Genomic DNA, 71,404 nt, shown 5'->3' with positions numbered 1-71,404 from the left:
ACAGATTAATTTCAAATATATAATATGTTGTTTTTAGTTGATTCTATTAAGGGAAATAGTTAAAGAAATATATAGAGAATGATAGAATGGAAATAATTAAGGAGAACACAAAATGGCATAATGATATAATAGAAATAATCAAGGAAATGCATAGAATCAAGTGAATAATGATAAAAATCCATTCCAATTAGCATTTTCATAAATCAAGAGCAATCAAATATTAATAATATTTGATTCTCTTAATTTAGGAAATATTCTTTGTTTTTCTTAATTTTAGGATATTTATCATTCTTTTCTTTATATAACTGACAATATATTCTTGTATTGCTCAATTATTATACTCATCATGGTATTAGAGCCAAGAAAGGAGACTCAAATTTTGGTCTTTTTCAAAAGGTTTGATTACTATCAAGTCAAATGATGGGTTGCCCAAATAATAGTGGTCGAATGTCACAAAAGGCTTGAACTAGCCTCATAAACAATGTCTTCTTCGTCGAGGAAAAAAAAAACCCCTAATATTCAAGTCTTCCCATCAGTGTTATAGTATGATTTCAATCATGCTAAACATCACAAATTTCTTACTGTGATGAAATCAAATCAACCCCTTATTTCGTAGCTTTGATGTTCTCCATCATCTATTAAATGGAAAAAAAAATTGTTGAAGAAATTAATGATGATGAGGGAAGTAAAAGTTTTATTCTATAATACCAGTTATGGATCAATAAGAATAGGCTTTCCACTTCATGGTTTTTTGAAATATGAAAGAAGATGTTTCGAGCATGATCTTTAATGTTGAAATAATATATGAGATACATACTTCTCTTAAAGAGGAATTGCTCCCTATTACAATCAAGAGAGAAAGAAATTTGAAAAATATGTTGATAGCTCTAAAAAATAAATAAATAAATCATGATCTCTTGAAGATTATTTAAGAGACTTCAAAAAATATATGTGACAATCTAGCCATAATGAAAAATCTAATTTCAAACCAAGACAAAGTTTTTCAATTCACTCATGGCTAAGGATGAAGGTATGAAAAATTTTCCAACTTGTTATTCTTACTAAATCACCTTGTCCTTCTTTTAGTTAATTCATGCTACCTCTTCAAGAAAATAAGTAATCACTCACTACCCAAAAGGAGGAGGAGGAGACAACATTCTGAGAGCATGAACAAGTTTTTATTTATATAACATAGTCATGGTCGAAATGGTTAAGGCTTAAAAAATTTAATTTAAGGGGAAGAGGTCTCACCCTTCCTACACAATGCTCAACAAAAAAAAAATGAATAATTTGATATTCAAGTTTGTGCCAAAGGATGTCTTCACCATGTTTCAAGACAAGTTGAGAATGTAAGCAACCAAAAATTATTTTTTCAACATAAGAACAATTTCTCCACATAAAAAGGATGCAAAAAAAAAAAAAAAAAAAGATGATAAATAAATAAATAAATAAATAAATATACATACATACATACATACATACATACATACATACATACATACATACATACATATATATATATATATATATATAAGAATAGCTATAAAAACCTAATTCTAATAAAATCTAAAGTCCTAATATAATTGGGATTCAAAATCGCAAAAGAACCAAACTCAAATATTAATAATTTTAATACATTAAAGAAATACAAACTTGGTTTAATTAGGGTTTCTACATTGCCTCCCTTAAACTAAGCTCTTCAAATTTCATCATATCCACTATCTTCTTTAACTTGAGCAATGCTTTCACCTTGATTGGCTTTGTAAAAATGTTTGCAACTTGATTTTCAAAAGAACAAAACTCAAGTACAATTTCTTTGTCTTTCAACAAATCACAAATGTTGTGAAATTTGATATTAATATATTTGCTTTTTCAATGAAAAACCAAATTCTTAGTCAATGCAATTGCTAATTTATTGTCACAAAAAAATTTGTGGGAACTTCTTAAGTAAGCTTTTAAGTTAAAAAGCATTTGATGCAACCATATTGCTTGAGTAGCACACTAGTACGTAGCTACATTATACTCAACTTCTGTTGCTAACAAAGCAACTACCTATTATTATTTTGATGGCCAAGAAAAAACTCCCAAACCAATAATAAATGCAAACTCGAAGTACTTTTTTGCTTCTCCGCATTACTTGTCCAATCACTATCTATGTATCTAACAAACTCAATCATTTTACCATACGCATAAAAATTACCATCAATTTGTGTACCTTTAATGTATAGTAAGATATGCTTTTCTACTTGTAAGTGAGACTACCATAGAGACTTCATGAATTTGCTTATAAATCTAACTCTAAATACAATATTTGGTCTTTAATAGTCAAATATGAAAATTTTCAATCATTCTTCTAAAAATTGTAGGATCAACCAACTCAATTGAGTTATATTTTCCTATTTCAATCTTTCTTAAATTGGAGTTAGAATAGGATTGCATGATTCCAACTTTATTTTTTTAAGAATGGTTGGGATGGAGCTTTTAAAAGCATGACATGATGTAACAATAAATAGAATTCATTAATATTTATATTTCTCATTCTTATTCTTTTCTTTATCTCGTTTATGCATTGTATATATTAAGCATTCAAGTTGAAATTTCTTGCATTGTACATAACTTGGGTGTATTAGGAATTACACAGAAGATCCAAGTCATAGGTTCCTTCCAAGTATATGCATGATTTATTCATAACCGGTTTATGAACTTAGGCAATCCATTTGAAATTGTAGTGTACAATTTTCTAATTGAAGAGATGATTGGTCTTAATCATCAAGATAGGTTTCCTATGGTGAGTGCACCAGTGTGTATGGTTACAAATTAAATAAGACCTACAATTAATCATGACATTGACTATGAAGTAGACATGATTCAGCAAGCTACTATACTGCATAGACTCTCAACCTTAGAGGATATTAAGTCTATGGTGAATTCATTAGGAGGCTTTGATCTATGGGTAAGACCCTAAGGTGGTCATATATACCCTATGAATTAGGTCACTCTTGATAGAGATTGGTCATGGGATAGAGACAATGTGTCCGCTTAAGTGATTCTAAGGACATGTGATCATGAAATATGTGATGGTAATAATTCCTTAAGTGAAATTTAACATATACTTTTATGAGTTAGAGTATGTTAATTGATCACATAATAAAAAAATTTGTAAATTAAGGACTAGAGATGGAATCTGAAGAGGTTGATAGCATATACCTCATTAGATAACAAACACTAATTCATAAGGAGTCTACATGTGATAAATAATAGGTCACAAACCCGCGTTTTATGTCATTATAATTTCATAGGATACTATAGTGTAGTTGACTCTATATAATGGGATGTTGAGTCAACTTTGGGATTGTATTCTGAGGAAGACAATATTTTTTCTACGGGTCCCAATGGTCCTTATTCATTCTACTAATTCATGGTGGAAGGGTTTTAAGAGTATTTTTAGGTTTCTAATTCAATTATGTGCATAAGAACATTTTTTTAAAAGTGTAAGGTTGCACTTAATCATATAAATGATCTTTTTGGACTAGGTTAATTAATTAATTAAGGCCCAAATAGGCTATTTTAAGTGACACAAGCCCAAGTGGACTCAAGTCACTTAAGCTTATAGGGAAGTCTATATAAACCCCCTTAAGGCTTCAATTTTTTACTATTTACTTTGAGATTCCAAAGAGAAACCCTAGTCTTCCCCTCTATAAAGAAGACCATTTTTTCTCTAATGCTTAGATCTATGAGGGAGGGTGATTAGGTGAAATGATGCTTGGTTGGCCAGGCTTTCAATTCACTCTTATGACTTCATCAAATTCGAATTGATTTTGAAACATTCAAATCTAAGGTAAGGCATCCCTAATTTCTAAATCTAGGTTTTTAAATGCCTATTGTTTCCACTGCAATTAGTTTTAGAGAGCCCCAAGAATAGATTTTATGTACCCTAAAAGATCCTAGGCTGTGAATGGAGATATCCAAGTTTCCCAACAAGAACATCACTTGCATACTTCTTATGAAAAACAAAGATATCATTATCTACTTGAATTACTTTAACCCCATGAAAATAAGACATCAATCCCATATATGTCATCTCATACTAACCAATCTTCAATTCTTTGAATTCTACAATCATTTCCAAATTAGTACCAATCATAATTAAATCATCCACATGCAAACACACAATTAGAACATCACCTTGGAAATTAGATTTAACATTTAAAGTGTGTTCATAAGGACATCTTTGAAATTCGTTCCTAACAAAATAGATCTCAATACATGGGTACCATGCTTTTTGTGCCTGATTCAATCCACATAGACCTTTTGTAGCTTATAAACCTTTTCTTCATCCTCTTTTATCACATATCATTGAGATTGTTCAACATAAACCTCTTCTTCTAATTCGCCATTCAAGAACATAATTTACATGTATTTGAAAATTTTTCCAATTATTTTGTGCAACACGAGAGATAATCATATGAACAATGTCAAGTCTAACAACAGGTGCAAAAATTCAACATGATCGATACTTGGATTTTTCTTATAACATTTTACCACCAATCTTGCCTTGAAGCGATCAACTTCACCATTTTTTTTTTGTACTTGGTTTTTATACAGCCATTTGATACTAATTGGCTTTTTAGAATTAGGGAGATTAATAAACTCTCTTGTATTATTTTTCTCAATTGCATAAATTTTTTCATCCATAACTTTAAGCCAACAATCATCTTGAGCAACATCCTCAAAACTTAATGGATCACAATCTACAAATAAAGCAAAATTCATCAATTCTTGACTTGTTGGGTCATTGTCTTTACCAACCACATAATTTTGCAAGCACGCAAGTAAAACATGTTAATGTTGGTGAACATCTTAATGACTCTACTGAACATAGAGTCATAATTGGTGCAATAGTAAGTTGCATACTTTGATCTTCACTAACCCTTCAAGATAAATGTGAAAACTTGATGGTCCTTTCTTCATTCAAGGACCAATCCTATCCTGCTTGCTTATCAAAATCACATCTTGGCTTATAATAACCTTCTTGGTTTGTGGATTGCATAATTTATAGTTGTTTATCACTTATCTATAACTAATAAAAATTCACTTTTCACCTTTATCATAAAGTTTTTTTCCATAATGCATCAAACACATGAGCATATGATTTGCAACCAAACACACTTAGATAATCAATGTTAGGCCTCCTATGACTCCAACCTTCTTGTAGGGTCTTTTCATAAACACTTTTAGTAGGGCACTTAATAAATAAGTTGTACAAGAAACTACTTCAACCCAAAAAAATTTAGGCAATTGTTTTAAGCACAACATGCACCTCATCATATACATAATTGTTCTAGTTTTTCTATCTTCAATGCTATTTTGTTATAGAGTGTACCTTATAGTAGTTGATATTCAATACCACATTTTTTCACAAATTCATCACAAATAATATATTCAATACCCTTATATGTTTTCAAAATTTTGATAGTATGTCTACTTTATTTTTCCACGTAAACTTTAAAAAAATTTAAATTTTTGCATTCATATGTCTTTTGCTTTAAAAAAAATAAACCAAAGCCTTCAAACTAAAATCATCAATAAAAGGTATAAAATGCTTATGATCTCAATTTGAGGGAAGCTCCACTGAACATAGATCTAAATGAATCAACTTGAGAGGCTTCCTAACTCTCCATGATTTGCCTATAGAAAAAAAAAATCTTTATGTTTTTTCTCCAAGCACATGTTTCACAAACTTCATTTGAAGAATTAATAAAAAGCAACCTAAAAACCCTTTTCTTAGTAGCAAGTAATTTTAGATTTCTAAAATTTAAATGTCCAAAATGTGAGTGTCATAACCAATTTTTATCATCAATTATATAACTAAAACAAGGTATAGATGCCCTTGTAGATCTACATATCATACCATTTTCCTAAAAGTTAACACATACTTTATAGATTTTGATGAAGACTTTAAATACACAACACAGCAGAGATAAAATTTTGGGATTCATCCTTCAATTTAATGAAAATTTTATATCTACCCTTAATTGATACTATTGTGTCATTCCCAAATTTTGCCTCTGAATTAAAAGCGTCATTCAACTTGAAAAACATCTCTTTCCTACCTCACATATGATTACTACAACATGTATCCAAAAACCATCTACTTTTATTTTCATCCTTTCTAGCACTACAAGTTAATAACAAGGTCTCTGAATTTTCACCTTTACCTTTGATAGCATTAGCCTAAAAATTCCTCTCACTCAGTCTCCTAACTCTACATTCTAACTTGTAATGGTCGTATTTTTCATGATTATAAAATTGGATATGAGATTTATTCTTTCTTTGAGTTAAAGTATTATCTCTTCTTCCTTTTTGGCTTGATCAAGAATTTCTTTATCCTATGTTTTGCTAATTCTGACCTTTCTTCATTTAGAATTATTTTAAGGCTCCTCTCTTTTTCTTTTCTAAGACATAGTTAGCTTTATAAGGTCTCTTCCACCTCAATCTAGGACCTTTCATCAAAGCTTTATTCATGAGCTTGCAAGGAACCCATCAATTCATCCAACATCATGGTACTAAGGTTTTTCGATTCTTCAATCATTGTAATTACCTTGTACTAAAATCGCATGGTTAAAATTCAAAAAAAAAATTCTCCATAACTTGGAGATTTGAAATGTTTTTGCCATTAGATTTCATCTTATTGACAAGATTTTATGTCCACAAAAAATAGTCGAAGGCTCTTTTTTCTATTTCTCCATCTAAAGAAACTTGAATTATCATCTCAAAATCTATAATTGGACCTTCGACACCTTCTCTACGCTTTTGTAAGTGTTCACAAGGATATCTCTACCTTTTTGTCAAGGTTGCATTTGCAATCTTCTCAAAAATAGAACCTTCAATTTTTATTTTTATTTTAATTCACCAAATTATCCTTTTGTACTTGTGCAAGTTGTATTTGATTTACTCATACCACAAATCTTTAACCTACTACTTAAATATCTTGATATTCAAACAATAATTGCATCTAGATCCTTCAAAATTCAAAATTATTTTTTTCATTGAACTTTGGAAACTGTTGTTGGATCATATTATTATTGGTTGTTTGTGTCTTTAATGATGAGGCTCTGACACCAAATGTGAGCAATAAAAAATAATCTTCCCAAACAAAAAATAAAAAATAAAAAATCATCCACATAAAAAGGATGAAAAACAATGAAAAAAAAAATGATAAATAATTATATAAAATTTTAATACACTATATTTTCTATATATTTATAGGATGAAGTATAAAAGCCTACTTGTAATAAAAATTAAACTCCTAATAGAATTATGATTCTAAATCCTAAGAGAACCGAACTCAAATATTAATAACTCTAATATATTAAGGAAAATCAATCTTGGTTTTATTAAGGTTCCTATATAACGCCCAAATTCATTCCCACCCCCAACTTGAGAAGACATATTAAAGGAAATAATTAAAGAGATATACAAAATGATAGAATGAAAATAATGAGGTGATGAAATAGTAGAATGATATACAAACTTAAGCTAGGCTAAAGGTCTATCACCCAACTCTCACCAGTCACCAATCTGTGTTTGAGCTCTATAAACAAGGGTTCAAATTCATGGCATTCACATAACCACCACCATGTAATCTAAAGGTTTAGACTGTTGGGTAATAGGTCAATAATGAATATCAATTCAACAGCTACTACCTAAGTCAGGAAATCAAATATAGAAGCTTAGAGGGAATGTCAGAATCATAACTACAAATCTCAAAGTGCTTGAGAACAGTGACCAACTTCAAATGGAACAACAGCAACTTTTCATATGATTTTCCACTGAATTTTTCTCAGATTTCAGAGCAGAGTAGAATTGCAATTAGTGAAAATAATCATAGAGCTTTGCTGACCACTAATTACCTCTCCTTTGAGCACTTCTGCAACCCACAGAAAATTTTATGGATTCCAAAAGTATAATTGGCTGTTTTCAGTTGATTCCATTGTTTGGAAGATGGCATCATACAGGAGGGAAAAAAAATGGAACAGAAAAAGAAAAAGAAAACGATAGAGGGGTACTTTTGTAATTCACCCATATCCGGTAGCAATTTATAATCTCAACTCTCAAGTAGAAAGCGCAAAACGAGAGAGGAGAGAAAATGGAGGCCGCTGCAGTGTTGGGAGCGAGACCGTCTGTTTCATCATCTTATCTTCATTCGCAAACTCAGAGGCATTGCAGCTTATACGTCGTCTCCCAGAAGCCTACCCTGCGCTCCGACCACCGCCGCCTAGCAGCTTTCCACTCACCGTCCAATCTTTTCTCATATTCCCCATTTCGTCCTCATGCTCGCAGCACCAAACCCCGCATCTTCCTTCCCCACTTGGTTGCTTCCATGGTTGTTGTTCTCTCACTTGCTCTTGCTCCAATTGCCTGCAAATTTTGGGAAACCCCGTTTGAAAAATCGTGAAAACCCATTTGAATTCACCCCTCATTAACTTAATTTGTTGTGTATCTCTCGCTTTCTTTTCAATTTTCTGCAACAATTTTCAAAAGGCATTTGGAAATTTGTGAAAATCCATTTGAGTTTGCCTCTTATTTTCTTCATTTGTTGTACAGGAGCAGGTTGAAGAAACTTACATCATGGTCAAACCCGACGGCGTTCAACGGGGCCTCGTGAGTAGCTTCTAGAACTGCTACATTCCGTTGGTTGCCGAGAAAATTTAGGAAAAGAAAATTTTAATACTAGATTTTTCATTATTAACGTATAAGGCTCACACTCAATTGAACCTCATACAACTTTAGCTTAATTGAGCTGTGTTTCTTTCAGAACCCCACCGTGTAGAAAACAAGATTCAAGATTCAAAATTGAATCTTCTTTTCGTTTTCAGAGCATTTTTTTGGCAACCAAACGGTGGTTTAGTAGGGAAAAAAAGCATTGAAGTTTGGCCCTTTTGTTCTGAATTTATCTATCTTGTTGGGTTTTTAGGTTGGAGAGATTATTTCTAGGTTTGAGAAGAAGGGTTTCAAGTTAACTGGCTTGAAGCTATTCCAATGCCCCAAACAATTGGCTGAGGTTTGTATCAATATATGCTCAATTATTCACTATTTGTCTTTGTGAAAAAAAAAAAAAAAAACAGAATCAGAATTTTGATATCTTGCTTGGAATCACATAGAATTTATGTGATTTTGATGTTTGATTAAAATAAAGGAAAATTATATCATGTCTGTGGCGTGAACAAGGCCATACTTTGTTTTGTTTGATTGCAGAGAAATAGTAGGAAATGAAAATAAAACTTGAGATCTTGCAACATTCACTCCAAGTTGTTATAAGATTGTTTCTGACAATCCACAAGGAATAAATGCATTTCAGTTGATTCATGCCTCCTGCTTGGGAATTATTTTGATTTGATCTGTGTTTAGTACTGTCACCAAATCATAATCTTTTCTATCCTCTTTCAGAGGCTTCAAATAATGTACTTGGGTTTTATCGTTTTACCGTTGCAGGAGCATTATAAGGATCTCAAGGAAAAGTCATTCTTCCCGAAACTAATTGAATACATTACTTCTGGTCCGGTTGTTTGTATGGTATGCTTTTTGGGTTTTTATCTTTTCTATCCAATCTCTTAAGGGATTGCTGAATCTGTGGTATTAGAAAATTCCAAGTTTTTCTCAAGACACCAATCATGATTTTACCTTTGCAAGGCTTGGGAAGGTGTTGGTGTTGTTGCTTCAGCACGTAAGCTAATAGGGTCAACAAATCCCCTTCAGGCAGAACCAGGCACAATCAGAGGAGACCTTGCAGTTCAAACAGGAAGGTTGGGCCCCTCAGACTTCGATGCTAATTGTCGAGGTTGCATTTTATGTCATTTGAGCCATTTAGGTTTAAACTGCTGATAGCCATGGACTTATGCTGAACCTTTTTGGCAGGAATGTGGTTCACGGGAGTGATAGCCCTGAGAATGGAAAACGTGAAATATGTAAGGCCGTTTGTTCTCTGATTTCAATTATTTGTAGCAAATATGTTATACTTTCGGCTGCTTTGCAGTAGTCGCCATTTGTTTTGAGTTCTCACTTCAAATTTTTATGGTGTTGTGGTTTGGAATGCTTGAGTCATGTCCAAAGGGATTTTACAAGGTCACCTTTTTCTCTTGTTGATCCCACTGATAATTTGTTTTCTCTACAGCTCTCTGGTTTAAAGAAGGTGAATTATGTGAATGGGCACCTGTACAAGCACCATGGCTGAGGGAGTGACCTTTTCACAGGAACAGTTATCTTGAGCCTTCCAGTTTTGAATGAGTTCTCTCTTCCAATCACTTATATTTTATCAGATAAATTCTTCATTTGTGTGGCCCCTAACAATTCAATTGAGGCCATGTGAAATTGCCATTTTTCCATCTGCGATGTTGTATGAGAAATGTTTGGAAATTTTAAGCTTTAATGCTTTCTTGTCCTTGATTTCTTACTCTTACACCAATTCACATGATTATCTAACTATCCCGCAGGCCTCTGTTAATAAGGAAAAAAAGAGGATCATTCTATTACGTTTCTGAAAATCAGGGCATTCTTCTATCATAGCATTTTGAAAGCCAAAAACTATATGTTAAGAAACCCCTTTTTGGGTCACTAAAACCAAATATGAATCCTGCCAACCCAGCTTGGCTTTTTGGAACATGAATGAAGGCCTTAAAAGATGCAATGAAACAAAAACCAGAAACCAAAGAAACAGAAAAACGGAAAAGAAAAGAATTGACTTATTTCCATGGTCAAACCAAATGCTTATTTGTTTTATAAGCTGATGAACTTGAAATCAGGGTACAGGCACCTACCAGTATAGTGGAAACTGCAACAAAGAATAGGTGTCCCACTTCTCATAGAGTGTTGTGGTCAGTGGGCAGTGCCCTCTGTTTTTATGACTAATTAAGATCACAGACACAAATTCTAATCTTACATTGCAAAAGCTGGTAAAGAATTGATAAGACTCCTGGCTCCAGTTGCTGTCACACGCTGCCCATAGATGGACCATCATTAGAAGAACCACCGCTATCTTACATTGTCTCCTCACATGCTGAGCTTTGAGCATGTTGAGAACTCTTATACTTGGAAAACAGGTCTGCAATTGATAAATTCTTGTTTCTTTGCTGCTTCACCGAGTTGATCATAGACTGACAATCACTACAACCTGGTGAAAGGCCAGTTGCGTCTATTGTCATTGCCTCCTCATAGGATGAGCTTGGGGAGTGTTGATAACTCTTGGAGACACTAGCAGAACAATTTGTCTGCTTGCTTGTTTCCATTTCAATTGCCTCCATAGAGGGTAAGCTTAATTCATTCTGGGAACTTGCTGAAACACTTGCGGAAGTAGCATCAGTTTCGATTGTCATTGCCTCCTCCTGGATTGAGCTTATGTCACGCTGAGAAGCTAGTTTAAGCTTCATTATTGTAGCCTCTACAACAAAGAAAAAGGAACTTCATAAACATAATTCTTCTGCCTTCTAAAACTATAGGCTTGTCATAGACTCATAGCAACAGTCATAGTTGTTAAAAATCTACAATAAAACACATTTTTTATGAAGAAAATCAAGAAATATCACAACTTGTATCATATTATAAGTACATCTTAAGATACATATATGATATTCGATTTGATACAAATATAACAACACAATGATACATACAACTTTAATTATTTTTTATAATTTTAAAACAAGAATCAAATTCAATTTTTTTGAATAATTTTTATATGAATTTTTTAAAATACATTATAAAAGTTAGAAATTGATCATAAAAGGAAAAGATAAGTAAAATAATCCTATATAAAAAAAACTACGTTCTTATTATCAAAGATTATGTTGGAAGCTAAATAAATTTATTCTTATGATGAATACAGGAGAATTTTCCATTTGAATTTTGACATTGAAAATGATAGTACACAATGAATAAAAACTTTTATTTAATATATTAGTTATGTAAATATAAAAAGTTGGAACTTCATAGATGACATATAATGACATAGATATCAACAATAAAAATCACATACATATGCCTAGTAAAATTTAGATCTAAAATTTTAAAAACTTTGTTTTTGTGAGTTTTGTAATGAATTTATATATTAAATTTAACTTTTCAAATTCTAGTATTCAATGTTTTCATATCATACAATATAGTTTAAAGTCTTTAAATTCCAAAATGTGATTATAGATTGTTCTATATTTCATGCTTCTAATATATATGTAAACAAATACATATTTTCTTCTACTTAAATTTTTACCATATAAAAAACTTACGAGATTCGATATGAGATGATACATGATAAAAAAAATAAAAATAAAAATAAAACAACATATAGAAAAACAATACACAATACGTTCTATGAGTTAACAACTATGGCAATGATACCTTGACATTCTCCGTAATGGTGAAACATAGAATATCAAAACACAATTAGCAAATAAAAGATGGCTACAAGTTACTAAACAATCCCATTTCATAACCAAGATGTGGGATGGAACATATGGAATTTAAGTGTAAGATCAAATATATAAGTGAAGAAACCCCATGTAATGAACTGATGTAACAACCAAGTGGTAGGCTATTAGTGAAGAAGCAACACCTAAGAAATAAAAACATCTTCATGGCATGAATTCAAGGATGTTTTAAGAGCTACTTATACCATTTGGACAGGGCATCGATTGATCCTTCTGGGTACTAAAATTTCTTTCCCATTCTTTTCAACCGTCCAGGGCACGGTTCCTAACTAGTGTATACATTATAGGTTCCGGTTAACTTGTGCGTATCAAGTATCAATCCATTCATTATTCCTCCTCCCGCCGGCCTTGTGATTCAAATAGATAAATCAGTAGAAATTATACAATTGCACCGGATTAAGGCTTTTTTCTTTTCTCAACAGAAAGAGTGGCCAACATATGAAATTACATTTTTAGGCAAATTATCAAATACATGGTGAACAAAAAGAATGAGGTCTCAACAAGTCATGGGTTGGGACAATCAAAATCCTCACAACAACCCAACCAAGGAGGAAGTTGCAGATTTGTTGAACAATTCATGAACTATTACCAATAAATTATTATAATGATTCCATGTCCTACTGTTTTTCCCCTAATCTCCGTTTTTATGCCCCAATCCTAAAATTGTGGATGAATTTCAGAAATACAACAAGATCTCCAACTAGATCAACTCTCTATTTCCCATAATTTTGAACAGCACAAGGGAATCACAACAAACCCACATCCATTTTCAAGTTTCCGCACTAAAAACAAAAACCCCAGTTGAAGGAGAAAGCGAAGAAGCAAACAGTATAACACTATAAAATACAAGGAAAAGAAGAAGAATACCGTAAATAGAGAGAGAATCATGCTTGATTATCTTCGGAGATGGCCTCTCCAAGCTGTCCAAGGACGACGATGAAGAAGAAGATAAGGGTCTCACCCTCCCCAGCATCTCTCTTCCACCTCCACAGACTGGCAGAGAGAGATTGAGAGATTTTTAATTTTTTACGCGTGGTTCTCGGCGCGGGAACGATTGGAAAAAAGAGCGGGAACAGGGGGTGCAAATTGGGCAATTCAGCGTGCTTCGCATGTACACTTTTGAAAAGGATGCTCAAACGACGTTGTTTACAGGGTGACTTCGTTTTGAAAATCTCGGCGGACTGGACAAATTACTATGTGTCGGATGTAAATTGTTATTATGGGTGGCTCTCCGGATCGCACGACGCCTAGGAAATCAACTTAATAACTTAAAATAAATTAATAACTTAATTTAAGTTATTAAATATATTTGATAAAAAAACTTAATGATATTGTAGACATAAAAAAAAATAGTAGATTAAATTACCATTAATTTGGTCTTCAAAATGAATAAATTAAAAAAAAAAATAGATCCTTTTGTTGGTAAAATCTCTTGGAAAAGAAAATTTGTTAAAATCAAGGAACTAAATCCCTTGAATTAATAAACTAAAATTTAGAAATTTGAAATTCAAATTCCCTATCTTTTCCTATAAATAAAGTTGTCTTCTATCAAAAAGGGGGAGAAATTCATAAATCAGAAAAATTCATAAAGGAAAATCTTAAGGAGAAAAACCCAAAGGTGACTTCATACGGAAAAAGAGGCTTCACAATAAAAGAAAAAGTTTCATCAAATCTCCCTACAAGTTCGATAAACTGCTACACACGTTCTTCGCCATTCAACGAGTTCATTCGAGAGTAAGTCAATTGTTGCCCTCGATTTATCTTCGAAATCCAGAAAACGTCATCATCGTCTTCCTAAGTGTTATCAAGGCAAAAGAATCAGAGGGAAAATATTCTTTTGGAAAGAATATTATTTTTGAGATTGTACCCACAATATTTTCAATTTTAATAAATATTTTGTTCATATTATTTTTCTATTTGTTTTGCTAATTTTGCAGGACCAAATTTACGAAATTTGTGCGTACAAATTTCTGGCAAACCTAGTGGGACCTCTTTGCCTCTCATCTATTTTCTTAGAAGATTGATCTCTACTATGTCGATGACACCCAAAAGAACTCAAGTTGTGCATGTCAACAAGGGTAATGACAAGATCGTCATTGCACAATCGACACATGACACTGCTATGGGCCCCATGACTCATAGCAAAGAAAAATCAACATCTTCAATCTCAACAAAACAAATAAGTGAGTCTACTTAGTTGCTAAAACCGGTAAGAACACGTGATGAGCACCAACCACTCATCACCTTAGTCTCTTTGGGGGGCAAAGAGCCATAGTCCTCGTAGCGGGGGGAAACTCCCTTTAACACTACAAGACTTTGGGGATAAATCTCATTACTCTGTTACCGATGCCAACTCTAGCACCGGCTCACGCTCCGGATTGCCAACTGGAATGTCAAATGAGGAAAACTATTTCAATCACTCCGACTCTTTTACTTCTCCCTTTCGATGACTATGTCGATAATGGCAACCGACACTACATCCATAGAGGAACAATTAGAAGAGATGGCTCGTGTCATCGCCAAACTCACCAAGGCGGTCAAGGAGAAGGATATGCAAATAGCCTCCCACATAAACAAGGTTGAGGCACAAGTACAAAATACGGGTGAGTTAAATCAAGGACTCAACCACCTTCCGAATGTTGCATTTCCTCTCGATGATGCACCACATACGTATAGGACAATACAAGTTGAGAGACAAACGGAGGAATCTGCATCAGTGGCATCATTATCTGTCCAACAACTTCAAGACATGATAACTAACACCATTAGAGCACAGTACAGTGGACCCTCATAGAGTACGCTCATGTACTCTAAACCTTACACTAAGAGGATTGATAACCTACGTATGCCTATTGGTTATCAACCTTCAAAATTTCAATCATTTGACGGGAAGGGAAATCCGAAAACAACATGTTGCCCATTTCGTTGGAACCTGTAACAATGCGGGTACAAATGGTGACTTATTAGTTAAACAATTCGTCCGTTCTCTTTGAGGGAATGTTTTTGATTGGTACATAGACCTTACACCTGAGTGTATCAATAGTTGGGACCAAATGGAACATGAATTTCTCAACCATTTCTATAGCACCCAATGAACTGTAAGCATGATGGAGCTTACTAACACTAAGCAATGGAAAAACGAATCGATTGTAGACTATATCAACCGTTGGTGTTCCTTAAGCCTTGACTACAAAGATAGATTATCTGAGGTATCAGCCATGGAAATGTGCATACAAGGAATGCATTGGAGTCTCCTATACATCCTCCAAGGGATATGACCCCGTACCTTTGAAGAATTAGCTACTCGAGCACATGACATGGAGCTCAGCATAGCCAACCATGGTGCTAAAAAGGACCTTATCATTGACCAACAAAGAGAAAGACACAATGGGAAAGCAAGTGATAAGAATTCAATAAAACCTTCCCAGGAGTCAATGACGATAAATATGACTCCTATCAAAATCTTAGCGCGAGATAAAAAGAAGGAAATAAAAGAGGCTAGACCAACCCAAGAAAATAAGAGGTGTCGGTTCACCTTGAAGGAATTAGAGGAGAAGAAGTATCCTTTTCCTGACTCTGATGTGCCTAGCATGTTGGAAGACTTGCTCCAAAAAAAGGTTATTGAGCTACCTAAGTGAAAACGTCCAGAAGAAATGGGTCGTGTTAATGATCCGAACTATTATCACTACCATTGAATCGTTAGTCACCCGGTGGAGAAATGTTTTATCTTAAAAGATCTCATAATGAAACTTACAAAACAAGGAAGAATTCATCTGGATCTAAACGAAATAGTAGAGTCAAATCATGCTACAGTCACATTTGGGTCCCTCGATCTTGTTTCATTACATGTTCCACCTAAGACACTAGGGGCATGCGCCAGTACTATCCAATGCGAGTCACCGAAACCAAAGCAAACACAAGTGTCATGTTAAGACACCCTTCTTCACTTATATTTTGATAATGAATCAATGTTGTATAAAAAGAAGGTTGAACATTAGTGACACGGAGAAGACCTCACAAGAAGCAAGAATCTCATCTATACCCAAAGGAACAACATAAGCAAAATATTCATTGATATCCGAAAAAAAAAGAAGAAAATAAGCCCAAAAGAAAACAAGATATTGTATAAGTTGATAACCTTTTGGTACAGAAGCTCATTACCCCTATCACCTTAGGAGAATACTTTCCTCTAGAGTTCTTCATTAGAAGGATAATGACATCAACCCATATGGTCTCTTGTCATGAAAATTTGGATGAAGATGAACTAAGTGAAGATGAAGAAAACACTCTTGGTATAGAGTCGAGCAAAACCAAGGAAGAGGATGAGATAGTAGTAAATCTACAATGCTTACTCTCATTCTTTGGTATCTATGAAATGTTGCAACTTTCTAAGGAAACACAAATTGCATTGATCCAAATACATGGGAATCCATCACTCTATGCTACAAAAAATAAAGGGGGCAAAACAATTTGAGAACAAATGCTACAATTGTGCAACATGTTGTGCAACCATCACTTTCACTAGTGATGATGAAGAGAGCATGACATCAAATTTTACCACAATTGTTTTCAAACCTCAACATTTCAGTGATGCTTCTTAAAGCATGAGCCTAAACTGCATATTACTCATATCCTACAAGAGCTTAAACTATAGTAAAAAAAATAAAAATAATAAAATAATGAAAAAATAATTCTTGGCAAACTTCTTAAACCGAGGAACAAACTCTTTGTATTAAAGAATTCAAATTCAGAGATTCCAAACTAAAATCTCCAAATTCTCTACATACAAGTGTTTTTTTCTTTCAGCATGATGCATTCTCAAAAGGGTTATGCAACCTAAAAGCTAAATCCAAAAATGAAGCTTCAAAAGTCAAAATCAAACTCCAAACATTCTTCAACAAGCTCATGGAAGAATATCAAACACAAACAAAAGTGTCATTCATCCACCTTCAAAGCTAAAGAAAACAAGGTTGGGTTTTTCAAAACACTTGAGGAAATTGTTGATAAGTTTACTTGAGATCAAGTCATCATTGACTCCCAATTAAATTTTGCTCTAAAAACACGTGTTTACCACCCTTGGATTAAAATTAAGTCCAAGCTTGACACATTCTTCAATAAGCTCGTGGAAGAATATCAAACACAATACAAAAGTGTTATTCATCCAGTTTTAAGGTTGAAAAAATCAAGATGAATTCAAGGACTTCTTTTGTTCTCCAAAATGCTTAAGAAAGGCCTTCACAAGTTTGGTTGAGAATAAGTCATCTTTGACCCTCAATTAAACTTTATTCCAAGGACGTGAATTTATCACTCTTCGATCAAACTCAAGACAAGTGACGCTCCTGACCTGCATGAGCATAAACTACATACGACGCACAAAAAAAAAAAAAGTCCGCTAAGTTGAAAACCTGAAAAAATGACTTAGGCAAAAGTTAGGATATATGCTCGCAAGATTAAATATTTCTTTTAGTCTTGGCAAAAGTTAAAGCGTAAAAAAAAATGGAACTACGTTTGACTTGATCCCCTCTCTTTGAAGGGTACATAAGCAACTCGGGGAAACCACTTGAGTTCAATCACTACCAAAAAAAAAAGTCTCATTTTTATTAATAAATAAATCTGGCTAACAAATGCTAGACTTTATTACATCTTAATAAAAAAAAATTAATGAAGGAAAAGAATGAGAGCTAAAACTGAGTAAAAAGGTACAATAGTCATATCCACACCAAGTATGCAAGCTCGTCATATTAAGTTCTTAAGGCTTCTTGAAGTGTCTCTAAAGTCTTGACACCGACATCAGTAAGCATGTGAGTTTGGGCGATAATGACATATTCTTTCCTCAAGTGAGAAACATCATTCTATTTATTGGCTATAATCTCATCAATCTCCAAGATTGAGTTATGAAGGCGCTCTTTTTGTATACCTAATTGCTCCAATTCCTTCTTAAGTGCTTCCTATTTAGCATCGAGAGTAGCTAAGTCAGTCTTTAATGATTTACGACGGTTTGCCTGTACACCCTCAGAGTTTAGAGCATCCATAATTTGAGACACAACAATAGCTAAACGTTCGTTTTGTACTTCCGGAGATATCTTCATAGAATGGGTGCATTGCACTGCATCGAGGTGATCTACACTTTCCATGTACTTCTCAATCTGAGACTTCAATGTTGAAGGGTCCACTCCAATCTTTGTAATAGCATTGAAAAATTCATCAATTTTTCCTCCCAATTATGGCAGACACTCATTAGAATTTTTTATAATCATCTCCTTAATGTCTTCTCATATCATAAGTGTTGCTTGACATTGGGCATTAAGGATGATTTGTTCAACGCCGATTGTGTGAATGGAAATAGAAGGAGCAACCACAGTAGTGCACGGAGATTGTTGTTCAGCAATTAAACCTGCAACTGCTAAAAATGTCAATTGATCTTATGTTGTATCTCCAATTGTGGTCTTTTGACCTTGAGATTCAATCAGAACATCACTTAAGATGTTAGTAATACCTCCATCACCCAAACAAGAATGAGGCAAAGGTAATGGGATGATAGAGTGATTATCTCATGCATAATCAAGGTAAAGGGCGTTGACTCCCTAGTAGCAACAACATTTTCAAATCAATCCTTATGAGATGACTCATCCCCTTCATCGACAAATTGGTTATCCCTCACCACCTAAGGCAAATATTTATTTTTGTTAGTATCCATGCAAAATAAATAAATAAATTACCTCTTCATCATCAAGTTTCATCGGTTAAATAGAAGTTAGGACGTCAACAAAGAAGTCTTGTGACAGTGAGTACTACCACCATCGAAAATAGTTTCCTCTTCATCATCATCAAGAGAATGAGAGTTGTCTCATCATAGTACATAGGGTTGGGTCTAATCTTTTGGCGTTTGAAATGACATTCACTTGTATTTTCAAAGTTGTCGTCTAATACATAAAAACCCTGTGCATTGTTATGTTGCTTAAAAGTCTTGTGACAGTGAGTACTACCACCATCGAAAATAGTTTCCTCATGCTCTGAGTGTGTGGAGGTATTAGTTTGATGTCCACCCATTGAGCACTTAAAAGAAGTTCTTGAATCATCAGGTAAATCATCAAAATCATTCTCAACATTGTCTTTAACATTCTCCTTAGTAAAAACACTTGAGTCATCTTTGCGCGTTCTACTCTCTAAAGATTTTGAAGGTATTTTCCAAGAAGAATCAGGAGGGGGCTCTATATAAGCAGCAGTAAGAATTTCCTTATCAGGATTGCGCACTTTGATCCACCAATCTACATAAGCCTTACTGACTGGAAACTCTTCAAGACTATGATAATCTGGTATAATAACTTTGGAGTAGGTACCAAGCCTAGTGCATGAATCCTAATGTTGATACATTGCCTCTAAAGTTCCAATGCAAAAAATCTCTGGCAAACCCCCCTGAAGGTCTTGAGGATACCCAAATTGCCTGGAAAATCGATGAGGATAATACGGTTGGATCACCCAATGGTTACCTTGTCACAAAGATAAATAGTTAAAGCGAAGACTTATGAGATAAGAAGCTTTTGTAACACTAATAGATTCATTGTCAGTCTGGGCACACGCTCCTTGTGGTGCAATGCCAAGTGGTCCAACTTTACGCCTTTGCAAGACATTATCAAAACTTGAGCTTGCAAATCATCAAAACACTTAGCAGAAAACTCGACAGCGTAATAAGTCATTCGTGGGGAATGGTTCCAAGAAGGAGAAATGAAATAGGTGTCAAAATATTCACCTAACCATCCGTATAAGTGATGAATAGGGAAAAAATATGCATTAGTCCCAAGTTTTGAAGAACAAGAGATTTCATTTAAGCCATTGTAAATGCTTGCTAACACCGAAACAGCAAGGCTAAATGTCTCACCTTGAGCCATTCTACTAGCTACCTTGAAGACTCCAGGACGAATCAAATTGACACCCCCCCAAGGAAGAACAAACTTACATAACCAACATGCTAAGAAAGCGACCAAGTAAGTCTCTTTAACATCTGCCACGGCTACGCCAAGATTGTTAAAACTTCCATCTTCGACTAAGTACGAGATTTAATAGGATCAATTTCCCCGGAGGGGTTATGAGTCTCATTAGGCTTCTACACCTTATTCCTTGTACTTTTCTTTGGAGGTTTTGCATACTTCATGGAGCCTTTGTACCAAAATGACACCCAAGAGGCTAACTTGACTGAAGACTTCCCTTTCGTCTCAAAGCAAATTCAATGATATGCAAGGAATAAATTTCGACAACTTGGTCGGAGTGAGGACTTTGTTGCATCATTAGATAACTCTTCTGCGCTTGGTACCATATCATCATAAAAAGATCCAATGATCGGTAGTCCAGCAATACGATACAAGTCCCAAAGGGAGGTGGAAAACTCTCCAATGAAAGTATGCAAGGTGTTAGTGGTAGGACACCAACATTCGCAAAAGGCCCTAATAACAGAGAAATGGCAATCATAGCTGAATAAGGATGCAAAAATAGCTTCATAAAGCTTACATCCTTTAAGAAATGGTCCATGCCGGCCCAATACCTCCTCAACCCATTCCCAATATCCTTCGGTAAAGAAAGATTCCCCAAATACTTTGAATGAGCTTCCCATTTGGCTTCTCCGTCACGAACACAAGAACCCAACAATCCAAATTCATCATGAACTTCAGAAGTAATTGGGTGAGAGGAATTCAGCAACAGAACATCATAAACAGGTTTCACCTTATTAAGTTTTGAATTGTTGATATTTGTAAACTTGTAAGATGCAACTCGGGACCAAGAAGAAATGTGTAATGGGTCCTTTGTCACTGGCACTGACAAAGATTGAATGTTAGTAAGTGACTTATGCACTGACAAGGTAGTCCCTTCCTCAAAATCTTCACTATCATCCTCAAGAATGATTATGATCTTTTCCTTGAAACATTTGAAGAACGTCATCCTACACAAAAAAAAAAAAAAAAAAAAAAGGTAAAAAGAGAGATGAATAAAATATGAGTTTAAGTTTTTAGACGTCACTATACATTTAAGTCAGGTCAATTTGCATGGGTGAAGACCTTAACACTCAAGTCGTATTAAGTGCTGAAAGTACAACACCGTGTAGCATTAGGGTCATAACTTGTTTGCATAGATACCAAGTATTATTCTGATTTTAATTAAATATTAAAACCTGAAACACCACTATGCATTCAAGTCAAGTCAATTTGCATAGGTGAAAACTTTAGCACATAAGTGTCGAAAATACAATAACACGTAGCATCAAGGCTATAACTTGCTTGCATAGATACCAAGTATTATTCCAGTTTTAATTAAATATTAAAACTTGAATATCACTATGCGTTCAAGTCAAGCCAATTTGCATGAGTAAAGATTTTAGCACATAAGTATTGAAAATACGATACCACTTCGCGTCAGGGTTATGACTTGATTACATGAGGGTCAAATTTTAAATATTCATATTTTTTTATGGATATTTAATTTTATTAAAAATTCCCCTCAAATATTAAGGTAATTAAAAAATAATTAATTAATTAAATTAAATTAAATTACCTAAAATCAAATTCGTCTCTGCAAATAATGAAGGTCGATTCGTGTTCGAAAAAGGTAGGTTTTTTCCTTCCTAAAAAAAGTTAGTAAAAAAAAAAAAAATTACATGCCATTCATATATATATATATATATATATATATCCACTTTGGGTTCACGTGTCATTCATTTTATATAAATCCATCCGCTTTTTAGGAGATCACGTGAATGGATTTTATATGTAAAATCCTCTATAGCCCAGTGACGACGTCTCCCAAGGCAACCGACATTGAGGCTCTGTCCCATTGACTTCGCCATACACCCATCAAGCAACAATATATATATATTTAAAAAAAAAACACTTACAAGTTTTGAAATGGTGAAAATTTATCGGGGTGAATTCAAGTCAGGTTTCTCAAGTTAGATTGAAGAACAACCAAAGATCAAAAGAGTTTTTTAAAAAAGTTCAAGTCAAGTTTCTTAACTATTGTCCCCTTTATATAAAAAAAAAAGTGTATATAGGGATGATAAATTGGAAAAGGATTGAAAGTGTAAAGCAAAAAGGAAAATGAATTGGAAGAGGATTCAAAATGTAAAGTAATAAGGAAAACGAATTGGAGTTTGGAAAAAAGTGGGAAAGAAATTTTTTTTTTTTTAGAAAAAATAGGAAACTTCCTATTAAAATATTTCCTTGAAAAAAAAAATTACTTCAAGACTCACCTCATCCACGTGACAATGCATGTATAATGCGTCTTGAAGTGGGGGCATTTGTAAACATAAAAAAAATTAGTAGATTAAATTACCACTAATTTAGTCTTCAAAATGAATAAATTTAAAAAAAAATATCCTCTTATGAATAAGTTTTCCTAATCTCCAACTATAAAAAAATGATGATAATAATAATAATAAGAAAATGATTATTATTATTATTATTATTATTATTATTATTATGTAAAACCTCTAAGAAGAAAATTTACTAAAATTAAGAAACTACATCCCTTGAATTAAGAAACTAAAATTCGAAAATTTGAAATTCAAATTTCTTATCTTTTCCTATAAATGAAGGTGTCTTCTATCAAGAAGGGGGAGAAATTTATAAATAAAAAAAATCTAGAAAGGAAAAATCTTAAGGAGAAAACTTCAAAGGCGACTTCATACACGTTCTTTGTCATTCAACAAATTCATTCGAGAATAAGTCAATTGTGACCCTCGATTGATCTTTGAAATCTAGAAAACGTCGTCGTCGTCTTTCAAAGTGTGATCAAGGGAAAATATTCTTTTGAAAAGAATATTATTTTTGAGATTATACCCACAATATTTTCAATTTTAATAAATATTTTATTCGCTTTATTTTTCTATTTGTTTTGCTAATTTTATAGAATCAAATTTACAAAATTTGTGCGTACATATATGACTTAAAATCAAAAAGAATTTTAAGTAATAAGTAAAAGCAATTAACTTATTTTTAAGTTGACATCTTTATTTCACCTTTTTATCTTTGTTTGTTCTAATTACCTCTATAATTTCTTTTATCACTCGAGAACCTTTATTATTAATCAACCTCTTTTATCATAATTATCATTTATAAGGATAAATATATCAATTTGATAATTTTAAATTAATTTTATCAAACAATCTTAATACTTAAAGAAAGAATTAAATAATAAATTTTAAAAAAATTTAAATATAACTTAAAATAAATAAAGGATGTTCTCAATAAGGTGCATTATGTAGTTTTTATACCATCAAGTATAACCACTTTGTATAATGTGCAAAGTAAAAAAAAAACTGAAATGATGTGTTTTATTAAAGTGTTTTTGAAATAACATTAAAAGTGTGTTTGGTAATGATTCTAAAAAATGTTTTTAACCATTTTAACACTTAAATAATAAAAAATTTCAAACATTAAAAATATTAGAAGCATGTCTGAGAATCACTATCAAATGAGCTCTAAGAACATGTTTGATAATGATTCTAAGATGCATTTGTAACTCTTCTAATGTTTGAAAGATAAAAAATTTTAAGTGCTAAAAAATTAAAAACGCTTCCTAAAATCATCAACAAACAAACTAACATTTCCAAAAATTTGAGAAATCGTTCTGTAATTTTTTTTGGAGAAACACTTAAATAAGTTAGAGTGCGTTTAAAAGTGATTTTAGAAAAAGTTTCTAGTATTTCTAACACTTGAATGATAAAAAATTTTAAGTATTAGAAATATTAAAAACACTTCCTAAAATCACAAACAAACGTGTTCTTATTATCCTAAAAACACTTCAAATAAAAACACTGTCGAACGCATTCTTAATTTAAATAATTTTAGATATTAATTATAAATACACCCAAACATATCAAATTTAAAAATCAACTATAGATAAAAAAGTTTCAGACTTTATAACAAAAAATTATCAAAAACATTCCCAGTAATTTTTCAGAAGAATTTAAATAATAGTAAAAAAAAACCTCTCATATGATTTTTTTTTCAATAATCAGTAATATTTTTAGTAAAAAGAATTTTATAAAAGTCTGAAAGAATTCAATAATCTTTTAAAATAAATCTTAATTTTTTTTAAATAACTAAATATAAATTACAAGACTTTGGTAGTCTGTATCCCTATTATGATATATATATATATATGAAGGTACAAACAAAATAGTATTTCAACATAAAACAATGGAAAATGGGATGCAAAACAATGAATGGAGTAAGACCAGAATGCATAAATAAGAGTTCCTACACTTTGTATCCAAACAAATACTAATCAGTTGACATCAAGCAGTCAAAAGATTTCCATGGTAGGCAGCCATAAACTGAGTTCACACTTCAAACAGATGAGTTGAAGTGTGAACAAGCAGTTAAACTGCCTGGATTGCTGAATCCTTATTTCCATCATCATATGATTTCAGAGGAAAAGAATTGTCCAGTCAACAACTGGTGTTCAAAGGAATTACAAACCAGAAAACTGCTGTGTACTATTTTTTTTTTTTTTTTTCTTTCTCTTGTCTCTCTTTTCTTTTGTTAAGTTAATGAGATGGGATGTGGATTTGCTGAATCTACACTCCCTGAGTACTGTAGCTTTGTCTACAGTGGCCTCTTTCTCCAACCCTGAAAGATTACATTTGAAATAACTTATTAGAAGCATGTACCTTGATGTTTATATTACAACAATGCAAGGTAACTACACATTATGCCGGCATTCAATTGATCGATGCCTACCCTTTGTACTGAGCCAATCACTGTTGCGAAAATATTCTTCTGAAGAAGCTGCTTTGACGTGCTCTGCTCTTGACATCCTTATCTGAAATGATATCAAGTCAAGCATGTTAATCATGGAGAGTAGTGGAAGGCAGAGCGGCAGAACAAAGGGTCACTGCAGAGTACTAGAATCGTCAACAGAAATAATTGTGAGAAATTTAAAGAAATCCTAAGAGAATTTTAATACTTGTTACAGGTGGGATGAGCTCAAATGGTACTCATCTGAAACACCATGAAAAATTCAATGCAGAGATAGTGTTATGCCACTCGTTCTTTAGTCGGGTATTTAGAAGGTTTACCTTTTAATCTACCTGCACGAACCAAGGCTTCTTCTGCAATGGGTCTCCACTGGTCTGCACATGAGTAGTTTATTCCAAGGCCAACACTAAGTCCTCTCAATAGATGAACCGTACGAAGGATAGAAAACAGTTCCTCTGGAAAAGCCTACCATACCCAACAACATAATAAGGAAATTTTTACACAGTTAAGGTCAACAAATTGTAGCAGAACATAGAGTCCATGCTTTAACTACTTTCTTGTTCCAGTATCTTTGTCCCAAGTTCAACACCACTCTTCAAGTTTACTTGATCAAATTTTATAAGCTCTAAAGAGTCTTTAAGCAATATGGAAATAAAATGATTTTTTTTTTTTGGTCTTTTTTGGTCGCCCTTTTTAGTGTTCTTTTACCATAAATTTTTAGTGCACTACTTGTCATTGAAAATGGGATTAATACAGAAACAAGCACTCATCCAAAATGATGATACCAAAATTTTGAAAGATACCAACTCTTGAATTCTAAAAGGAAGTTTTTCAAATAAGTAAATGATCACTAACAACCTATTCCGACTGCACCATAAACAACAATGCATGTTTCAAGGCTGTCAAATATCAATGAAATAATTTCCTTTCATGCAGAGTTGTTTAATAGCTCCAAGTGAATCAATCAATATGGGGAAAAAGAACAAAGTAATATCTCAACTAATAGATAATCAGCTACAAGCAAGGGGAAGATATTGGACAGCCCATGGTTAATACAAGAAATCTAATGCATACCTGAACACCAACTTTTTTTATTGAAGAATCTTCTGCAAAAGGTTGTAGCATCACTACTCCAGGTGGTAGTTTTGTATCAAACATTGTCTGGGCCAACTTGAATAATTCATTTTGTTCATCCTTACAATTGCTTAAGGTCTCTATGCCAAGCTCCCTAAAAAATGGGAAAAACAATTGGGTATAGTAAATGGATATGACTATCAAAACCAAAAACACATCACACCATAGTTTCTCAGTTGTAACATCAAAATATGTCCATATACCATCAAATATGAATGGTCACTACACCAATATATTGTAATATATCCCATAGATATGCATATAAAAATGTATAATATTAATATAGATTTCTATATCTATCAATGTTTAGGACTATCAAATCAGGTTCTTGTTCTCATTCAAGCCTGCATGTAATGCTGGGCAGTCTGTAGCTAATTATTTCCAGTCTCGGTTTCTATTCCAATCCTGGAAAACCAATTGTAAGTTAATTAGAGACAGAAGAAGCAATTTATAGGCAAAACTTAGTACCTGTAGCTTTCTGATGCCTTTACTGGGTCATTATCAGCAATAGCCAGAATCAAATTAGCATATCCAATCCTCAACTTGTCTGGGGAGGTCCTTCACTTGCCCATAGTCTAGCAATGCAACCTGACTTGGTGGAAAAAGAAAATAGCAAAAATAAGTTTTAAGTTGCATCTCAAACATGAGAGTAAATGACAATTAACTTTGAAGTTCTAAGTTAAACATGGGAACAAATGACATATGAACTAAAAAGGTTTGAATACCTTTACAAAAAACCAAAACTATTATTTCATCAATTATTTGATGCTTTTTTTTTTTTTTAAATCAATAACATGGACTAATAACTGGAAACAAATGAGAGTACAGACTAGGCAATCATGAACACGAGTAAAAGGATTATGTAACAAGATTAAGATCAGGGGAAAAAAAGGTAAAAAACAAAACAAGTTTATATTGCCCACTTGCCTCTGAACCTTTGCAGATCAGAATATTTCCAGGATGGGGATCTGCATGGAAGAAACCACTCTTCAGTATCATTTGCCCATATGCTATAGTCAAACTTTCAAGGATCTTCCTGCAATTACAGAATTGAAGTGTATGGATTTACTGTTTTGAAAAAAAGGGCAACGGAAAGACCAATTATTGAGTAACTTGTCAAGAAATATAATAGAGCAAAATTTTCCCCAATAAATCAGGAGATACTGGTAAAATGAAGCAAAAGAGACATGGATTTATACATTAGTTAGAAATCCAGGAAAGATACCGCTTCAAAGAGGGAAATTTTTGAAGGAACCAATCTGTTAGAAAAGAGGCAGGCAATGATAAACCAACAAACAAGAGAGTGAGAGAAGGAGAAAGAAAATGGGAGAGAGGGGGAGAGAGGGGGAGAGAAGGGGATAGGGAGGGAGAGAGAGAGAGAGAGAGAGAGATGGAGGGAGGAGAGAAGGGTCAAGGTGATTGGGAACTTCATACTCTCAGAGAAAATCAAGGAGCTTACTGCTTTGCTGCTGCTGCGAGCTTACCACCCGGATTAATGCCCCTTTTTGCTATTTCATCACCGAGGTTCAGGATAGGAATTCCATCAATATATTCCATCACTAAGACCCTCCTAACCAAACAGAGAAACACTTAATTACCAAAAGGTGAACAAAGCAAGCTTACAGAACCCGTATTGAAGCAGTGTAGAATCTCACACAGAAAAATTGTGAAGCACAGCAGAAGTAAGAATTGACTTAATTTCATACATGTTGTGCAATTTCAAAAAGAAGATATTGTTCTGTGACCGATAATTGGATTATTGGAAAGAGTAGTAACATTCAAAAGAGTTGATAACCAGGTAGTAGAAACAGGTATAACAATACCTTACTGACCTGAGATAAACCTTGATTGTATTGTAGAAGGAAATTTCAAATATGATGGACCATTTAATGTACAAAAGGGAATGAAGAAGTAATACATAAAATAAAATAACAAGTATTTTTGAAGGTGAAGACAAGAGGGTAAAAATTAGGACCCCTACTAACTCCATAAGGCCTCACTAACTTTTTTAAGCAAAAGCAAATTTAATTGCACATATTTTAAGAAAAATTAACAATCCATTGATCTACAGTGTTTGTCCAACCTTTGTTCAGCAACATTAAAAATTGTCCTGACCATCATGAGTAATAGCCATATAATATTCCAAATTTTGGTTTGTTACATGAGCTTTACCCTGCAATGCAAAGCCATCAATAGTTGTTTTTTTCTGTTCAAAGCATGAGGACTTGAATCTCGACATTGATGACAGTCCAGTTCTTTCAGGGTTCTGCTATTGATTTTGTTTGTAACTTCTCTTATATCAACCACCACATAACCAACAATGAGCCAGTAAAATGTAGGACTTGCTAATTATTGTTACCATGTAAGCACTAAATCTAGTTCATCATCACAAACTAAATAGTAGATTAGAAATTCAAGCAAATTAAACACATTTCAAATTTATCAAGTCATATTGGTGGGACATTTTGGATTCGTTGTCAATCAGCAAAAATTTGCAAATAGAGAAAGCATGCCACAAGGTTGCGGGTGAATACACTGGAAGAAATCAATTCATGAAGTAAAGCATGAAATGACATCAAGTGACAAACAACTCTTCTTTATTTGATAACATTTAACTGTGGAACTGCTAATAGTACCAAGAAATCTCAAATTATGGACTGAAAAAAGAGATCCTAGTTTAACTTTGCAAGTTTAGATTACAATAAGGAAAAAATTGCTGAATGATTACATACCTAGTCACCATATCACGTATTACCCGTGGCACCAAAACAGGACGCTTTTTGTTATTCTCATACAAAAAACGTTTTATTCTTTCCATTGCATCAGCCTCCCTAATGAAGTCAAATTCATATCCAATCTTGAATGAAGAAAAAGAAAATAAAATTATGTTCAAGAAATATATGAAAAGATCAAGAATAATGCAGATAGAAAATCTACGTATACTTAATCAAGAAAATACCAGAGAATTACATCAAAATTTACAATTAAATAAAAAAGGGGAAAAAAACAGAGATCGATATTACAGAACACAGCACTGTAGGTAGCATTTAGAAGTACTTTTCATGCTTTTGCATTGTAAAATGATTTGACTTGTGATCAGAGAGAAGAAAAGAAATTTCAAATGCAAACCAAATAATACTGAGAACAACAACCTAAAAGAATTCGGTCAATCTAAGAAAAAGAAGACAAAACAAATGAAATCCTTTCAATACTTTTTTGATGAATATAAATTATATCAGGGCTTGATTTCCCATGACAAAAATTGACCAAAAAACCAAGACCTGAGGAACATAATTGACATCACATCAGTCACCCATAAAAGGAATTTTAGAAAATAATTAAGCCAATTTGATGCAAATAACAGAAGTGTGCACATCCACTGATGTTTGACATGGCTGAAATAAGCATTATCTAGATATGTACCATAACTATTTTTCAAAAATATTGGATAGGAACAAAACTAGCTGAGACAGAATATACAGTTTATAAGGAACTACTAAATGAAATTCAGAAAATTTTAAAAATAGGCCCACTCTGATCTTTCTCTGCTTAATCTGGTTGAAGAATTTGCATATCATGGTCAATGGAGTTTACACAAGATACAAGTAGGGATCATGGCAATGTAATAATATTTATGACTTAAACCAGGTTTGGCAATTATTCTCAAAAATTCTTCTTCATTGTTTCCTAGGCATAGTTATCCTAAGATTGCAATGGAAAAAATAACAAAATCACACACAAACTTTACATAAATAAATAAATATATAAATAAAATATACTATTAATCAACAACAACTGCCTAAACAAAAATAATGTATACCTGTTTTTCCATTTCTTTAGTCACAGAGTAAAGGTCAAATTTAATATCTGTCTTCTGCATGTATAAAGCAAAAGCTTGCAAATTACGGATATCAGTCATCATAAGATCCTGAACTCCAGGATGTTGCACCTACAGTACGCTTAAAAGATCAGAACACATGAACATTCTGAGACAGCAAAATACCATGTCGAAAAACTCCAAGTTTCCTTACCTTGACAACAACATCATTTTTATCACCTCTCAATCTTGCTCGGTGAACCTAAATTAAGCATATAACATATGTAGATCAGACAAAGTGCCTCAAGGATAAATGATATCACTACCATATTCCCTCAATTAAGTCATATATCCATTTCCAGCACCATTCACTCTCAATCTCAGAATGTTGGCCGAGCTCCTGGCTTGAAATATTAACACATACATTTGGCAATATCTTTCCCTCTCATTGGGTAATTTAGAGGGCGTTTGATGGTCAGGAAACTTGTGCATGCAAGGGGATTCTGGGGAAAACAAAGTTAAATAAATAAATAAAAAATAAAGAAGGAAGTTGTGCCAAAGAAAAAAAAGGTTTTCCCTCAATTGCTTGGTTTACATCAAAATTCAAAAGAAAGAGTTTCGACTCTCTCATGATACATTATCCTGTAAATAAATGGTGGAAGAGATTTTAAGGAAATAATTCCTTCCTGGAAAATAGTTATTCAGGCAAAGTCCATATTATCCTTCAACCAAACCAAACAAGAGCAGCTGAAGGGTTTTATTCTCTTTTCTTCACTCTTCTTCTCGATCATTTGAACTCTGGAGCCTCAGTAATAAAACTTGACATAAACTTCTACAAATTCTTCTCACAGTGCCCAATTTTGTATTAAAAAAAAAACCAATAAATCCTTTATTTTAATTCCAGTTTTCTCAAAAACTGATCATTTTTAATCGCAATTTCATTCACTAGAACATGACTGATTTTTTAGACGTTTTTCCTAACAAGCAATCTTTGTTTTCAAAAAAAAGAAAAAAAAAAACGTAATCCCTTGGTAATTACTTGTTTCAATTTGTTAATTTGAGAATTAAAAATGGAAAAATTCATCAAGTAGTAAGCAATCTGAAATGGAACCCTTTCCCCCCCTCATAATTACATATGTATTTGTGCAATTATTCATGATTGCAGAGATATTCGGGCAGTTACTCATAATGTTGGAAATTGTAGCTTAAGCATGATTCATGTTATTTAAGGAGGCAAAGATTCCACATGGAGAGAAGCACCTGTGCAATTGAAGCAGAACCAATTGGATCCACATCAAATCTTTCAAATATTTCACCAATACTTTGACCCAACTCTTTCTCCAGCACAGGTTGGATTGCATCAAATGGGGTTGCAGGAGCTCGATCACACAGTGTAACAAGCCTTCTAACCCATGCAGCTGGGGCCAAGTCAGGCTTTCCAATAATTTGGGCAATCTGATTCACACCCCATCAAAGTAAGGTAAATTTGTCCAACAAAGGGAATACAAAACATAATCCATCAAAAATTGCAGTTTCTTCCAAACCAGATGCTGCTTTTGATTTCTGAGAACAGCTAGGAAATGTAAAAACAATTCTAAATCTTAGGGTTTTCAGGAAGAAATAATAAGACAAAAACCTCCACTCAATGCTGACAGAAATAAAAAAAACAATGAACGATTTAAATTTCAGTCACACAAAAGACCCAGAACCCATCTGAATTGAGCCATTTCCACTTCAGAATTCACGGCCAAGAAAAAAAAAAGGGGATAAAAATGCATTTTCAGTTCAAAAAGGGGGAGCAAAAAAATATAACAAACAGCCAAAAATCAAGATACCCAATTGAAAAATAAACAACAATAACAAAAATGAATAAATAAATGACAATATCGACCAAACCCCATTCGAATTACACCAATATCACCCCACAATTCCAGCTGAATAGCACAAAACCAAAAACCCATTTGAGGCAAAGTGAATCTTTCAAATACCTTAAGAAAAAACCCACCAAGGTCAGCGCACGTAGCATATATCTTCTCAGCTGCAAGTTCGTGTTGCACCTCCCACATTTCCTCCTGCTTCTTCACATCCTTCACGAAACTCACCCGAAGTTGAAACACCTAATCCAAAAAAAAAACCCAAAAATACATGTATAAATAAATAAATAACCAATGCAATCCTCAGAGAGACAAATCAGATAAAAGAGTTGTTTTGCACAGAAAAGGACCTTGTAGCCAGTGTAGATATCAACCGCTCGCACCCAGAACTGGAAGGAGCGGTGAAAAGGCCTGAAATGGGTTGAGAGCTTTTCTTGGAAATCTTTGAAATCCAGAGGAGGCATAGCTCTCTATTGGTGACTGGGCTGAATCTTCGTCAAGCTCTCAAACTGCTTTTCATGTTGATAATTTGACTTTTCGTATCGATGTGATATATCGTACTGGACGAATTGTGGCTGAGAATTAAGAAATAAGATAGCCTTTAATGGATGCTTTCTGATTTGCTATGGACAGAGACCACACATGACTCACCCGCAGAGAGAGCCACTGGGAAGTGGGGTGGTGGAGTTAAAATCGAGTGTTGAATTTTGTACCAGGGGCGTGAGAGAGAGAAAAAGAAAAGAAAAGGATGGTTTGTCCATAGAGGCTTATCTTTTGCTTTTCATTTTTATTACCTTTTCCTTTTCAGTTTGTTCCATTTTTCGTCTCTGTTCAAAAAATATATTCTGAAGGTTAATTATATGTCCCATCATTCTATTCGGTAGATGATTTAGTATTTGGTCTCATAAATGCGCCCAACTAAAAATGCAGCCAACCATAAATGAAATAATATTCCAATCTTAAAAATAATTTCAAAATTATCTTTTGGGCACCCGATCATGATGACATATAGCACCATTCCACTCTCCAGAGCTGGAAATAAGATCCTATTTTATTAAATGTTTGAAGCATTTAGCCTCTATCTGGCTTTAAATAATAAATTATTGTATATATTACTTGAAACTCATTTTATTTATTTTTTTTATTAAATAATTTTAAAATATATAAATTTTTATCTAATTTTAATTACATCCGATATTCTTTTTTATTATCCAAACGAGATCCAAGCATGTCTTTCCATCTCCTTTTTTACTTTTCTTCTTTCAATCTTGAACCTACTTTTATCAAATAAACAAATTTCATATTTGAGGTTCTTGCAAATTAACCATCTTATTTGTACAGCAATAAGGTGAGTAAATGTTTTATATCATTCCACAGTCAACACCAGCAGCAAACCTTCCATATCAGCAAATTGAATCTTGAAACACCCTGGGCCTTGGGGACTGCGTCTCCATCCCTAAGCAGCTAAGCGTAGGGAATTACATTTGGTAAAGGATGGAGATCACTAATCAAAACCTTGCCGCTTTTTCAGAGCACGGGAAAGGGGAGATCCATCATTTCCACTGCACCCTTACCCTCAAAAGACAATTAAATACTAAAATTTTCCATGTAACAGAGGCCCATTTTAAGCTGGTGTAGAGTATCATTAAGCAGTCTAATCCTGTCCTACATCATCCACAAGGTCGCATGAGCCAAACATTATCACCACCAGCATTTTAATTTCTTTCAAGGAAACACCAACCACAAATAATAATAAAAAAATAAAAAAAATATGCCGCCCCACCACCCTCCACAAAGCACGCGTATCAGGGCAAAATCATAAACTTAATGCAGCAACCTCATACTATCATACCATCACAGCCATCATCATCACCATCTCATTACGGACATCAGACTAAGGATTCGGAATCATTCACCCCTAAGGATGCATCCACCTTTGCCAAAAAGATTATGTTTCAACCGAAATGTAATGAAACCTCAAAGAGCACAAGAAAACCAAGCTGGGCTGCCTGCTTTTACTGTTTGTTCATATTTTTTGGAGGTTTTAAAAATGATAATTGGAAGTTTGATTGGGACCCAGTTATGGGAATCAGACTGTTTTACAACGTAAACACCATGCAAACAACTCGCTCAACTTGATCTGAAAATCAACATGCGCAAAAAATTCTTTCATAAGGTCAGAGAACATAGACAATAAAGCTCAGTTGTAGTTGTGTTCTTCACATGAAAAGACATCTGACAAGATGTTTTTCGTGATTCTTCAGTAATTTCAAACTGGGCATCACTTCAAATGGCTGAATGCTTACCAATTTCACAGATCAATAACACGAGACAGCTTCTGAATCCGGTTTAATAAGAAGTCTCCTTGCTTGATAGTTGCTTGGTAAAGAGCATTCTTTGCATCGGGTCGGTTGGTTTCTAGAACACCTGCAACTTTATCAATCTTGCAGTGAAGCTTCCCTGCTGCAATAAAACGTGATAACTCCCTGGAAACACAACGGATTTAAATTACTCTGCCATGAAATGCTTAACCACTTGCAAATCAGAGTATCCATGAAATATAAAACCACTTACAAATCAATGAACTCCACTGTCACCCCAAAGGCCTTTGCCATGGCTTCAATGGTAACACTCTTATAAGATTCCAAAAATTGAGAATAAACTACAGTCCTGACTTCCCTCATGTAATACCGGAAGTGTGGATGCAGATAGCGGTCCAATTTTATTTGCTCCGCAAGGCCAGCTGAAATAATCCAAAATGGAACAAAGTATAAGACGCACATATTGGACCAATTTTTGCAAGTCTAGTGAGTATAGGTCATGTTGGATCTTGTCACATAGAATAGAACTGCCAAGAAGATAATCCATTGCCCCTACTGAGAGCAAACACCTTATAATAATGGAAAGGGGATATAGGAGATAAATAAGATTTCCACGTACCAAATGCCGAGAAAAACGATTTGTATTGACAATCATACAGAGAGTTAAGAAACTCTGATAGATAAGGGATTTTTCCAATCACTGCCAGAATCTCAGGAGCATCCACTACCTGACACAAATTAAATAGGGCTGGTAATATATACAATGCAAATTCAAAGGACCACACAGCAGCAGAACCCTATTACCTTCTGTTTCAGGGAAACCCTATCCAGTGATATAATGCTTGTAAGGACAGTGTAGAATATGAAGGTGTCATAAGGGAAAAGTTCATAAGTTGTGAAGGTTGAGATCGAATCCAAAAATAAATTGGCTGCCTTCTTGAAGTTTCTAGTGGACATGCAGTACAGGCCTTCATACACCTTCAAACGGTTCTTCCTTTCCCAATCACCTCCCTCTTCAAACAAGCTGCATCCATGTTTAAACAATTAGAAAACAAGCAAATCAAAGGTGGTATTTTTTTTTTTTTTGATCAGAAACGAAGAAAAATATATTAAAAGAAGAAAAGATACAAGAGAAGGAAGAAATACAAGAGAAAGAGAAGAAACAAGAGAAGGATGAGAGGTCCTTCCCACAAAAACAAAAACTGAACAAAAGAGAAGACACCCAACTTTAGAAAACTAAATACAAAGAAAAACCCCAACACTCTCAAACCCCAACAATCAAAGGTGATATTTTGGACATCAGATAACGGCAGAAGTTTGCTAAAAAGGAAATAGATATATGGTTCTACTTACTTCTTTGCCTTATCAATGCTTTTGGAAATGAGATCAAAATCCATATAGAAAAAACCAAGCAGAAGCGTATAGAACACCAAGTCCATCTTTTGTCCAACTGCCACTGTCTTGCTTTCTGTTACTTTGAGTTGCTCCAATGCTTTCTCCTGGATTAAGGGAATACATCAAATGCAAAATTAGTTCAGTTATAAAGGTAAAAATAAAGTAGGCAAATGTCACATGATGGATCACCCACCTTGTCACCAATCCGAATGTAAAACAAGGATTTAGCTAGATGAGCTTCCCGAACTTCACTTTCGCCTAAGTTCTCTTCAGCATCAGCAATCCTGAATGATGCAACCCGATAGACTTGGGTAAGTACATAAAGAAAATTAACTACACAATGCACAATGCACAATACACACAGAGCATCAATAATTTTGAGTAAATGCAATCAGATGGGCTTGTGCAAATAAAAAGAAAATTAATTACTAATGATCCTTTCAGATACAAAGCCTATTACATGGTAAGGATTAATTTCACTCACCTCCCCATAGGTTTCAGCTAAATAGACTTAGCTACTATTAGTTTGAAATTTCATCACAAACAACTCCCTCTCTCCTTCCCTCCCTTCTCATTTGTTAATTTCACTCACCTTCCCTTTGACTGACTCAAAGTAAGGGAGGCATTTGAGGAAATTTCAAACTAATGGTAGCTAAGTGTATCTAGCCTAAACCTCAAGGGAGGTAAGTCAAATTAACCCTACATAGTAATTCTGCCATTCAGATTCAGAGCCTATTGTGAACTAGTTTATATCTTGAATTTTAAACCTCGATGATTCTTTCACAGAAGCAAACAAAGATAAATGTAAACCACCAAAAGATGTAGATCTTCCTAAACTAAACACTTGAGTGTGTGTACACATAGCAATGATGCAGAACTAGTATCTATAGCCAAACTTGTTTAAATTCCACAAAATTTGATCATGCATGTTGCTCTGTCCAGATTTTAGTGAGGCCATATGATGCAGAACTTGTTAAACTCCAATTCTACTGTTGAATAAGAATTAGGGATGGTTAGAAGTATCACTAGAGTAACCCACTAAAATAGCAGCTACAACAACTAACTTTCTTCCAACTTTAAATATTAAAACTAAATTAAATTGAAACAGATAATGTATTCATAATAAAGCAACTAAAGGTCCAAGTAAATTACCAAGGTAGATTTTTTGTGGCAAAAAAAGAGGCTCAATGGTAGTGGGGGTTCCTCATCCCTAGTGTTGGGTTGCCAAGGATGACATTTCTCTTCTAAAGATTTATGAGCAATGCATTAATTCGCCACCTCCGACCTAAGCTCAATTCTTGAGTTAGAAGCTTGAACAGTGGAGTCAGAAATTCATCCCAGATGGGCAAAGAGTAAGAGATTGATTTCAGGGGTTACAAAATTTACTAAAACTATAAAGTTATCTAAATAGTAAGGACATTTTGCCTTACAAAAGAGGCCAAGGATTTGCCACTCCCCTTGGTAGTGTTCTATTATATTCGTCAGGTGAAAAAACATTTTCCGACACCAACAACCCCAACCCTCCCCTCAATCCTTATATGGTTCTGACACTCCATCCTTGAGAAGCTGAGCTAGAGCAAGGATGCATCTTTACTGTCATTATGCTTGAGGAAAGAGTCCATGGACCTCTTGAACTTTGATGGCTGCACATCACTTGGTAGCACATCCTTTACCATCTAGACTTGAAGGAGTGAATATTGTTGTAAAACATAGTTCTACTTTCCTATCAAATAGCTATGCTAGGCTCATTAAGATAACTCATCTTCAAAGGTAACATATTGCATCACACACCATCAATTAACCTCCAGTTGAATATCACTAAACATCGCTCATGGATGTTGAGAGTCGCATTGTTTTAGCTATGCTACTTTATGCAGACCAAGATTTGGAGTCTTCAAATAAAATTTATAAACAGCATCCTTGAAAACAACATTAATGCCGTTATCACCGTCAATCACCTTCCCATTGCATCAAATACCAATGTGAAAAAATGATACTCTTGCATCAATCTTCTTCTTACCCTAATGTGAAGGGAAAAAGGGCATAGATCTAAACAAGGTTTCTGTTCACCATGACAGCTCCCTTCACTTTCATCATCACCACATGTTCTATTTACAACACAACAACTTCCTTGAGTTTCTGTTCATAGGTAGCAAAGGTAAAAATAAATAAATAAATAATAATAATAGCTGTAGAACTAGTACTGTTCACCACTGCACGGAGATTCCTCTTAATAAATTCTCCTTGTTCACAATCCATTAACAAGAGCAGCACTATATATCAGTTCTATTCATAGAACTAGTATTCATGCATCCTTGCTCTACTAATGATGAATATGAATGAGCAAATCAGCTCATGGAAAAAAAAACAAACTGCTCGATTGTGATGTTTATCAACTTCCCTCAGATAATATCTATTATTGACCTTGCACTCTTAGCAATAGAAAGTTTAAGAAAATAACAGTCATAATAAAGCAACTGAAAGACCTAAAATACTTCAGAGAACGTGTCTCCTTATATCCAGAAGGACTGATATGCACAGATCCTTAGCATTGGATTTCCAAATAAGGTATTTCTTCTCTAACCAGTTAACCAACGAACGAAAAATCTGCCAACAATTCAATACACATTTCTGAGGAATAAGGATTTCTAGTCAATGAGAAATTCACACTTCTCCCCATATCTAGAAGGACCAATATGCAAAGATCCTTAGCCTTGGGTTTCCAAATAAGGTATTTCTTCTCTAACCAGTTAACGAATGAACGAAAAATCTGCCAACAATTCAAATACACATTTCTGGGGAATAAGGATTTCAAGCCAATGAGAAATTCACAAATCATACAAGACTAGTTTGAGAGACACGGAATATTTTCATAACCCTATTGAGGTCGACTAACTCAAATTCAATTGCTACAACCTCCTTGCTTTAGACAATTTAATTGGATTACTCTCAATCTGCATATCTCTAGTTGCATATTTACTACAAATTTTAAATTTGTTCTGAACTCATGAAATAGGACGCTTGTAGCTTGGCTCCATATATCTCAATTCATCATGCAAAATGAAACCATTCGCAATTCACATTCCACAGTTTCAATCTCTACATTAATTTGCACACAAATCAGCTCTTCTTACAAAACCCTAAGATGCAAATGTTTAATTTATTTACTTTACAATCCTTTCTCGGAAACCAAACATAGCAAAAGCAAAAGACAATTAAAACACTTACTTTTCATCAAGCTTCTTCAGCTCATCATCGATCTTCGCACGCATTGTATCCAAAACAGCCTGATCCATTTCCAGCACCGAATCGGCGGCTAGGGTTTCGTATAACGAAGCCATATCTGAACTAATACAAACAAAATAAAGATGAGATGGAATTAGAAGAGGAGCTCAATGAAACTCAGTGAAACTCGGTGGGAAACAGATAACTTTACCGTCGACTTTGACAGCGGCGAACACCTCTTCTTTGAGGCGAACTTTCTCGATGTCTTGAGCGTCAGGGTGGGTGAGAAGGAAAAGCTTGTGAGCGAGAACCAGGTGTGGTTGCTGAGTTCCATCTTGGCTTTCCATGGCAGCGACTCAGTTAACGCTCACTGAGTCGGTTATCCGAGTTGGATTTTTGGGGCTTTGCTTGAGGAAGGAGGAACTGAGTTGTTTTCAGAGACTGTTCCGCTGGAAATTTATTGTCCCCTTTGCGCTTATATAAGAGCACGAGGATGGGCTACATGGGATGGGCTGGGGATGGATGGACCTGAACCCAACTCAGTGCTTTGATGGAAATTGGGCTTTGGGATGCTTAGCGCCTACGCCTCTTTATTTACTGTTTTTTAGAATACTTTTCTATTCGCTAAAGTAAAAAATATAGAAAACGTTTTTAATAACAAAAAAATTATTTTCTATTTTCTATTCTTAAAAGTTAAAAGGAGAAAACATGATATTTTTAAATAAGATCTTTTAAATTTTTATTATTATTTTTACTTATTTTATAAGGATTATTTTTAAAAAATAATTATACAAACATGTAAAATAATTAAAAATAAAATATTAAATATAAAAATTATTTTTAAAAAATATTTAAAATAAGTTAAAAATATTTTAGATTTCCAAATAGAGATTTATTCTATAAAAATCAAAGAATAGTTTTCAAAAATTGTTTTCAAAACTATTTTTAAAAACAGTTATCAAGCAAACCTATAGTGATTTCATATTATTTAACGTCAGAATAAGGAATAACTCAACTCATCTTGTACTAGTTGATGTGTTCATTAGAAATTGAGTGAGGTTGCCTGAATTATGATGGACAAAAGTCCAATGCCCCACATTGATTGATCCCTAACGTTAATTGGTTTTATAGGTGATGTGGTCTCTACCTCCATCGGTTTAAGCTTTTGAAAAGTGTATATGATCCCTCGAAAAAAAGAAAAAAGGGAATACTTTTAAGTATTAATAAGTGTTTTTAATATTTTCCGATACCACTTTCAAGTTTCAAATGACCTATAAGTTACTTCTAATGATACGATTGAACTAAATTGCTTACCCACAAATTTGGTTGAGTACATTAAACACCCCATGTCAAAGAATATTAGGGAATGAAGGTAGTCATGTAGGCTATACCTTGAAATCGACTCAATAGTAAGAAGCTTCCAAGTTGGTAAAAGAAGATGAAGATAGTACCAAGGTAATTGGGGTATTTTTAAGAATTAAGAGATGGGATGAGAAAAATGGGAAAGAAATTAATTAACAATTGGATAATTGTTTTTCATAATAACTACTTATGAGATTATTTATTGGGATGAGGAACCACCACCAAGTCCTTGTTTGGTAATTTTTTTTTTAAAGGATTCTGAAAAATAACTTTTAAGAATAGTTTTTAAAAACTATTATATAATGTTTTATAAAATAAAAGTTTACTTTATAACAGGAAATGTTTTTAACTTGTTTTAATATTTTTAAATATGTTTTAAAAATATATTTTTATATTTAGAACATTATTTTTAATCGTTATACATGTTTGTATAATTATTTTTTAAAACAATTCTTAAAAAATAAGTAAAAATAATTGAAAACAACTAAAATATGTTTTTTAAAAACACTCATGTTTATTGTTCTTAAGAACAAAAATAAAAAACAATTTTCTAATTATCAAATATATTTTTCAATTTTTTTGTTCTAAAAAACAAAAAACCATTAGTAAAAAAAATTTCCAAATAAACCCCAAACATTGCAATTTTAATGCTTTCGTACCCGAACATATGCATCTTTAAAGAAGTATGCATATGAGAGTTGATTATTTAGAATAAATTTTATTAACTTTATTAAAATTAAAAATCAAATAACAAGTTATAAGTTAATAATTTAAAAATAATTTAAATTATTAAATAATAAGTATTTGGATATATTAAAATAAAAATGCAGTTATAATGCGTCTAATAATACATGATATAATAAAAAAATGATTTTTGAAAAAGAAAACTCATCGAGAAGGTAGAATAATGTCTTGGAGTGGTTTTTCATGTTTAAAAAAAACATTTTTAACGGTTTACAAAACATCGAGAAAACACTTTAAAACATTAAAAAGTGCTTTTAATTGATTGCAAAATCACTCTAAATCATATTATTTAACTAAGGTTGATTTATAATAATAAGTATTGTCAAACATTAGAAAAGATTAACGGAATATTTGATAAATTTTAATATTTATTATTTAATAATTTAAGTTGACTTTAAATTAAATTATATTTAAGTGAGTGTTTGGTAAGCCAACTTGATTACTTAAAGAAACTTAATAACTTAATTTAAGTTATTAAATAAATTAATTTATTTGATAAAATAATTTAATGATATAAGTTAAAGTAAAAAACAATTTTAAGTAATAAGTAAAAATAATTAACTTATTCTTAAACATACATTTTCATTTTATCTTTTTATTCTCATTTATCTTAATTACCACCATAATATCTTTTGTTAATCTACGATTCTTTATTATTACTCAACCTCCTTTACCTTAGTTATAATTTAGGAGGACAAATCTGTTTTATCAATTATTTACAATAAATTTTAAGTTAATTTTCTCAAATAACCTTAATACTTAAAATAATAATTTAGTAATAAGTTTTAAGTCAACAACTTAAAGTTAATCTAATTTAAAGTCAATTTAAGTCATTAAGTAATACGTATTAAATTTTACCTCATAAATTTGATTTAAAACTTATTACTTAATTTTTACTTTAACTATTAAAATTGTTTGATAAAAACAATTTAAAATTTATTTTAAATCATCAAGTTAACATATTTATCCTCATAAATTATCATTAGAGGTCAAATAACAATGGAGGTTATGAAGTAATAAAAAGATGGTGTAGGTAACTAAGACAAATGATAAGAAAAATGTAAGAATAAGTTAATTATTTTTATTTATTACTTAAAAGTTGTTTTTTATTTTAAGTTATTTATCAAATATATTTAATTTATTTAATAAATTAAATTAAATTAAATTATTAAATCACTTTAAGTTGATTTACCAAACACTTAAAAATTTAAAGAAGATAATTTAATCATGGTTAATTTGTAACCGTGGGTAAGATAAGGAAGGAAAACAACTTAAAAGGAGCTATCATTAGTTATTAAAATTAGGATTAATTATCTTTGATTTGTTTGTTAATTTTTCATTTTCTTTTTGTATGATTGATGCGTGTGTTTTTATTTTTATTATTTATTTATTTTTATTTTTATTTTTATTTTTATCTCTTGAGGGTTGAGTTCAGAACTTATGATTTACATTGCTATTTCAGTTAAAGAGGGTCCATGTAGAAGTTTAAAAGAAAAAAGAATTATAGAAAAAGTGAAAAAAATGAAAATTTGAAGGAGGGCAGATGTCATTTTCCTGCCAACCAAACGGAGAATTAGAACGGTCAGTGACACCCATATATTTGTATTAATGACGCTCAAATAACTCATCGTTTGGAGCTCCGCGGGGTGCAGGGGATTCGAGAGAGACGAATGTGAAAAGTGAAAACCATGGTGAAGAAGAAACCCCGAAATTCAAATGCTCCAATCGATCTCGCCTCTGCAGACTCTGGTAAATTCAATTCTCAACTGTGCCATCATTCTCCTTTTCTTTTCTCTCCACTTCTTCTTGTTCTGATTACATTTTCTTGGGTGAGGGTGTTCGTCTTTTGTTTTTTTTTTTGGTTCATTTCCCTCTGTTTGGTTGCTGAGAAAATGGACGAAACGAAATGAACGTTCCATATTTTCTTCAAACTAGTGCGAGAGGGAGACAGAAGCGCAGTCTGAATTTATTGTATAGTTTTATGAGGTTGGTTTCAGTGGAACTTTTACTATGTTACTGATGATTTTTTAGTTTACGTTGTTATCTCACATTTTCTTGGGAGCCAAACAGTGGGTGAAGTGTGGATTGTAATCTTATGCTTCAAGAGGTTCATTTTGGCCTTGAATTAGGGTTTGGCTATGCTAGTATTGTTTTGGTATCGAATTGATTGTTAAATAAAGGGTTTGTTGCATATTAGGGTAATGTTTGTTTACAGTGTTCGTCAATGTGTTATCAATTGAATAAATGCTTTAGCCCTTCCCCCCAAACGTCTGTAAGCCAAAGGTGAAAGTTGAGGGAAGCGTCTATTACAGAAGAAAAACCTGGAAAGAACTAATAATGTTGGAATGGCAGTGCTGAAATCAAGGGCATGATGTTGGCTTGAAATAAAGAGAACTGCTCAACAACCTTGTTTTGTTTGAATTGTTGATGCCATCATGCGCAGTTGGATCTTCCAGACAGGTGCTAATCTTTTAGATTAAATGGGGAATATGGATTTGCAATGGTTTTTCGATCCTAGTACTACAGGGATTGCACATTTATTTTGACATGTCTGCAACTAATTGTAGTGTAGTGTTAATTGTAAAGAGTGTGCACCCTGTGTCTATTATGAACTCAGCAGTTGGAAAGTGTGTTTCACTAGCCCTGCCATTGGTTGAAAACAAAATGAAGAAAAAAGAAAGAATGTATTTTTGAGCATTTTCTTCGTAATTATCTTGGCTCCTGACAAGTGAAAGGCTCAACTTAACTACCCCGCTGAGTTTTGTGTGCTTCATTTGAGCATGAGTTTTGCCTTTTCGACCCCAAAGGGTAACAAAACTACATATAAGATTCAAAATCTTCATTGATTTTTTTTTTTTTTTTTTGTCATTTTCTTAGTAGCCAAACAGTTCAATAGCATTATTTTTAATCTGATGCTTATGTGGTTTCATCAAATCTATGGAATGTCCTATTGAGCAAGGAATTGAGTTTTAGAAATTTGATGTGCAATTAATTGCGTTCTGACAGAAAGCTATTTAGATTATTCAAAACATCGCTCATGTTGGCGACACATGGTGGCACATCTACAAGCTCAGAACAAGAGGATGACTAAACATGAGATTGAAGAGATAAAGGAGATCTTTGAATTTACTACGCCATGTTTTTCAAATACCTTCCCTCGCCATGAACGATCAAAGAGGCGCATAAATTGCAAGAACATAATCATCCGTAAAGAAAAGAAGAAGCTTGACACCGCTGCATTTGAATGGTACTTCAGGTAAGGCCTAGATCCCGGTTATCCATGGCTGAAAAAGTAGCCTCTGATTTACTTTATATATTCTGATCAGATGTTTTTGAAACATGTAGGAACTTATGGAAGAGCTTCTCTGATGATAAAAAGAGTTCATTTGGCTACCTTGATTGTTTATGGTTTTCATTCTACCTGAAAACATCTTCTAGAGAAAAAGTGTTGAATTGGATAAAAAAGAAGAGAATTTTTTCAAGGAAATATGTTTTTGTTCCCATTGTTTGTTGGTAGGTATTTTCATTATCTTGACAACTGAAGTTGGTACTCTTGTTGTTGGTCTATGGTGTTAATTAAGTTGAAAGTTATCATTTTTTCAGGAATCACTGGAGCCTCCTGATCTTGTGCCATTTTGGTGAGAGTTTGGAGTCAAAAATTAGGGCGCCATGCATGTTATTGCTGGATTCACTTCAAATGGCAAACCCAAAGCGCCTTGAGCCAAATATACGGAAGTATGTCTTCTTCTTCCTTTTAATGCCATTTCTGTAGTCTGAGTGCAATGTGCATTGACATCCCAACTGAGGTGCCTCACCTGCCAAGGCACACATCATCTTGTTTATTTATTTATGTTAGTAAGCTTGGGGCAAAATGACGTTATCTTGATCCTTTCTAAAAATGCATAGGAAATGGTCCCTTTTTCAGAAGAACTAACAGCAAAAATGGTTGTATTTGTGAAATTGTGTTGAAAAATGTTAGGGTCCAAAAAATGCTTATATTTTCCTTTGGTTTCTAAGTTTCTCTAACCCAAAACAGTTAAATATAGACTTGTTTATTTTTTTTAGAACACTTTTATTGTTAAAATTTCCGTAGTATATTGAATTTTTGTATTATTACATAATTTTTTGTTGAATGCTTATTTTAAATGCTTATAATCTTGACTTTTTTGTTACCTGGTTTGGAATTTTGGAATACTTGGCAATATATGAGTGTACATGACGAAGATTTTAATGTTCAAATTTACAATATTTTATAAAATTGTGCAAGTACACTTAGATTGTTAAGTGCCCACCTTGAGTAGCTCATTCTGTCTTGTGCCTTTCAGAATTATAATTGTATCTTTTTTCTTAAAACAAAAAATTATTTTAAATCTTCTTCCCCGTTTCTTTATAGTTGCACAATTGAGGATTGGATTACAACATGTTACTTGTCTTTGTTTTTCAGATTTGTATTTGACATTTATAAAGAAGAAGGCAGGCCAGAGAGCAAACAGTTGATTTCTAAAATTCCCTTGTTGGTGCCCAAGGTGAATAAATGCACACTTGTGATGATTTTTATTGGTCAATTCTTGTCAATTTTCACTTTTAACGAGCAAAACTAATCCCTTCAGGTGCCACAGCAGAGGAATGGTGAGGAATGTGGCAATTTTGTTCTGTACTTCATCAATTTGTTTATGGATGGTGCTCCAGAAAATTTTAGTGTTTCCGAGGGCTACCCTTATTTTGTAAGTTCTTCCTCTGCATGTCATTTATGTTGGGAATCAAAGCTAAAGTGTTTTAGTGATGGAGAGTGACCTTATGTTGCCACATTGCAGATGAAGAAGAACTGGTTTGGTCCTGAAGCCTTGGAACATTTCTTCAGGAAACTCGATTCCATTCCAAAGCCTGATCTGTGAATTCTGTGAATTCTGATGGAGGATTGAGCGTACATATTTCCATATTTCGGATGGTCAAACTATGACCAGGAAAATAGCGACTATGCTTGTACATGCAGTGTATGTTGATCATATATTTGTGATTGCAATGACTTCTTGCCCATGTGGTAATTCAAGTTAGATTCAGGGATATATACAGAGATAATAGTTTCACCATTCATAGAGAGGAGCACCCTCTTTTTGGATAGCTTTGAAGCCCATTTGATACATACAGAAGTTGTTTATAGCTTACCATTTGATGCTGATATCTAGCTTTTCTTTGCTGTTTTGTTGCAAATATCATGATTGAGCTCTCATTTAAGTAAAGATATTGACCACAGCAAACAGGTACGATATCATAGGCTGAGAGGAGTTTTCTTAAGAAATTTATCGTATCAGCTCCTCCATAGTTCCAAAGGCACTGAAACATAATTTATAGGTATATCCTTGGTGCTCTCCAAAGCTGCAGGGCAATGAGGCTACAGTTTCAACTTGGCCTACCCACTAGAGAAGATCCTTTGTTTTGGAAATTGCCCAAACAATACTTTACAGCTAATTGAAATATGGCAACATGGATTCATACATGGAAATAATTGGCTTCTATCGTACACTTGGATCATGCCCTATCAGCATGCAAGCTAGCCGATACGTTACCATTTTAAATGGTTTCTAAAATTTGGTTTTGCCCTTTTTGTCATAAAAGAAAAGGTATAAGGTTTATATTTATTTATTACAAGCTTTACACAGCATTTTCTCCTTTCTCACCTTGAAAGCAAACTCAATGTAGCTTCCATTCTTACATGTAAAAATGCCACTCTTGTATGAGCTAACCCGGATTTATAGATACACAATCAAACTGGTAAAAAAATAAGTCTTACGGCATAAAACAATACCAAAATGGCTTACAGAAACAAGATCATTCAATTTAGTATTGTACACTTGGGTGGGGAATTTTAATTTCCCCCTTCAACATATTAGAAGACAGACCGATGCTCTTTGTCTTGAATGTGCTTTCTGATGTCTCTAGTGCTCGGGAAGCTTGGAGAGCCATCTCCGCATGGAGTTGGAGACATGTCATAGCCATCTGAAATAAAAATATCTCATCAGTTCTGTTGGATGCAGCATCAAAATATAAACGTTCAGGATTTCCAGAAAAAGATTGTTTTAACAGAAAACATACCAAAAAAAATAGCTATTAGAATATTTCTTTCTTTGATCAATAAACCCGGATAAATGTAATATTTTAAGTGCCTAACAAAAGAAGGGGATGCAGCCTGCGTACACACTAGGTATACAGACAGCCCAAAAAAATAAAAATAAAAATAAAAATAAAGATATGTTATGTGCATCCTAAACAACACTTAAATGTTGGTGTGGATCCCGTAATATTCTAAACCAAGTACTATATTTCCACAATGACATTAATAGTTCTATGCTATACATACACTCTTAGAGTTCAACCCTTTTGAGGCAGCATGGTTTCATAGGTACCGGTAACCATGTCTAGACTTGACTAGTTCAGATGACACTCAAGATGTGAGATGCCCTCTGGAAAAAACAATTCACTGAATAGCCAGTAGAATTCTTTTGCCCATCTATGAGCTCCTTCAAGATCAAAGGTTGGGATCTATTGAACATATCTATTGAACGTACTATCCTGCAATATCACTTTATGTATAGGCCTCTTATATGGGTTATCAGCAAAGCAGAACTGCTATCCCAGTGTGGAAAGACGAATCAACCCGTGTTCCACCTAATTTCTGTTCTACAGAGTATAACTGTATAAGTTAGTTTCTAAAAGTTCTTGATGTCAAAGAAAGGAAGCGCTGACCGATATTATGATTTCCAAGAAGCATTATGAGTATTATTTACAGTTTAGAAAATAATTGTTAATATTTAAACAGGTAAAACTGAGAGGTCCACAGGAACATAGCTCTTTTGAAAAGCTTTTCCATCCAAAAAGAAAAGGAAACTTGTGCAAAGGGTGGGGGTGCGAGGAGGCAGATCATTAGCAGCCTTAGCAAATGATGATGCCAGAGCCATAAGCAAAAACTTGAGGGTTATCTCCTATTAAACCTCGAAACGACGCATGATTGTGTTTCTTGCAATTCTCTCATGTGCATATTGCAACAGATGGGGGTTGGAACTTTACAACCGATGATTATGACAATAATAAATCATGACAAAGATGGAGTTTTGATAGGAAAAAAAAATTGAAGAAATGGATGCTGGTGGGCATCTCCATCTCATCTGTATCCTGCTCATGGAAATTGGGAGAGACTCCTGTGGGCTTCTTGAAAAAGGCAGAAGGGCTTAGACAAGGTGACTCATTATCATAAATCTTAAATCTAAACTAGCATGAGAGAAACAGGAGCTCCCATGTAATGACATTTGTTGTGGGCAAACAGATTAGGCATATTTAGTGTTGAATATAATGTATTTATAGTATATTATCTTTCCTTGTTAATATAGGTCACATGTATGGTAGTTAGGACTCCTAGCCTTGTATATATATATCTCTCAATTGTAAGTAGAAAACAGATGAATGAGAATCAAGGTTTTTCTCCTTTTTCTCTCTTTTAACATGGTATCAGAGCCAAAGGAGAAAACCTAATTTTTTTTCGGTTTAGCCGTGTAATCAATTCCGGCGAACCGTCTAGTGACCGTATTTCACTCCGGTCCCCTCATTTTCTTCCCGAACCACTCCTGACAACCTCATCGCCGTCGGATCTCCACCACGCCGACAACCTTTTCCTGCGAACTTTCCGGCGACTTTCCGGTGAACTTTTCCGGCGACGTCTTTTTCCGACACCGACCACACCAAGAGGAGCGCCTGGAGGAGATCTCCAACTTCTTCAAAAGCATCGGAGCCAGAAAACCCTCCATGCGCCGGCCACGCGCACTTCTCCGGCCGGCGACTGAATCTCACGCGCTGGCGCGTGAGACCTTTTCCGGCGACGCGCCTCCTCCTCCAGCCTCGCCTGACGCCGACCAGCATCCCTACCTACCTGGTTCTCCCATCCGAGCCCTGCACGTACCTCTTTTGGGGATTTTTGTCTCCGTCAGCCCTCCAAACAGCCTTTCCGGCGAAGTTCCGGCTACTTTTTCTCCACCCCAATCCCTGCACGTGCCTTGGGAAGTGTTCTTCTACCCTTCTGGTGGTACCACGTCGCGATCTGAGGCCGTCTCCCTTTTTCGGTGGTGCCACGCCGCAATCTGAAGCCGTATTAGGGCTCTCTTCGATCCAAATACGTGAATATGACCACCAAAAATCAGATCTTTACCTCTGTTATCTCTGGATCTCCACCTCCTCGCACTGCCCATATGGCCCAGTCCTCTGATTCTCCGTTGCCTCAGCCTCCGAGCTCCTCCGCATCTCAGACATCTCAGACTTCTATTGCCTCTGTTGCCCAGCCTGGTAATGCCTCTGCCTGCCTTACCCACACATCTTCTCTTGGACCCTGGATTCTAGATTCTGGAGCATCTGATCACCTATCTGGTAATAAGGATCTTTTCTCCTCTATTACTACTACCTCTGATTTACCTACTGTTACCTTAGCTAATGGTTCTCAAACTGTGGCTAAAGGTATTGGTTTGGCCCTTCCTCTGCCTTCTCTACCTCTCACTTCTGTCCTTTATACTCCTGAATGTCCTTTTAATCTTATTTCCATCAGCAAACTCACTCGTACTCTTAATTGCTCTATTACCTTTTCTGATAAATTTGTGACCTTGCAGGACCGGAGTACGGGGAAGACGATTGGCATAGGACGTGAGTCTCAAGGCCTCTATCACCTCACCTCAGATTCATCTCCTGCAGTTTGCATTTCCACTGATGCTCCTCTCCTCATTCACAATCGTCTGGGCCACCCTAGTCTTTCCAAGTTCCAGAAGATGGTTCCTCGTTTTTCCACTTTGTCGTCGCTTCCGTGTGAGTCATGTCAGCTTGGGAAACATACTCGTGTCTCGTTCCCAAAGCGTTTGAATAATCGGGCAAAGTCTCCTTTTGAGCTTGTCCACACTGATGTTTGGGGTCCTTGTCGGACTGCGTCTACTTTAGGATTTCAGTATTTTGTCACTTTCATTGATGACTATTCTCGATGTACTTGGTTATTTTTAATGAAAAATCGAGCTGAGTTATTCTCTATTTTCCAGAAATTTTATACTGAAATCCAAACCCAGTTCAATATTTCTATTCGTGTGTTACGCAGTGACAATGCCAGGGAATATTTTTCAGCCCAATTTATTTCGTTTATGTCTCATCATGGAATTCTTCATCAGTCTTCTTGTGCTCATACTCCTCAACAAAATGGGGTAGCTGAACGCAAGAATCGACATCTTGTTGAGACAGCTCGTACTCTCCTCCTCCATAGTCACGTTCCTTTTCATTTTTGGGGGGACGCTGTTCTTACCGCTTGTTATTTGATTAATCGTATGCCCTCCTCTGTCTTACACGATCAGATTCCTCACTCCCTTCTCTTCCCTGACCAACCACTTTATTTCCTTCCTCCTCGTGTCTTTGGTTGTACTTGCTTTGTTCATATTCTCACTCCTGGACAAGACAAGCTTTCCGCCAAAGCCATGAAGTGCCTCTTCTTGGGATATTCCAGACTTCAGAAGGGTTATCGTTGTTATTCCCTTGAGACTCATAGATACTTTGTCTCCGCTGATGTCACCTTCTTTGAGGACTCACCATTCTTTTCCACCACTTCTGAGTCTCTTCCTGTTTCTGAAGTTTTGCCCATTCCCATTGTCTCCCCACCTGATGCTATGCCCCCTCGACCACTTCAGGTTTATTATCGTCGCCCTCGTGTCGTTGCTCCTCTCCCTTTTCCTGAGGCACCTGCTGACTCACTTCCTATCCCTTCGGCTTCACCTGCCCCGGCTCTGCCTTCTCCTAATGACTTACCCATTGCTATTCGGAAAGGTACTCGCTCTACTCGTAATCCTCATCCTATTTACAATTTTTTGAGTTATCATCGCTTATCTTCACCCTATTCTGCTTTTGTTTCTGCTATATCCTCTGTTTCTCTTCCAAAGAGCACCCATGAAGCTCTTTCCCATCCAGGCTGGCGACAGGCAATGGTGGATGAAATGGCTGCTCTGCACTCTAATGACACTTGGGATCTTGTTGTTTTACCCTTTGGTAAATCTACAGTTGGTTGTCGTTGGGTCTATGCCGTTAAGGTTGGTCCTGATGGTCAGGTTGATCGCCTTAAGGCCCGCTTAGTTGCTAAAGGCTATACTCAAGTTTATGGTTCTGATTATGGTGACACATTTTCCCCTGTTGCCAAGATTGCTTCTGTCCGCTTGCTTCTCTCCATGGCTGCTATGTGTTCTTGGCCTCTTTATCAGTTGGATATTAAAAATGCCTTCCTTCATGGTGATCTTGCCGAGGAAGTTTATATGGAGCAACCTCCTGGTTTTGTTGCTCAGGGGGAGTCTGGTTTAGTGTGCAGGTTACGCCGTTCTCTATATGGCTTGAAACAATCTCCTCGAACATGGTTTAGCCGTTTTAGTTCTGTTGTTCAAGAGTTTGGCATGCTTCGCAGTACAGCAGACCATTAAGTTTTTTATCATCATAACTCCTTGGGGCAGTGTATTTATCTGATTGTTTATGTGGACGACATCGTCATTACAGGCAGTGATCAGGATGGTATTCAGAAACTAAAGCAACATCTTTTTACCCACTTTCAGACCAAAGACTTAGGGAAACTCAAGTATTTCTTGGGAATTGAGATAGCTCAATCCAGTTCTGGTGTGGTCCTTTCCCAAAGGAAGTATGCTTTAGACATCCTGGAAGAAACCGGTATGTTAGACTGTAAACCGGTAGACACACCTATGGATCCGAATGTCAAACTTGTACCAGGACAGGGGGAGCCTTTAGGAGACCCTGGGAGATATCGACGGCTCGTAGGTAAATTGAACTATCTCACCATTACTCGTCCAGACATTTCTTTTCCTGTGAGTGTTGTTAGTCAATTCCTACAGTCACCATGTGATAGCCATTGGGATGCCGTAATCCGTATTCTTCGATATATCAAAAGTACACCAGGCCAAGGTGTATTGTACGAGAACAGAGGTCATACTCAAGTTGTTGGTTACACAGATGCAAATTGGGCTGGCTCACCCACAGATAGACGTTCCACTTTAGGGTACTGTGTTTTTATTGGAGGTAATCTAATATCTTGGAAGAGTAAGAAACAAGATGTAGTGGCCAGATCTAGCGCTAAAGCCGAGTATCGAGCTATGGCTTTGGCAACATGTGAACTCATATGGTTGAGACATCTTCTTCAGGAGTTGAGATTTGGAAAGGATGAACAGATGAAACTCATCTGTGATAACCAGGCCGCATTACATATTGCATCCAATCTAGTCTTTCATGAAATGACTAAGCATATTGAAGTTGACTGTCATTTCATTAGAGAGAAGATCGCATCAGGATGTGTTGCTACAAGTTTTGTTAATTCAAATGATCAACTAGCAGACATCTTCACTAAATCTCTCAGAAGTCCTAGGATTAAATATATTTGTAACAAGCTTGGTGCATATGACGTATATGCTCCAGCTTGAGGGGGAGTGTTGAATATAATGTATTTATAGTATATTATCTTTCCTTGTTAATATAGGTCACATGTATGGTAGTTAGGACTCCTAGCCTTGTATATATATATCTCTCAATTGTAAGTAGAAAACAGATGAATGAGAATCAAGGTTTTTCTCCTTTTTCTCTCTTTTAACATTTAGAAAGTGTGAAATTGTCAAACATATGTAAATTCTTCAATAAATATGGATACTAGATGTAGATTGAAGGAGATAGGAATGATGGTTGGAAAATACACAGGAGCGACTATTTTCAATAAGGGGAGAATGAAGAGGTGTTGCCAACATAATTAAGCATGATGAAGGGCTCTTAAATGTACTACATGATGAACTTGGAGGCAGATGATGCTTAATTTGCAGTTCCATCAATCAATGCACTACAAACAAAACTAGGTTTTTTGTTGCTGTTTCATGAGCCCCAAAAGTTGGCATAGACTTTCAAAAACAGATTTAAATCATGCACTGTGAGTGACAAGCAGAAAACAACAAGACAAAAAAAGCAAGCTAGAAATCCTGGCCTCCATGGAACATAATTTTTTGCTTACAGTATAGCAGTCTTTATCAGTATCTGTATCAGCTACATTAAGAGCCCATGTGCGAACCCATTCAAGCCCTTTAGAAAGCTCAGGATTTCCTTCCACCAAGGCAGATGCTACATAAGAGGGATGAAGTGCCATCAACACGCATGAAGCTGCAAAAAGGACAGATCTCCTGACATAAGCTTCTTTGTGATAGCATACCTCCCTGCATGTTAACAGCCATAATATCAACCGCTGGATAAACAAATGGTTCCTGCCACCAGGAAGATCAGCACATGACTCACTGATGCAGGGATGAACCCACCATTTTTAATAAGTATACCTACCATTAATTCCCATGTTAGTGTCAGTTGTATATGGTATTGGTAGCCAGACCTGATGATAGGTTCTACCCTGATACTGAACATGTAAATTAACTCCATAAAGACTATACCTAAAGTAGTGCTTTATAGCTAAGCATCTATATACTGATGTTCAATACCTGGAGCTTAGCATATCCAGAAGTGGTGAAGCCAAAGCCGACGCTTCGGGATGCATACTTGCACATTTCATACATACACCAAGCATATATATCAGTTTTCCCAGGACAATAAAGTCCCTAGCAAGCAAGTCAACACCATGCCTTCTCTTATCAAACCCCTGCATGGCTGGAAGCATAAATGCTGCTGCATACAAAGGAAACTTGTTCTGAGACCATTCTGTCTGGCTTTCTGGCATATTTTTCAATCTGAGGCTCCATCGGCGAGTCTTTCCTCTTTTTACCTGATTGGGTTTTGGGGGAAGTTCCCTCTCATAGCTATATGATAAATTCAACAAAGATCCTGTTCCTGACATCTCTTTCCATGAACCAGCTCCGGGAGGCCCTATGCTAGAGGGCAGGAACCATGGTTGAGTCTCCGAAATGGTTGATATGAGGGCTCCAGGCTGACGTTTCGGTTTCATGGTTCTAGTATCAGCGAGTTCCTGTGCAGCATCTGTCATGATGTCAAGTATAAGTATGCGTTGACTGACATCCACATTGGGTGAATATAATAATTTATGGAGAGCATCAAGAGACTCGAATGGACAAGTGACGAGCAAAGCAACCAGTGCTTTTTGCCTCTTTTCTTCAGCCGATTCTTCCTCCCCTTCTATGGTCAAATCAGAACAACGAACCTGTACAAGTGTTCTGACAAGGTCGCCTGTCAAATGCCGAAGCTCATCTGGCGAGGCACGAACAAGATTTTCGGCAACATCAAGAGCCCTTTCAACCTGAAAAATTAAGAAATTGTTTTCATTCTCATAGGGGATTTTTAGTTAAACACCTTTCCAAGTTACAGCTTTCTAAAAAATATATTTATAGATGTCAAATGAAAGTAAATAAGGCATAGATGGCTTCCACAAGTGATACCTAGGCATGAAAACAAACTGCAATGGGTAATTACAGCTGTTGGTTCCACTGATTTATCCTAGAGATTTTGTTAGAGTTCATTAGGGAAATCCTACAGTTGGCAATATAAAATGTTGGACCTCACAAATAGCAAAAACTTGTTTTGAGGTTTACTTTCAAGATAACCTTAGGAGACAAAGATAGACAATTACTATAATGACTTACACCATCTGCATCGTCAGATTTCCGTAATGCTCCAACAACATCAACCACCTGCGTGATTTTTTTTTTCAAATCCGTGTCATCATCTGACAAGTCATATGGCTGTAAAGATGAGTCATTTGAGCTTTCAGAATTGTCACTTGCATTATCATCATCACTGCCACCAGAAGTGGATTCATCATTTAACATTGCTGGATCAATAATCTCATCTGGATCAACTAACCTAAATTTAGATAATTTCTTGTCTCTATCCTTCAAATTATTGCCCGCTCCACCGTCAACTGCAGAGTCCAATTCCTTTCCTGCAACTGAAGCAGTAGAATTTTCTATTTCTTTTATACCCTTTTCCGTGGAAGATGAGGCAACTTGAATCCCTTTATCTGGGGTAACTAATCCAAACTCCCAGTCAATAGTCTCCCCACTGCAGCTATCATCAAGGTGCAAAGGATTTTTTGGGTCAACCACTTTAGAAAATACTAATGCGACACTGCTAGCCATTCTCCGAACCAGATGGTCAGGGCTCTCCAGCCTACCTGTCAGGAATTGGACAAGATATAAGAACAACAATATCAGCACCATAAGATGCCAAGTAGTATCAAAGTAACAAGATTCTACAGCTAACTCCTCGAAGGATTGAATGCATCACTTCCTTCGTTGCATCTAGTTCTTCTTTTGACATCTTCTCTAGAGAAATCCCTACAGCTGCGGTTATATCTGCATCTTAAGTCAAGGCACAGTGGAATCCAGGGGAAGAAAGGAAATGTGACAAAAGAATGAAGCATGATCCCAAATATCATGAATAATAAGAGGAGGAGCACCTATGAGAAAATAACATTTCCTTTTTGTGACAAGAAAATTCATTAATTACAAAATATCTGTTTTCTTTCTGGTAAATATCAAACTTCCTACAAACAATCTGGCCAATTACAGAAAGAATCTCTCAAGGGAATATTTCATTCAAGGGGGGAAGGAGAGAGGAAGGATACAAGTTTGCTGCTCTATTGGGGCTGACTGCACAAATTCCTGTTTGGACCATACTGTTACCAAGTGTTGCACTGTGTCTATAAGACCACGGGTATTGTGGCCCTTTGTTAGTGAATTGGCTCCAGGTGGGCATTCAAGAACGGCAAATTGAAGGATCCATCTCAAGCAACAAAGAGGAAATACTTTCCAGAGTAAAAATTTGTCAATAAACATAGACCTAAAAGAGAAAGAAAAATCAATATTTCCCATAGGCAAGTACACAAGACATATTAAAGCACACCAAATAAGGCCATTACCCAAGTACAAAAAACAATATCTAGTATTGTTGAAACACATCAACTTGAAATGATAAGGAACTTTGCCTTCTTCTCCCATAAGTAATGAAAATTATGAAATTGTAAAAATAATTTCACTTTCAGTCCACTAGAACCTGATTGCTATTCTGTTTGCTTTAAGCATCTGTATGATGATTGGGTCCAAGGAAAATGATAAATTAGTCAATTCTAGATTAGTGAGTCATTTTGTCAGCATTCACTCAAGAAATCAAAGACTGCTAGTCAGTGTACCAAAGATTAGAGGAAAATCAACAATATTCCTAATATGTTGGTAACATTACCTCAGAATCATGACACAATACTATTGATTTGCAGAAATTAATAACATTATGTCAAGAAAGAAATGGAGAAAATGCAAAAAACGGAAAGTCAACATTTCTATGGCATGGATTCTAGAATTATAAATTTAATGATTAATCAAAATTTTGTGTTACAGAACAACATGTATTTCATAAGCAAAGAAGGCCCTTGTAGGAGCCACGTACGCATACCTCACTGACTTTTGACGATAAAAAATTTGATGAAACAACATCCACAGAGTCCAGTAAGCTTCAGTATCACTTGCTTGTTCAGTTGCCAGATAATGCAGAATCTGTTCAGACATTCTTTCCACAGCATATGGATCTTTAATTGCTTCCATCATCTTTGACCAAAATAGAAAACCAGGATTTGTCTCAAATACATCTGCATCAATTAAATCAGTATTTGACTGCAAGCAGCTCCTTATATGTGCGAGAATCCGTGGGATGACCTCTCCTAATAGCACATCTGTGAAACAATAACAACTAACATTTAGGTAATAGTTTTAGTACTCTCATTCTTGACACAATGAATAAAAGAAAGTTACAAGAGGTTCTTAGTTAATAGTTTCAAGGAAAAGTATCAGTAGAGAAGAAAACAATAGCAGGTTCCATGGATCACAGAAGTAACATGGGTCATGACAGGTTCAATTGCCACCTTTCTCCCAAAATGTCAATCACTAAGAGAAGCAAAAACAAAATTAGCAGGGAAGTGTGGCTCCTTTAAACAGGATGTCACACAAACAATGCCATTTTCCTCTTACTTAAGTGTAAATTTTCAATTGCACTAACTGAAAATTTCCTGATTACCTATAGACCCACGCCGACAAATGCGAGCAAATGTTTCTCCAACAAATAGGAAGGTACCATCCATGCCATTTTTATCCAAGCTAGCTGCTTCATCATGTAGTTTCATACTCTTTTCTTCAACTCCAGCAAGAAGTTGAATGGCAATCTGCTTGAAGAAGAAACTGAGATACTCTTGTGAAGAATAAACAATGAATCAAAAGGAATAAAAGAATGGAGTATGATTATGTATGAGTGGTGTGGGGATGAAACCTTAGCTAGTGCCTTTCCCTTCCTTGTTTGCCTTAGTTGCATCAAAGGAGGCTTGGGTGGCGGATGTTTGGGATGACATGGGTCAGGGGGGGCATTGGAATCGTCATTTCATTAGACATTTAAATGATTGGGAGCTAAACGATGTAAACGATTTTTTTCTTAAGAATTCAAAAGTCTGTGAAGAGGGGTGTGAAGGATAAAGTGGTGTGGATGGGTTCTAGAAAGGGGGTCTTCTCAGTTAAATCTTGTTATTCCATTCTGGAGCCAAGGTATGCGACTCCCTTTCCTATTGTCGTCATCTAGTATTCCTTAGTCTTTTTAAAAGTGTCATTTTTAGCTTGGGAAGCTAGTTGGGGCAAAGTGTTGATCTTCTATTAGATTCAAGAGAGAGATGGGCTTTGGCAAATAGATGTGTTCTTTGCAAATATGATGAGGAATCGGTTGATCACATTCTCATTCATTGTGATGTTGATCTTGTATTAGATTCAAGCTAGTTGGGGCAAATAGAGAATTTGCTTTGGCAACTTTTTATCTCTTCATTTGGCATTGGTTGGGTCCTTCCTTCGTCAGTAAGGGACACTCTTTTAGAGTGGCATGATTCCTCGGTAGGAAGAAAACATAAGAAGCTTTGAGGAGCGATTCTCCCTTGCATTTTTTGGACAATTTGGAAGGAGAGAACCAAAGAGTGTTTGACAATAAGGAGCAACCGGTTCAAGCATTAAAACACTCATTCCTTGGTAATCTTTTGTCTTGGAGTAGCATGCACATAGAAGTGGGTTCATTGTCTCTTATTGATTTTGTAGATTGGGTGGGTTCTTGATAAGAGTGAGAGTGTTTGTTTTTTGGTTGTCCACTCCCTCTAGTGTTGTGCTTTTTGGAACCCTCTATATACCTTGATGTATAGCATCCTTGTTCACTTATAATATTTACCCTTTATTTATCAAAAAAAAAAAAAAGGATTATGTATGAATCATGCATTATTAAATCATTCCTAAATGACTAGTGACATTAGAAGTTAAACATTCTATTTAAATATGTTCTAATCCAACACATGAACAGGGATTTGTGAAAGTGTCATGTTGATATAAACTGTTAAACAGAGTTCAACGCTTCAACTTTCACAAATAGATCAAATTTATGTATATAGAAACCCAGAAAATTTCCAGCAGAAGAAAAATAAGGATACTGTGATGAAAGTGAAGTTGGGGCTCCTAATGGCGCTTTGTCAGGTATAGACACCATGAGCTGTGCCACCCTAGATACAGCTGGCTTCATTCTTTCACTAATAGAATCTTCCGATTGAAAAGAACTGCCAAATTCTCTAGCCATCTGGAGTATTCCATCATTTTCAAACAAGCAAAGGACAAGTAATCTGTCACAATAAAAGAAAATATTAATAGATAGACTGCTAGTTTCTGATTATCTAGAACTCAGATGGATAAATGATAGTATCGTTAGATATCCCCTATGAATCTATGATCATTGACTATTCATGCAGACATGTCGCCCACAGTCAGCATTTATTAATTACACATTGTAGCAGTAAATATCTAATAACACATATTATATGCTTGAATATGAACTCTAACTCTAACAATGCACTCTAACTAGATACACCAACACATAGGTCACATGAAACAAGAACATGTCCTCAAGACACTGATAACAAGAAGATAATAAGTGGCCAACAAAAAGTGAAGGCAGAAGGAGCAGGAGCAGGAGCAGGAGGAGGGGGTTTCAACACATAAGATTTATTTCAGGGGGGCAGAAATCATCTAAAAGCAGGAACTAAGCCTAGTGGTTAATGTATTTTTTTTTTTTTCAAAATAGTGACTAGGCTCAAACCCAATTCTCATCATAGATGTTTTTCAATTTTTTTTAAGTGGGGCACATCACCCTCCTGGTCCTTTCTTCAAGTGGGGATCCAGAATTGTTGTGGAAGAGGTTGGGTGGAATCCTGTAGCTCAATTTTTAATTAGATGAATATGTTCAAAATATTATAGTAATAAGGATTCAACAGAGCTACTTTCATGTGCAACCTGAACTAGACTGAAAATGGAAAAATCAGAAACATAATATCAACACCTAAGTTTCACCTCTTTACCTTTCAGCATTTAAGCATACAGTGTTGACGCGAAGACTATCCCGTGCATTATGCTGTAGACAAGGCACTAGAGTCTGAACAACCTCAGTGGCAAGTCCTTCGACAAAGAAAACATCATAGACATGTTTTTGTGCAGAAATAGGAAAACAAGCTAGCCAGTTGGAAGCAACCTCTGCATGTAACAACTTATATCAGCAACCATGGACTTGGATAATTAATTGGCATAAAATTTTCCAGCATTATCTCTCCTCTTAAAAGACAGGGACCAGGATAAGAGAACTATCTATACAGAGAGAATTATGTGTCCCAACTAGGCAAACTATATGAATAAACCAAAACAAACATATCTTAACTTTCCATTAAACCAAAGACAGTGAGTTGAATGGCTTAAGAAGCAAACATAAATTTTAACTTGTTAATTTACGGGCTTTGATTTTTCCTCACTATCTGGATATAGAAGACAAGACAAAATGCTGCTTAAAAAAACAAATAAATTAAGTTCAAGGGTACTGTTTGGTTAACATATTGGAAGTACTTTTATTACTTCTAAGACAATATAAGCAATCTTAGATCCTCAAAGCAAGAATGTACTTGCAAAATCTAACCAAACAGTACCTACATATGTGGTAATCAACTTACCATACAACAAAACCCTCGCCAAAGTTGGAAATGCAGTTCCTTGGTAGAACACCCACCACCAATCACTCCTCTCATCTGAAGAAGGGACCTCAGTCCTAAGGACCTGAATGTATCAGGATGGAACTAAATTACATGAAATTGGAAATAAATTTAAGAAGAAATGCATGAGTTTCAAAATCAACTACATTAACAACACTCACTTGATCTCTGTACTGCTCATCGATGCTACCTAGAACTCAAATGTATAAAAACTGATTAGTGATATTTCATGTCAATTTTTACAGCCAAGAAAATGAAAATCTCTGTTCATCGTTAATTTGCTAAGAAACAAACGAAATCAATCCACAGTTTGCTTCCCAAGAAAACGGAGGCAAAGAAAAGAGAATAAAATTTCGGATATAATAAATCTCATAAATTGGCGCAGAAAAAAACGAAAGAACCTCCATCAACTGCGCCTAATTTCAACTCCTTATTTCAATTGAGCCTGGCCGCTCAAATCTCACTAAACCAAAACGGAGTGACATGAAAGTTTCAAAATTCCGTTTCCTATTCTTTTCCTCAGTTCTCTCGGAAGCCAAACAGAAGGAATAGGAAATTTTCCGACCTGAGAAAGCAGATGAGTCGAGAGGGAAAAGGCGGACAGCAAGGGAGTGAAGAGCACAAATGAGTTGGTCGACGTGTTTGGCTTCGTTAATGGCGGAGATTACATCTCCCACCTTGTGAAGAACTGTGGGCTCCAGTTCCCTTCTGCGCCTCTTTGGTCCGTTCTCCATGCCTTCCACTGCTATTTTGATTTCTCGCAGCTAATGTTATGTTTCGCGAAAACAAATTGATTTGGAAAAATACAGATGCAAATCAACAGGACTGCAACTTGGGTTGGGCTGGGTTGGGTTTAAGGCCACCTCGAAACTACTTTAACAAACACTCTGACCCAAGCCCAAGCCCAAGCCCACCGAAACTCCAACCCAAAACTCGAGTTGTCGGGTTCATAGATTTCATACAACCTACTTGTATGTTTTTGTCTTCAAATTTTATTTTCATACAATTATATCAAGATTTAAATCATAAATGAGAAAAAAATTCAACATAATATTGAAAAAGAATAATATAATATGCAATACAACATTCTCTAAAGTATATAACACTAAGTTATTGCATAGGATAATATAAATATAAATATAATAAAAAAATTTAAATCAATGTTTGGTTTAGTAAGAGGTTATTTGATCCTTTGACTTAAGTTTAACTCAAATTAAGTTTGTGCCAATAAAAATATAATTGCAACTTAGTAGGTGTTTGGTAAATCAATTTAATAACTTAAAGTGGTTTAATAACTTAATTTAAATTATTAAGTAAATAAAGTATATTTGGTAAAATAATTTAATTATACGACTTAAAGTAAAAAACAATCTTAATTAATAAGTAAAAATAATTAATTTATTCTTAAGTCCATATTTTCATTTTACCTTTTCATCTTCATTTACCCTAATTACCTCTGTAATCTCTTTTGCTACTCCACAACCTCCATCGTTAGTCGATCTGTTTTATCCTATTTATAATTCATGAGGTTAAATATGTCAATTTGATAATTTAAAATAAATTTTAATTTAATTTTATCAAACAACCTTGATACTTAAAGTAAAAATTAAGTAATAAGTTTTAAGTAAATAATATAAGTATAATTTAGCTTAAAGTCAACTTAAGTCATTAAGTAGTAAGTATTATGTTTTACCAAATACCCACTTAATTTGAGTATTAAAAATGATTGTTCAAGTCTATTGAAAAGATTAAATTGGATGAAAGTTGGGTTAAACCAACTTGTGAAAGTTATTCCTGTAGAATTAACAAAAGATATGACTAAAACCCATTTTTTTTAAAAAAAAAAAAAAATCTAAAATTGAATAGATTTGAATTTGATTTAAATTTGAATAGATTTTATCGTCATTAAGTGTTGAATTTGTTTGTTTTTCTTATTGATATGTGAAGGTTATTAAAAGTTAAGTAGTTAAGTGTTAACTTGTTTCTTTTTATAAATATTTGAATAGTATTAAATGTTTAATATATTGGTTTTTACATGTTAAGATGATTTTAGCAATGAGATTAATTATTATGTTTCTCTCTTAAAATATTTGAAAACTAATAATTTCAACAAAAAAAGGCATGCTTACATCTTATGAATTATGAAAGGAGATTGACCTTGTGTTTCAGATTTAGGAATATATTGAAGGATTGAAGTATTTTTTGAATTTTAATCAATTTGTTTAAGTGTAGAGTATGCCATCATTTCAAATACTTTTCCCTTTCTATAGTTGTGCAAACATTGTTCTTTTGCCTTAGATGATGCTATACTTTGGATGTATTGACTTTATCTATTTCAGAAATTAGTTTTGCTTGAATTTCCTCTATGGCATCCATATCAGAGTAAAATTTTACTTTAGCAAAGTCAAATTCATCTTTAGTAAAAGGGCAACTATCTTTAACAATCTTCTCCATAATCTTGAGGCCATGGTCTTCCTAATAGCATGTTATATCATGTTTTAGCTTTGATGACATGAAACAAAGGTTATGAAGGAATGACTTCAATCATGAGGCTAAGTCTAATTACATTGATTCTCGTTTGACCTCCTTAATTGATAGAGGCCTTGGATTATTAAGGAACTCTTAGAGAGCTCGTCCATAGAGACCTCAAGTTCTTTTGTTATGTAAGTGAGCAAACTATTAACACTTAGTCCTTCGTCAAGCAAGATCCTATTAATTTGATACACACATACACACACAAATATAATAACACATAGAAGTTGCTTAGGTGGCTTGGAGCTAAGGAGTTGGTCTTCATATATAAATGCAACTGTTGGTAAACAAGTCGTGTGAACTCGGGGTATTGTAAAGATTTGTTTAGGCCTCTTAAAAGGCATGTTAAAACCAGAAAGAATATGTGATGATGATAAAGAAATATTGCATATGAAGGCTGCTATTATAATTAGATAGTGGATTGATCACAATATTTTTCATCATATTTTTGAAGAGTCGAAAGTCGATGTTTTGTGGAAAAAAAAATTAAAAGTTGTGTATGAGAAGAGCATTTATGGAAATAAAGCCATGATTATCAAAAGGTTTGTGAATTTGAAGTATAAAGAAGGGCATAGTATGACAGAGCACACGACTAATTTTCAAGGCTTAGTGAACTAATTAACAACCATTAAAGTGTTGCTTGATGATGAGTTACAAGCATTATTACTTCTTAGCTCCTTGCTTGGTAGCTTGGATACTTTGGTGGTTTCATTAAGCAATTTAATGCTAGATGGGAAGCTAACCATGGAGATAGTTAAGGACAATTTGCTTAATGAAGAAGCCATAAGAAAAGAGAAAGTTGAATCTTCTTTTGAGGTACTTTGTTTAAGAAAACAATGAAAGGCATGGAATGAGTAAAAATAGAAATTCTTAAGGACATGGTAAAAAGGATACATCTAGAGAAAAATCGAAGTATAGAAAAAAATGTAACGTGTTGTCATTGCAATAAGCCAGGCCACTTGAAGAAAGAGTGTAGGATCTTGAAAAAGGAACAAAATAAAGGGAAGAAAAATGAAAAAAAAGACGAATATAGTATTAATAGTAGGTGATGTTATCATTGTCTATGATGATAGTTGTGAGAATCTCATATGATAAGAGAGTGATTGGGTGATTGATTTAGGTGCTTCGTTCCATGTGACTTCTCATGGTGATTTCTTCACATGCTATTCCAGAGGTGATTTTGGTAATGTAAAAATAGGAAATAATGATGCCTTTAAGATCACGAGTATTAGAGATATTTTCTTGGAGACTAATGTTGACAGCAAATTAATACTTAAGACATGTGTTAGATATTTATCTTAACTAGATCTTTACTGGCAGACTTGATAATGAGGACTTTACTAATTATTTTGGTGAAAGTAAATAGAAACTCACCAAAGGTTCTTTGGTAGTGGCAAGAGGAAAGAAGATGAACACACTCTATGTGATGCAAGTTAGGCTTCATAAGGGAAGAGTAAATGCAATTCACAAAGATATAAACATTGATGTTTAGCATAAGAGGCTCAGGCACATCAGTGAGAAAGGGCTTCAACTTCTTGCTAGAAAGAAATTCCTACTAAGTTTGCAAGGTATGCCTCTTAGAACTTGTGTTAATTGTTTAGTTGGAAAAACACATAAAATTGCATTTCATTCATACCCTTAATTTAGGAGATCAAATGTTCTTGATTTGATTCAAATTGATGTATGTTCTATGCAAGATAAAACTCTTTGAGTTGCACGCTATTTTGTGACATTTATTGATGACCATTCTAGAAAAGTTTGGGTTACTACTTTGAAAACTAACGACCAAGTGCTTAATGCCTTTAAAGAATTCCATGCTAAGGTTGAAAGAGAAACAATGATATAGTTAAAGGCAGTTCAAGCTAATAATGGTGGTGAGTATAGGGAACCATTTGAAAGCTATTGCAAGGTCTATGGTATCAAGCTTGAGAAAACTCTTTCCTAAACACCACAACTTAATGGTGTGGTAAAAAGAATGAACATAACAAATGGAGAAATGATTAGATGTATGCTTTCACATGCGAAGTTTCCTAAGTTTTTTTAGGAGGAGGTTATGAGGACCACTGTTGATTTGATAAATGTTTCTTTGGCAACTACATTGAACAACGATGTTCCAAACTTTTGGACTAGAAAATACGTCTCTTATGATTATTTCATACTCTTCAACTGCAAAGTGTTCATTCACATCCCTAAAGATGAAAGGTCTAAGCTTGATGATAAGGCAAAGCCATGTATAGGGATACGATAAAAAGGAAGATTGTTAGTTTCTTGAAGACTAACTTTGTCTTGATAGTGACCAATTTGAGGAGTCTAGTCACTTTGTTGAGATTCCTATTAGTTTGTATTAAGTTTCTCCACCGGTAGTGGACAATGATGATGGAGGAGATGTATAGGAAGATGATAGTGATCATGTTAATGATGGTGATGTTGATGATGATGAACATGTAGTTGATGATGTGGAACTTGTAGGACAAGTTGAGCTAGCATCATCGCTCCTAGTAATTGAGCCTCTATTGAGAAGATCTGCAAGAAAGCATCAACATTCCACAAGATACAACTCCAATGAGTATGTGATGCTTACAAAGTGGGAAGAGCTAGAAACTTAACAAGAAGTCATTTCACATAAGTAGAAGAAAGAGTGGTTTGAGGCCATGCAAAAAGAAATGAAATCCTTATGTGAGAACCACATCTATGACTTGGTGAAGTTACCTAAAGCCAAGAAAGCTCTCAAGAACAAATGGTCTTATAGATTGAAGATTGAAAATAATAGATTACGACTAAGATACAACACACGATTTGTTGTTAAGGGATTTGGTTAGAAAAAAGACATCGACTTTGAAGAAATATTTTATTTGGTAGTGAGGATGTCATCCATTAGAGTTGTTATTGGTCTCGCTACTTGCTTGAATTTAGAGGAAAAGAAACTTGATGTGAAAACTACATTTCTTCATGGAGACTTAGAAGAAGAAATTTATATGGAGTAGCCAACATGGAAGTCAAGAAAAAAGAAAATTTAGTGTGTAAGTTTAGAAAGAGTTTGTATGAGCTCAAATTATTGAGATGGAGCCTTATAAAGGATGACATAATGTAACAGATTGAGATTCATTTATAAATGTATTTATATATGTTTCTTAGTTTCCCTCTTATTATCTCATATGCATTAATTGGTTATTTGTAATGTTTGAAAAATCGGTTTTTATTGCCAAAATATCGACGAAAAATCGATTATTGGTGGTAGCCGAAATAAAATCGGCCACCGATAATTGGCCAGAGGAAAAATCGGTGGAATATTGGAAAAATCGCCAATATATCGACAAAATTTCAGCAAAAAATATGGTGGGGGCACGACAAGTGATGCACACGTGGGCAAAGGCATGTCTAAAAAATTCGTCGAAAAATCGCTAAAAAATCAACGATAAATTGGATTTTTTTTGAAAAAATCACCAATTTTTAAAAGCCTTTTTTTATTTTTTATTTTTTAATTTATCCATTTTTAATTTTAAAATTTTTTATTTTTTATTTATCTATTATTTTAAATTTATATTATCATTTTATTTGGTATTATCCTTTTATTTTTAACTACTTTTCATATTTATCTCATTAATCATATTTTAAAAAATTATTATAACTTCACTTTTAATTTTTTTTAACTTATCCTTTTAATTTTATTTATTTTAAATGTTTTTATTTTAAAATATAAAAAATATAATTTTACTCAAAAATGGCTACAATAATAAAAAATTAATGAATTTTTAATATTTTATTAATTAAAATTAATTTGATAATATAAATTATTTAAATAAATTAATGTTAATAGAAAAAGTTGTCACCAAATTTGTAATAAAATTTTAGAAATTAAATCTCGAATACAGTATTTTATATAAATCAATTTAATTTTTTTTATTTCAAATGTAATAAAGCATGTTTTAATAAAAGTATTTTTAATTTTTAAAATAAATGAATAAAAATATATTAAAGAAATTTAAGCTAATTTTTTTAATAAAAATTTAATAAATATTATCTTTTATCGTACTTATATCAATTACACTTACAAAATAACTTTAATACATGTATTCTTACTTATTTTATCATTTTTTAAAAAAGTATTCTAAGCATTTTTATGAATTTTGAACTATTTTTGTTCGATTGATATTTTTTTTCAAAATATCCATTGATATTTCTTTGATGTTTCCAACATATTCGTAAAATCCAAGTACCGATATATTTGTATTTATCGATATTTCAAACCTTGGTTATTTCAACATACATGCCCACATCACTTGTATTGTACATGACTTAGGTTCATTAGGAGTTACATAGAAGATCTAAGTCATAGGTTCCTAATAGAGTGATGAGTAGTTTATCGTTCGTTCATGGATTTGGGCAATCCATATGAGATTGTAGTACATTACCTCGTAATTGGAGGGATGTCTTGTCTTGGTCATCAAGATGGTTTTTCCATGGTGAGTGCACTAGTGTATGTGATGCATATTAGGTAGGACTTATGGTGAATCATGACATAAGACTATTAGTTGTTATGATTCACCAAGCTATTATACTACATGAACTCTCAACCTTGAGAGAATATAAAGCCTATACCAAAGTTAATAGGATGCTTTGACATATGGGTAAGACCATAAAATGGTTACATATTCCTATGGATTGGGTCATTGTTGATGGAGATGGGTGACAATTGTTGGGAACCTTGAATTTCGCCGTTCTTAGACCTTGGGTTGAATAGGTACATACTAACTATCCTAGGCCTTTGAATCTTATGCAACAAAAGCGAAAAATATAATTTTTAACATTCTGGGATCTATATTAAAGACATTAGAAAAATTTACCTTTGATTTAGATATTTCCAAATTGATTTCACACAGTGAAGATGAAACCTGAACAGTTCGGAGGTCTTGTACACCTAAGATCATTTGCCCGATGACTCGTACCATGATTTTGGCACCCCAAAGTGTGGGCTTTGGAAAGAAGGAATTCTAAACTTTCTCTCTTTATCTAGAGATGGAAGATGACTCTCACATCAAAACTGATGGAAACCCTAACCCCTAGGGGGGTTTTATAGGGTCCCCTACTAGGCTTAAGTGACTTGAGCCTATCCAGCCTTGGGTCATTTAATCTAACTCAAAATAGGTCCTAGTTGATTAATTAACCACACAGAGCCATCTAATTAATCAATTAATCTAATTCAACAAACTTTTTTACTATCTCTTGTGTAACCTTACATAATTACTCAAATGTTCTTATCCACAATAGTTAACCTAGAGCCAATCCAACCCTCATAAATTGTACCATAATGGTATATAAGCTAAGAATGGGGATTATTAAGACTTATAGGATTACTAATTCCCTTATAATTCAATTCTGAAGTTGATTTAACATTCTATTAAAGGGAATCAACTGCACTCTAATACCTTATATAAATAACAACGAGACGAAGCTTAGGTTAGTGACTTACTATCCACTACATGAGACTCCCTATGAACTGGTGTCCTTATTCTAACAAGGTAGTACTATCACTTATCAAGATTACTTCTCCAATACTTGAGTTACAAATCCTACTTATCATGTGATTAATTAACATAATCTAGCTTTAGGGAGCATACGTCAATTTTTTACTAAAGAAAATGCTATGGTCATAGTGTTTAAGATCACATGTCCTTTGGATCACCCTATTACACATTGTCTTAATCCTATGAGATATCATGGTGCCTCTATTGAGAATACCACTGACCTTCATCAATAGTGACCCAATCCGTAGGGATATGTGACCACCTTAGGGTCTCACCCATAGGTCAAAACCTTCCGTTGACGTTGACATAGGCTTAATATTGTCTCAAGGTTGAGAGTCTATGTAGTATAATAGCTTGGTGAATCATGACAATCGATATCCTTAGAGTCCATGCAATATGGTATGTTGGTAAAACATGAAAATCGATAACCTTACGTCATGATTCACTGTAGGTCTTGTATAGTGTGCATCGCCATGGGAAACTCATCTCGACAACCAAGACAAAACATCCCTCCAATTAGGAAGTAGTGCATTATAGTCTCTATTGAATTGCCCAAATCCATTAATTGATTGTGGATAACTTATCCACTTATAAGGAACTTATGATTTATGTCCTTTATACAACTTCAAATGCATTTAAGTCATGTACAATGTAAGAGATATGACCTTGTATGCTTAGATATCCAATTAATGCAAAAAGGGATAAAGGGAAACTAAGAAACATAAATAAATTCAGAAATGTATCTCAATCTATTACATAATGTCATGTTTTTTAAGGACTCAATCCTAACAAACTCATACTAGCCCTAAAACATGTTGGAAACACATCTAACACCTAAGCTATCCTTATAACCATTAAAGACTTTAGTAGACAAAGTCTTTATGAAATGATTTTTCTAGTCTCCGCAAAAGCAATCTTCTCCACAACTACATTTTCTCTCAATACTATATCACGTTTCAAGTAATACTTTCTCTCAATGTGCTTAATCTTCTGGTGGTTTCTTGATTCTTTAGATTGTGCCACTGCCTCATTGTTATCACAAAATAGTACCAGGGGCGATATAACCAAGGGAATTACCCCAAGTCCTATTAGAAACTTCCAAAGCCAAACAACTTCCTTCAATACTTCAGAAGCAACAACCTACTCGACTTCCACAGTGGGGTCAACAATACAAGTTGTTTCACACTTCTCTAACTAACAACCCCACCACCTAAAGTGAACACAAACTTATAGATAGACTTGCAAGAGTCTCTATTCGACTAAAAGTTTGGATCCATATATTTAAGGAGTAACAACTCATTGTAATGATTCACCAACATATAACCCCTTCATTTTCTGAAGATACTTGAGAATATGCTTGACTACCATCTAATGTCTACTCACTATTCTTAGAAAAAAACAAATGTTCGACCTAGTGTATAACATTGCCTACATAAGGCTACCCACTATTAAAGCATAAGGTATTGCCTTCATGCGATCTTTCTCCTTAGTTGTCTTAGGATACTCATCTTCACAAAGAGACACTCCATGCCTAAAGGGTAGTAAACCCTTCTTGGAGTCCTGCATCACATACTTGAGCACCCTTCATAGCTCCTTGCCGTAGAACAACATCATCACTACTCATTACTTCATTGTAATCTATGGCATCGGTCTCATGTTCCTCTGGAATTGCCTCAAAAGACTTTCCCAAATACATGAACCTATATGGCCATATAAAAACCCTCCCATTATGACAAGGCACTAATGTACTAGAACTGACTAGAATGGTAGGTGTAGGAATCTCTGGACCCATAGTTCCTTGTGTTAATGTGGGAGTGTTTTCAAGTGTTTTCCAATCTATATCACGTTTTACCCTATTACATATTATATACTTCTTTTCTAGAAATTTGGGATTTATGCTAACAAACACCTTCTAACTTGTTTATAAAAGTAATAACCTCTTGTCCCCTTTTGGATAACCTACAAACAAACATGCCTTAAACCTTGCTTCCAACTTGATTACCTTTGGTTTCAACACATGTGTTGGGCACCCCCAAATGTGAATGTGTTGCAAACTAGGTTTGCGACCTTTCCACATCTCTTTGGGAGTAAAAGGTGCCAACTTAGAAGACACTAGGTTGAGAATGGATGCTGTAGTTTTCAAGGCATATCCCTAAAATGATATAGGAAGTGATTAGAAACTCATCATAGATCTCACCATGTCCATCTATGTCCGATTTCTTCTTTCTCCTACTCCATTTTGCTGTGGTATACTAGATGCACTCAACTAGGATATAATCCTATGCTCCTTGAGGAAAGAATCGAACTATAAAGACATGTATTCTCCACCTTGATCAGATCAAAGTGACTTGGTACATTTACCTAATCGATTTTTTGATTCCGTCTTAAATTCAATGAATTAGTTTAAGGCATTGGACTTCTTATGCATTAGGTAAACATATCTAAACTTGGAGTAATCATCCATAAATGTGATGAAATGCTCATACCTTTCTTGTGCATAGACATTAAAAGACCCATAAATTTAGTATGAACTAACTCCAAACACTCCTTGGCTCTATATCCTTTAGTAGTAAAGGGCTTCTCAACTATTTTACTTTATATACAAAATTTCTAGCTAGAAGATCTTCTAGAATCAAATGAGGTAAAATTTTAGACTTGACCAGCCTTTTGATCATTTTTAGATTTATATGACGTAGGTGTAAGTGATAAAGTTGTGTTTGATTAATGCTATGTTCCTTCCTTTTACGCAAGATATGATAATTCTCATTACTTGGCAAAAAAATTAATGGAGTTACATAATAAAGATTATCTACCAATGATCTCGAGCATATAAACGGATCATTCATCTTCATAAAAACCAATGGATAATTTAGTTTACATAAACTAGAAACCGAAATCAAATTCTTCCTAAACTTAGAAGCATAAAGACAATCTTTTAACTTTAGAAGACAACTATCATCTAAGATAAGGGTAACATCTCTCATTGCCTCCATAACAACTCTCGCTTTAGAAGCTAATCTCAACCTTCTCCTTAGCTAAAACCCTAGCAAAGAATTACAAACATGATCAGTGGATTTAGAATCTCTATCCACTAAGAATTAGTAGAATCCAACACTAAACATGATTCAACTAGAAAAAAATGATTCAT

At 34.4% G+C, this 71,404-nt stretch overlaps 6 protein-coding genes across 10 annotated transcripts; 2 read left to right on the top strand and 4 right to left on the bottom strand.

Annotated features, from left to right (window-relative positions):
* Positions 1-8,000: 8,000 nt before the first annotated feature.
* LOC100242823 (nucleoside diphosphate kinase 2, chloroplastic) lies at positions 8,001-10,446 on the top strand. The gene is made up of 7 exons (XM_002263141.5): positions 8,001-8,386; positions 8,608-8,664; positions 8,978-9,064; positions 9,496-9,576; positions 9,694-9,806; positions 9,919-9,968; positions 10,175-10,446. The coding sequence occupies exons 1-7, from the start codon at positions 8,150-8,152 to the stop codon at positions 10,240-10,242; spliced, it is 693 nt and encodes a 230-aa protein (XP_002263177.1). The 5' UTR covers positions 8,001-8,149; the 3' UTR covers positions 10,243-10,446.
* Positions 10,447-10,723: 277 nt separating this feature from the next.
* On the bottom strand, positions 10,724-13,704 carry LOC100247962 (uncharacterized). Its single transcript, XM_002263084.5, has 2 exons — positions 13,344-13,704; positions 10,724-11,437 (listed from the first exon to the last, which is right to left on the bottom strand). Exons 1-2 carry the CDS (start codon positions 13,447-13,449, stop codon positions 11,037-11,039), a joined length of 507 nt encoding a protein of 168 aa, XP_002263120.1. The 5' UTR covers positions 13,450-13,704; the 3' UTR covers positions 10,724-11,036.
* A 10,987-nt stretch (positions 13,705-24,691) lies between these two features.
* Positions 24,692-32,769, bottom strand: LOC100253088 (uncharacterized). Its single transcript, XM_019226629.2, is given in 14 exon segments — positions 24,692-25,096; positions 25,208-25,289; positions 25,546-25,690; positions 26,300-26,453; positions 26,828-26,910; positions 26,912-26,947; positions 27,287-27,395; positions 27,819-27,929; positions 29,092-29,216; positions 30,180-30,308; positions 30,391-30,438; positions 31,437-31,631; positions 32,165-32,293; positions 32,401-32,769. Coding segments are annotated over 13 exon segments (1,443 nt in total). The 5' UTR covers positions 32,515-32,769; the 3' UTR covers positions 24,692-25,096; positions 25,208-25,224.
* Positions 32,770-34,033: 1,264 nt separating this feature from the next.
* On the bottom strand, positions 34,034-39,459 carry LOC100258219 (26S proteasome non-ATPase regulatory subunit 6). The gene is made up of 8 exons (XM_002262885.4): positions 39,203-39,459; positions 38,995-39,109; positions 35,960-36,050; positions 35,725-35,870; positions 35,176-35,395; positions 34,991-35,099; positions 34,625-34,793; positions 34,034-34,536 (listed from the first exon to the last, which is right to left on the bottom strand). Exons 1-8 carry the CDS (start codon positions 39,336-39,338, stop codon positions 34,362-34,364), a joined length of 1,161 nt encoding a protein of 386 aa, XP_002262921.1. The 5' UTR covers positions 39,339-39,459; the 3' UTR covers positions 34,034-34,361.
* A 3,168-nt stretch (positions 39,460-42,627) lies between these two features.
* On the top strand, positions 42,628-46,308 carry LOC100251251 (probable ubiquitin-like-specific protease 2A). 3 transcript variants are annotated; one of them, XM_010664729.3, is made up of 7 exons: positions 42,628-42,846; positions 44,116-44,353; positions 44,443-44,610; positions 44,701-44,832; positions 45,542-45,623; positions 45,708-45,821; positions 45,912-46,308. In XM_010664729.3, exons 1-7 carry the CDS (start codon positions 42,786-42,788, stop codon positions 45,990-45,992), a joined length of 876 nt encoding a protein of 291 aa, XP_010663031.1. In that variant the 5' UTR covers positions 42,628-42,785; the 3' UTR covers positions 45,993-46,308. The 3 variants fall into 3 exon arrangements, with proteins under 3 accessions (XP_010663031.1, XP_002262951.2, XP_010663032.1); XM_002262915.5 differs by having other exon boundaries at positions 42,630-42,846; positions 44,104-44,353; XM_010664730.3 differs by lacking the exon at positions 42,628-42,846 and adding an exon at positions 42,877-43,083 and having other exon boundaries at positions 44,104-44,353.
* Positions 46,309-46,676: 368 nt separating this feature from the next.
* LOC100256409 (uncharacterized) lies at positions 46,677-60,987 on the bottom strand. 3 transcript variants are annotated; one of them, XM_010664732.3, is made up of 13 exons: positions 60,765-60,987; positions 60,361-60,389; positions 60,161-60,263; positions 59,522-59,693; positions 58,604-58,789; positions 57,169-57,329; positions 56,551-56,827; positions 55,727-55,941; positions 55,356-55,454; positions 54,744-55,273; positions 53,631-54,400; positions 53,156-53,354; positions 46,677-47,094 (listed from the first exon to the last, which is right to left on the bottom strand). In XM_010664732.3, the coding sequence occupies exons 1-13, from the start codon at positions 60,931-60,933 to the stop codon at positions 46,936-46,938; spliced, it is 3,069 nt and encodes a 1,022-aa protein (XP_010663034.1). In that variant the 5' UTR covers positions 60,934-60,987; the 3' UTR covers positions 46,677-46,935. The 3 variants fall into 3 exon arrangements, with proteins under 3 accessions (XP_010663034.1, XP_059589922.1, XP_010663036.1); XM_059733939.1 differs by having other exon boundaries at positions 60,161-60,283; positions 60,765-60,840; XM_010664734.3 differs by lacking the exons at positions 55,356-55,454; positions 55,727-55,941 and having other exon boundaries at positions 54,744-55,269.
* Between the last annotated feature and the right edge of the window lie 10,417 nt (positions 60,988-71,404).

This window comes from Vitis vinifera, chromosome 17, assembly GCF_030704535.1.
Source record: "Vitis vinifera cultivar Pinot Noir 40024 chromosome 17, ASM3070453v1".
NCBI lineage: Eukaryota > Viridiplantae > Streptophyta > Magnoliopsida > Vitales > Vitaceae > Vitis > Vitis vinifera.
Note: the sequence above shows the minus strand (reverse complement) of the source record. Positions and strands in the feature narration are given on the sequence as shown.

What these genes read in the sequence shown, in the direction of transcription:
- LOC100242823 (XM_002263141.5), top strand. Translation starts at nt 8,150, where the DNA reads ATGGAGGCCGCTGCAGTGTTGGGAGCGAGACCGTCTGTTTCATCATCT. An exon ending in ACGGCGTTCAACGGGGCCTC is followed by an intron (nt 8,665 to 8,977) that starts GTGAGTAGCTTC and finishes TTGGGTTTTTAG; the next exon opens with GTTGGAGAGATTATTTCTAG. An exon ending in CTGGTCCGGTTGTTTGTATG is followed by an intron (nt 9,577 to 9,693) that starts GTATGCTTTTTG and finishes TACCTTTGCAAG; the next exon opens with GCTTGGGAAGGTGTTGGTGT.
- LOC100247962 (XM_002263084.5), bottom strand. Translation starts at nt 13,449, where the DNA reads ATGCTGGGGAGGGTGAGACCCTTATCTTCTTCTTCATCGTCGTCCTTG. An exon ending in TGATTCTCTCTCTATTTACG is followed by an intron (nt 11,438 to 13,343) that starts GTATTCTTCTTC and finishes TCTTTGTTGTAG; the next exon opens with AGGCTACAATAATGAAGCTT.
- LOC100258219 (XM_002262885.4), bottom strand. Translation starts at nt 39,338, where the DNA reads ATGGAAAGCCAAGATGGAACTCAGCAACCACACCTGGTTCTCGCTCAC. An exon ending in CGCCGCTGTCAAAGTCGACG is followed by an intron (nt 39,110 to 39,202) that starts GTAAAGTTATCT and finishes GTATTAGTTCAG; the next exon opens with ATATGGCTTCGTTATACGAA. An exon ending in AGCATTGATAAGGCAAAGAA is followed by an intron (nt 35,396 to 35,724) that starts GTAAGTAGAACC and finishes ACATGGATGCAG; the next exon opens with CTTGTTTGAAGAGGGAGGTG.
- LOC100251251 (XM_002262915.5), top strand. Translation starts at nt 42,786, where the DNA reads ATGGTGAAGAAGAAACCCCGAAATTCAAATGCTCCAATCGATCTCGCC. An exon ending in TTTGTTCCCATTGTTTGTTG is followed by an intron (nt 44,611 to 44,700) that starts GTAGGTATTTTC and finishes TCATTTTTTCAG; the next exon opens with GAATCACTGGAGCCTCCTGA. An exon ending in TTCCCTTGTTGGTGCCCAAG is followed by an intron (nt 45,624 to 45,707) that starts GTGAATAAATGC and finishes TAATCCCTTCAG; the next exon opens with GTGCCACAGCAGAGGAATGG.
- LOC100256409 (XM_010664732.3), bottom strand. Translation starts at nt 60,933, where the DNA reads ATGGAGAACGGACCAAAGAGGCGCAGAAGGGAACTGGAGCCCACAGTT. An exon ending in CCCAATAGAGCAGCAAACTT is followed by an intron (nt 55,455 to 55,726) that starts GTATCCTTCCTC and finishes CTTAAGATGCAG; the next exon opens with ATATAACCGCAGCTGTAGGG. An exon ending in AATCCTTCGAGGAGTTAGCT is followed by an intron (nt 55,274 to 55,355) that starts GTAGAATCTTGT and finishes AATTCCTGACAG; the next exon opens with GTAGGCTGGAGAGCCCTGAC.